This window comes from Hyaena hyaena, unplaced genomic scaffold, assembly GCF_003009895.1.
Source record: "Hyaena hyaena isolate Hyena2069 unplaced genomic scaffold, ASM300989v1 scaffold_196, whole genome shotgun sequence".
Classification (NCBI taxonomy): domain Eukaryota; kingdom Metazoa; phylum Chordata; class Mammalia; order Carnivora; family Hyaenidae; genus Hyaena; species Hyaena hyaena.
This window is the reverse complement of record NW_024080828.1, coordinates 437,196-509,284: the sequence shown is the minus strand read 5'-3', so window position 1 is coordinate 509,284 and position 72,089 is coordinate 437,196. Positions and strand designations below refer to the sequence as shown.

Genomic DNA, 72,089 nt, shown 5'->3' with positions numbered 1-72,089 from the left:
TGGATAAACTAATTTTTCAAAAATTTTTAATATTGATTCATTTTTGAGACAGAGAGAGAGAAACAGAGCATGAGCAGGGAAGACGCAGACACAGAATCTGAAGCAGGCTCCAGACTCTGAGCTGTCAGCACAGAGCCCAAGGTGGAGCTTGAACTCACAAGTCATGAGATCATGACCTGAGCCAAAGTCGGACACTTAACTGACTGAGCCACCCAGGTGCTCCTGGACAGCGGATAAACTATCAATTTAATCCTAGACAATGGAAATCCATTATGCCTCTGCTTTGCCAGCTCTGTCCAATGCAGCAGAGATGGCATTTCAATGAGGCTACCCCTATCTGTTAGTGACATATCTTTCCTATTCTCTACTTTCCAAACAATGTTATTATGGACAGAAACCCTCCCCTAGTCCCAAATTCAAATGTTGAAGCCCTAAACCTACTGTGACTCTATTCTGAGAAAAGGCCTTAAAAAGGTAACTAAGGTTGAATAAGATCATAAAGGTGAGGCTCTAATCCAACAGCAATGGTGTCCTTATAAAAAGAGATGTCAGAGAACTCTTCAAGCACAGAGGAAAGGCCATGTAAGGACACAGAAAGCAGCTATTTGCAAATCAGTAAGAGAAGACTCATCCACAAGGAGTCCTGAAGGTGTCTTGATTTTGAACTTCTACTTTCTAGAAATATAAGAAAATATGTTTCTGTTGTGTAAGCCATGCAGTCCATGAGATTTTGCTATGGCAACCTGAGCTTACTAATACACACATATTTCCATTTCCCCCGAACTTTTGTGACTTGTAGACCAACCTTTTTATTTTTCTCTTTATGCTAACCTTCTCAAGAGTGTTGCTTCTTGCTGTCTGGTAGCATCTTTAACATTCTGTCTCCCACAGCGAGGTAACATCTAAACTAATAAAATTAGAAATGAGTACAAATTCTAGGAACTATATTGGAAAATAAAGAATAGAACAACTACCCGTCAAAAAGCAGATTTACACAATTTCTAGGAAAATCCCAAAGCTATTTTTTTACAGAAATAAAACTGTTTTTGAATTCGTATGGAATTTCAACAGAATCAGGATAGCCAACACAATCTTGAAAAAGAAGAATGAACTTGGAGTTCTCACAGTTCCCGATTTCAAAACTTATCACAAAATGAGAGTAATAAAACAATGAAGTATTGGGGCGCCTGGGTGGCTCAGTCGGTTGAGCGTCCCACTTCGGCTCAGGTCATGATCTTGTGGTTCGTGAGTTTGAGCCTCGCATCGAGCTCTGTGCTGACAGCTCAGAGCCTGGAGCCTGCTTCAGATTCTGTGCCTCCCTCTCTCTCTATGCTCTTCCCCTGCTCACACCATGTCTCTCTCTCAAGAATAAATAAAGATTAAAAAAAATTAAAAACAAAAACAAAACAATGAAGTATTGAAATACAGATAGACATAGAGGCCAATGGGAAGAATAGAGAACCCAATAATAAACTCTCATCTAAATGGTCAAATGATTTTGACGAAGGTGCTAAGACCATTTAATGGAGAGAGTCTTTATAACAAATGATGTTAGGGAAACTGTACCCCCATATGCAGCACAATGAAGTGGTATGCTAATCTTACATCATATACAAAAATCAACTGAAGAGGGATCAAAGACTTAAATGTAAAAGCTAACACTATAAAACTTTTAGAAGAAAACAGAGGAAAATCTTCATGATATAGGACTTGGAAATGATTACTTTGATATGTCACCCAAAGGACAGGCAACGAACATTAAAACGGATAAAGTGAGTTACATCAACATTAAAAACTTTTTGCATCAAAGGACACGATCAGCAGAGTGAAAAGGCAACCAGGAGAATGAAAGAAAATATTTGCATATCATGAGTCTGACAAAGGCTTAATATCCAGAATATATAAAGGCTGCTTACAAATCAACAACAAAACAATCCAGTTTTAAAAATAGGCAAAGGACTCAAGTGGAAATTTTTGTGAAGAAGATATAGAAATGGCCTACAAGTAAATGGAAAGACGTTCATCATTAGGAAAATGCAAACCAGAACCACAATGAGATACCACCTTATACCTCTTATGATGGCTGCTATTAAAAAAATTAATAAATAATAAGCATTGTGTAGGATGTGGAGAAAAGAGAATCCTGTGTGCTATTGCTGGAAATATAAAAAGGTGTAGTTACTATGAATAACAGTATGGAGTTTCCTCAAAAAATAGAAATAGACTTACCATATGATCTAGCGATTTCACTTTTGGGTTTTACACCTGTTACAACAGAATTGTCTCTCAGAATTCTTAACCCCCAGTACCTCAAAATGTGATTATATTTGGATATACAGTCTTTAAAGAGGTAATTAAATTGAGTTTGGCCCTAACTTAATATGATGCTGTTTTTCCAAGAAAAGAAAATTAGGATACAGATTTACCCAGAAGGAAGACCATGTGATAACACAGGGAGAAAATGGCCATTTACAAGCCAAGAAGAAGAGCCTGAGAAGAAATCAGCTGATATGGTCTAAATTATTATGATCTCCCAATATTCATATGTCAGAATCCTAATGTCCAATGTGATGGTGTTAGGAGGTAAGACCTTTGGCAGGTAAACAGGTTGAGGGTGGAGTCTTCATGAATGGGATTAGTGCTTTTATAAAAGAGATTCCCCAGAGTTCCCCAGGCTCCCCCCGACCCTGCAATGGTGGGGACAGATACAGTGAGAAATCTGCATCTTGGAAACGAGCCCTCACCCAACCATCCTCGCTCCATGATCTCGAACTACTTCCAGGTTCCCCAACTGTGAGAAATACATTTATGTTGTCTATAACCAGTCACGAAAAAACAAATACTGTATGATTCCACTTATAAGAGGTACCTAGAGAAGTCAAATCCTGAGACAGGATGTAGGACGGTGATTGACAGAGCCTGGAATGAGGGAGGCAATGACATGTTATTCAATAGGTATAGAACTTCAGTTTTGCCAGACAAAGAGTTCTGGGGCATGGTAGCACAATGATGTGAATGAACACAACACTACAGAACCATATACTTCAACATGATTAAGACAGTAAATTTTGTGTTATATTGGTTTTATCACAATATGATAGGCTAATGCAATGCAATGTGATGATCCTGTGTCACTGTTAGTGGCTTCTTTTTTTTTTGAGCATCGATATGAGTATTGATTTGGGTGTTGTATTAGATATAAAAATTGGTTGTTAGATAAAGCATGAGATCTCTAGTTAGATGTGGGTTAAATGTAAATGGATAATTGTGGGTATATGTGTGTCCCAAGTATTGCATGGCACATACTTATACTAAAAGTAATATTTGTTGTTTATCTGAAGTTAATATAATGGGGTACTCTGTGTTTTCATTTGGTATATCTGGTGACTCCCACACAAATACACATTTTCATGACATCTTGTCACAAAGAGTGCATACTATTCTATGTAAAAGAAATGTATCTAATATTTGAGTATTTAGAATTGTAAACTAAGGGACATCTGAGATAGTCAATGACATTCTGAGTGTCATAGGTGACCCCTAAGTCGGGGTTCCTTTCAGACATAATAATTCCAACCTGTAGATTTTACTTTAGTTTCTTAGTCATTCTCTTATAGCACTGGAAATATTTCTACATTTAAACCAATTTGTGTCTTTCTGAAATATGATTTTTTTGGTAGGGGTAATATCTTAAAAGTATTTCCTGAAAAACAAAAAAAAAAGATATTTCCTGAGATGTAAAGTAACTGCTTTACACACACACACACACACACACACACACACACACACTTACGTGACCAAATAAATCTATTAAATGATGAGTCAAATCAGTTAAACTTTAGAAAATTCTCTATTGATTCTTTTTTTTTAATTAAAAAAAATTCAAGTTAGTTAAGATATAGTATAATCCTGGCTTCAAGAGTAGAACGCAGGGATTCATCCCTTACATATAACACCCAGGGCTCATCCCAAATGCCCTCCTTAATGCCCATTATCCGTTTAGTCTGTTCCCCCACCCACCTCCCCTCTAGCAACCCCCAGTCTGTTCTCTGTATTTAAAGTCTCTTATGGTTTGCCTCCCTCTCGGCTTTTATCTTATTTTCTTTTTCCTTCCTTCCTTTCCCCTATGTCCATCTGTTTTGTTTCTTAAATTCCACACATGAGTGAAATCATATGATATTTGTCTTTCTCTGCCTGACTTATTTCGCTTAGCACAATACACTGTAGCTCCATCCACATTGTTGCAAATGGTAAGATTTCATTCTTTGATTATCAAGTAGTATTCCATTGTGTGTTTGTGTGTGTGTGTGTATCTTCTTTATCCATTGATTCTTAATCATTGTAATCCTAACTCAGATTAGTCAATCAAACAGAGCAATCATATAAGAGACAGCAGAAAGCGCATGAAATTTATAAACAGAAAGTCGTGTTTGAATACAGGTTTTACCATTTTTTGGCTTGGTTCTTGGATAAGTCATATAGTCTGTTTAGTAACATTGATATAATAATAATAATAATAATATCTACTTCTCAGGATTATTGTGAAAATTGAAGCAGTGTAAAAATTATGTCTCAACTTATCTCATGATAGGAAAATAAGAAGAATGGCATTAGGATATGACTAATTTGAGAGGAGTACATGAAGATGAGCTTCACTAGAGGCTGAAGTGATGCCACTGGGTAGCAAGAAGTAGAAAGAAAGTTCTCGGGAAGTGAAGAAGGGAAATAGACATTAAAAGATAGGAATGCATCAAAGTCATGATGAAGACAAGGGGCTTTCTACATATTTCTTGGCCTTTCTCACTTTTGCTAAACACGTTAACAGAGAAACAGAATCAGCTGTTAAGAATAAAGGAGTTGAGAAGAGATTCTGGTTTATCTTCCTCTTCTCATTTTATAGATATAGTCAATATATTCTGGAACAAAGGGGAGAAAAGGAAATATATATATATATACATATATATATATAGAACAACTCATAGGAGCCATATATTTTATTAAATTTTTAACACACTGACACTATTCAATACTAAAATGATATAGCTATATTATCTCTTTTTTACAGATGAGGAAATTCAGGTGCAGTGAAGTTAAGGAGCCTTTGATCACACAGCTCATTAAGTGGCACAACATAGATCCAAACCTAGACTATCTAAATTCAAAGTGCACACTTTTATGTGTGACACACATAACCTCCCTGAATGTTATGTTCTTTCTTCCTGTTGTGCCCAAAGAAAAGGTAGGTATGCACATTGTACCTGAGCCAAAATTTTCACAAAGCTCATTTGTGCCTAGCCCTGGGAGACACAGAAGCATATTATATAATACACACACACACACACACACACACACACAAACACACAAATACACATGAATATATAAAAATATGTATGTGTATGTAATACACATGTATAAGAACACACACGTATATGACAAGGATAATAAAAATCCTTGTGAAAATGAATGATTTCATGATTGACAAAGGCTGAAATACTGACGAGTTCATTTTCCATACATATCAAATTCAGAAGAACTCTACTTGTAAAACAAGGAGACAGAATTCACGCATCCTATTTTCAGTTACCAATCTGCATTAGTACATTAGAGAATGAGATATTTTAAATGAACAAATAATTTAAGAACTTTTTAATCATTATGTTTTTGTATGCTATATTATACTGAATACCTTGTCGCCATAATAAACTTAATACAACAATTGTGGTAGATGCATTCAATGAGAAACAACTAGCGTATCGTATGAGAAACAACTAGCGTATCGTATTTAATATTCAGTGCTAAAACAGCAATGTATCGATCTGGGAGGAATTAAAAACAGATCTGTGTCTTACACTGTTTACAAAATTAACACCAGCTGAATTCAAACACGGATTGTTTTCTTGCAATAGTGCAAGAAAATCTAGAAAATTCACACACAATACTAAACACCTAGAGTATCTAGAACTTGAGAATTTACCAAGTGAAATTGAAAACATTTGTATACAAAAAAATATAGCAAGCAAGATCAACAGATATGTGATATATCTGGAAAAAATGAAAATGCAAATATCAGACCCTGAGTTCATTTCAGTAATACACAAAAAGTTCTTGCAAATTGGCAGGAAAAAAAGACAAAACACACAGTATAAAAATGAACAAAGATGAATACGTAATGTACCGAAAACAAATCCAAATGAGTACTATACTTGGGAAAATGGAAACTGACCATTAGGAAAATAGAAATCAATATAATGATTTAATCTCAGAAAATGTTTAAATGCTCTAAAACTTAATGTTGATATGGACATGAGGTGAAAGGGTAGTCAGATTGTTGGTTGAAATGTAATGTGATTTAACCCTGTTTGGCCTTCTGTTCTAGAATTCCCAGTATATTAATCTGTAAAATGAGAATGTGATCATATCTACTAAGAAAGAAAAGCTTATTCCTTTCCTAGAGAGCTATTCTGTAGAACCAAATGTACTGATTTATATTAGAGCTGATATAAAAAGATACCTTTTTTTAAGCATTTTATTTTATACTTTTAATGTTTGTTTATTTTTGAGAGACAGAGAGAGCACAAGCAGGGGAGGGGCAGAGAGAGAGGAAGACACAGAATCTGAAGCAGGCTCCAGGCTCCGAGCTGTCAGCACAAAGCCTGACATGGGGCTCGAACTCACAAACCACAAGATCATGACCTGAGCTGAAGTTGGCTGCTTAACTAACTGAGCTATCCAGGTAACCTTTTAGAGATACCTTCTGTAGAGTTAGTTGTTCAAGTAATGACAAACAAAAATAAAAACAGTATCAAAAAACCAACTGTGTACATGTGTGTGAGTATATCCATTAATACATATCTACATAGCTATATGCGGTCTATAAAAGGTTACTGACATATGGGGAAATGTATATATATATACACACACTAAATTGTTCATATTGGATTATCTAAGGAAGAGGGAAGGACTGTTGTAAGCAGGAAAAAGAAAGGGAAGAAGGAAAGAAAGGTGTCCATGCTAAAACCATGCATCTCATTCCACTTACAAGGAAGAAAAACAAACAAAAAGGTACAATATACCCATTACAGCAGTGTGAATTAAGTTTTTTCGTTTTATTTTGCCTTTACCTATTTGGATCAAGTAGAAAGATCAGTATTTAGAGAGTTCTTATTTATGATATGATAATGACCTAAAAATCAAATTAATGAAGCCACATCATAAATTAGGTTAATAAAAAACTACAACTGCATGTAGAAGCAGTGAGCTAGAAATATTTTTTTCAAAGTTCATTAAAAATAAGCCCAACTATATTGAATAAAATAAATGAAATAATGTTTTTGGAAATTAAATTAGCCATTTCTATCTTCTCATAATGGAGCCTTTACATTATCTGAAATAGAATGAAAGCCAGGAAACAGTTTCTAGCCAATAACTGGCTAATTGATAGTGAATGATCTAGAAATCTGTTCATTTAAATTAGACTGTGATAAGTCTTAAAGAAAAACTAGAAATTTTAAGTAAAATTGCTTAAGCTGTCTTTTCTTTTTTTTTTTTGGTAATTTTCTTCACTTCAGTTTAAACTGCTGGAAGCTGATCCTTTTCATTCATGTCCATGTTTAAGGAAGTGCTGAAGGTCATATCACTCAAAGCCACCCCCATCAGGCATCCTACCAAGATAATCTCTAAAGAGGTCAGAGGTGGGAATGACACAGAGAAGTGGTAGATTTTACCAGTCCAGTTCAAGGAATTTCTCATTCTCCTCATTAGGAACCTCTTCTCAATGAACAGATAAAGAGTTGCAAGGAAAAGGCAACGGAATTCCCTATACTTTATGGAGATTTATTTTTTCATGAGAAAAAGTAACAAAACATTTGCATTCTTTACAGAGTACATAGTATTTTTACTGAAGACAGATTATTTAGTTGAGGTTTACCAGGGCTTGACTGAATTGTGTCCCACCCCAAGTCATATGTTGAAGCCTTAACCCCCAGAATGAGTGTCCTTGGGGACAGGGCCTGTGATAAGGTCATAAAGGTTAAATAAAACCATAAGGGTGGGGCCCTAATTCAACAGGGCTGGTGTCCTTTTAAGAAGGGGAGAGATTCTGAAATCTGGCCATGTGTAGCAACATGGATGGACCTTGAGGGTGTTATGCTGAGCGAAATAAGTCAGGCAGAGAAGGACAAATACCATATGTTTGCACGTATAGGAGGATTAGGAGGAACTTGACGGAGGAACAAGGGGGAGAAGAAGGGTGGAAATGGTGGGGGAAAGGGAGAGAGGCAAACCATGAGAGACTCTTGAATGCTGACAAAAACTGAGGACTGATGGATGTGGGGGGGAGGGGGGAGATGGGCATGGAGGAGGGCACTTGTGGGGATGAGCACTGGGTGTTATGTGGAAACTAATTTGATAATAAACTATTCGTAAAAAAAAAAAAAAGAAGGGGAGAGATTCCACAGCTTGCATCCTACACCTGTAAGGACATGGAGAGAAGGTGGCCATGTGGAGGCCAGCAAGAGAGTCCCCACCAAAAACTGAATGGTGCTGGCACCTTGATCCTGGACTTGCAGCCATCAGGACTATAAGAAAATACATTTCTCTTGTTTAAACTACTCAGTATATGGTATTTTGCTTTGGTGACCTGAGCAGACTGACAACTAAATAGTAAAACAATGTGCCTGTGTGTTTTTGATTTCATCTATTGTTGCCTTGATTCTTTTCATCTCTGACAAAGGTGATGAATATTCATTTGAGTCAACAGTTTCATTATAATCATTATTTTTTTAAATTAAACAAGAGTGCACTTACTAGCAAATTCATTGTACTTGAAAGTCCCTATGGTTTTATACTGCAGTTTATCTCGACATACTCAGTGTGTATTTGGAGAATAAGATTTTGGCATTTTCTGTTTTTTATACTTAAAAATAATCATATTTATATAATTTTTCTAATGTAGAATTTGACATGATGGTTAAAGCTTACTCCTGAGACAAAATTCAGCTCCTCCTTTATGCTTCAAGATAGATGTTTAAGAATTAGTATCTGGGCTTCAGTATTTTAGGCTTACAAGTATAAAGAGTTTGTTGAATGTCAACTGCAAGATTTTTATTATACAAACGAAAGCACTGACTAAAGGAAATTTAAATGACTTACCCTCAATTATAAATTTTGTCAGTGGTGAGAAAGGGAAAATTTTGCTAGCACAGTGGCTGTGAAAGAGTGAAAACTGCGACACAAACCACATCTTACAAAGTGTACCTTGAATCACAAAATAGATCAAAAGTACCAGAGAAATCCTGTTTATGAAGCGCCATCTAAACTCCTTCTTCACAGTTTACTTAGACCCACGTGATTTAGATAAGACCGCATACAAACTGATCAACAGTGATTCCACACGGATTCACACATCCTAAAGATAAAGACCTCGCACAATTCCAGCAACTTCTCCGTTTGTGACCAATGCTTCCCAAGTTCATCCTGTGACTCCAACACCCAAAACTCCAGAAAGTCTCTTTCCCTGACTTCACTCCCTTTCTTCTGAGGTATCCTACAAATTCCCATGGTGTGTAGTCTCTGTTGCTGCAGCAAGTAATAACTTTTGACCACAGGTGTTCACCTAGTGGTCTTTTGTTGATGGGGATTAATGTTAGTTACACCAAGAGCAAGAAATCATAGAATTCTTTGGATCTATTCCAAAAAGACTCCCTCTTCCCCTCCTTCACTCTATTTCTGTCAAAAATCCACTCCATTTTAAAACTCTGATTTCTGGTTAAAAGAAATCCTATCTTTCTACTTTGGTCTTTATTATTCATTTATTTATTTCTCACTTTAAAGATTACAATGGAGAGCATCTTAAAGAATATTAGTTTGTGAATTCAGCACCAATGGCAAAAATTGTATATAATTAAAATACTCTACAAGAGTTATCTAAATTCTTGACTAAAAATAATATATATTGTTTTGTATAGGCAAATGTATTAAATATAGTACATTTATATCTTGATATAATTAGATATCATTATAATATAATTTAAAAAGTTACATATTCCACATATTCATGCCAAAGTTTGATAGGGGAATTTAAATTACTGTTAATTCTTTTTTTCTATTTATTTTTCATAAGCTTCCATAGATGTTTTCTTCCTAAATAAAATTTGCAAGTGATATAAATGTATTGTAATACTTACAATCCAGAGCCTACTGACATTATTTCAATATCTATGTGTTCATTTCATTTGAAATCATAATAGTTTTCAGGCAATATGTAGTTATTTTATTAAAAGATCATGCTAAGTGAGAATGTGGAAGATCTATAGAAGCTACAATGCTGGATAAGTCCAGCCACTGCTAGCAATTAATCAATGAGTTAGTCTTAAAGTACTCCAAATATGTATTTTCAAATTATTTTCAAATCACATAAAAATTAGAAATACTTAAAAAAGGGGCACTTGCATGGTTCAGTTGGTTAAGTGTCTGACTCTTGATTTTTGCGGCAGGTCATGATCTCATGGTTCCTGAGTTTGAGCCCCATGTGGGGCTGTGTGCTGACAGTGTGGAGCCTGCTTGGGATTCTCTCTCTGTGCCTCTCTTCTGCCCCTCCTCTGCTTGTGCTACCCCACCTCAAAATAAATAAAAGCTTTTAAAAATTTAAAAATAAGAAATGCTGAAAACAAAACTGTCCAATAAAAACTAGAAATACCTAAAAAACAAAGTGTACAATAATTCCATAGGTGAGAGCATTAGATTTTTCTCAGAGTGTAAATATCATAAAAGATCTTTAGTATACACTTGCTTATCTAATGAAAATATGTAACAGTACGGTAGAATAACATCTGATGTTTGAATCTGGAAACAGTATTGGAATTTGTCTATTTCAGATATTTGCAGTATTAATTCGGACAAGTCACTTGGATGCTCTATGTTTCAGGTTTATTGTGAAGTTCAACAGGAATGACACAGACATAGAATATTTTATGAGCTATATAAGGAATCTACATATACATGCAGTTAAAAGTAGAGGTTCTAGGGGCGCCTGGGTGGCTTAGTCGGTTAAGCGTCCAACTTTCGCTTAGGTCATGATCTAGCGGTTTGCGGGTTCGAGCCTCGCGTCGGGCTCTGTGCTGACTGCCAGCTTAGAGCCTGGAGCCTGTTTCAGTCTGTGACTCCCTCTCTCTCTGACCCTCCCCTGCTCACGCTGTCTCTCTCTCTCCTAGAAATAAATAAAACATTAAAAAAAAAATTTTTTTAAAAAGTAGAGGTTCTAGAACCTCATAGCAAAATAAGTGATGTATTTTTAAAAAGTGAAAATATTTCATGATAGAAGAGTCTTTTTCAGTCTCTCTCTGTCTCTATTTTTTGGGAGGGGGTCATGTGTTCACTATTACATCAGGTTAAATACTGCTTGGCAAAACATAATGAAAAACACATTTCTACCACATGGAAGCTAAATGACTTTAATATAATCATTTAGCTTCTCTGAACCCTTGTTTTCTCATTTGCAAGTTTGAGATAGAGAAGAATTGAGCATAAATTTACAATCAGATGAGGGTACCGGTCAAGGTGACTGAAATAGCAAAACAGTACTGACCCGTTCCACTTTTTCTTCAACTGGCTGGTGTATCAATGTTTCTCTCTTTTGTTTTTGTGCCTTCCCTCTTCCTCCAACAGATTATCACCCCACTCTCCATGTCAAGGCTAAAACACAAAAGAAAACAAAAAGTCAAGTTACTTCCCAGGACTCCAGGCCAATTCCCATCGCCCTTTCAATATATTTTAGCGGAGGCATATTTATATTTCCACATGACAGGCTCTGTTTGCCCTAATAAAGAATTATCATTAGTCTTTCCTTGCCATGCAAACAAATAAAAGGTACAAGAACAGATGACATAAAGAGATGGCTTACTGTTTTGGATTCTGTGTCTCCCTCTCTCTCTGACCCTCCCCTGCTCATGCTGTCTCTCTCTCAGAAATAAATAAAACATTAAAAAAAAAAAGAGAGATGGCTTAACTTTAAAAAATATAATATTCTCTTGATTTTTAATACATGCCTTCTCACCAAATGTTTCTGTTTATTGTTGAGAAGATTACAAGATGCTATAACTATATATTCTCACAATAACTTGTTATCCATTTTTACTCAAATGAGATGTCCTTATCACTTAATGTAATATTGACTTTTGGAAGCCACCAAAAGTCAGGAACCAGGGTTAGCACACGAATGAATAGTCTGTATAGTTGCTGATGTGATAATATTCTTTTTTTAAAAAATATTTTTATTTATTTTTAGGAGAGAGAGAGATAGAGACAGTGTGAGCAGGGGAGGGTCAGGGAGAGAGGGAGATACAGACTCTGAAATAGGCTCCAGGCTCTGAGCTGGCAGTCAGCACAGAGCCCCATGCGGGGCTCGAACCCACGAACTGCGAGATCATGACCCAAGCAGAAGTCGGACGCTTATCCGACTAAGCCACCCAGGCGCCCCTATAATAATATTCTTACATTGCCATGTTTTACTCAGAAATCAGATGTATTATTACCACACATGACAAAAATATCTTTTGCTTAACATCAACATTTATTATGATTATAAATTATAGAAACATTCTTTTTAGTTTTCTTAATGCCAGCTAGTATGAGTTATGTTTACATCTTTCAAATAAATTTTAATAAAATAAACTAAAACATGTCTTAGCAACTTGTCTATTGTGATAGGAAAACATACTCAATTAAAAGCAGTTGAAAAGTATAAGCATTGAGTTGAGAAAAATAAAGCCAGAGAATATTTAATTATGTGATGAATTCAGATTATGTAGGCAATACTGAAAATTATGAGAAAGAAATCCCAAAATATTTTTCCCCTTTTGGTGGCAGAGTTTTCAAGTTGTGAATTAATGAGATTGTGTTTTTAGCTTCCCACTTCATATTGCCCTATTTTAGATCTCCATAAATCATGTCTAATTTTTTAGCCAAAAATGAATGAAATGACAAAAGCTTTTAATAATTCATAAAGCAGTAAAAGAAACAACTTAAAATTGTATTCAGCCAGCAAAAACAGAAACTCTGTGATTTCTTTTTTTGATTGATATCCACATTTTCATAGTAATTATGCAATAAAACATAACTTCACATGGATTATTTGGCGTGAAGTATTTTAAAGAGACTGAATCTGTGCAGACATGTAGAAATTCAGTTCACATTTGTAATGGGAAAAATCTAACAGTACCAAACATTTTTTTAAGTTTATTTATTTATTTTGAGAGAGATCGTGAGCAGGGAAGGGACAGAGAGAGGGAGAGAGACAGAAAATCCCAAGAAGGCTCTGCACTGTCAGCACAGAGCCCCGCAGAGCCCAACATGGGGCTCGAACTCACAAACCGTGAGATCATAACCTTAGCGGAAACCAAGAGTCAGACACTTAACAAACTGAGCCACCCAGGCACGCCAGCACCAAATGTTTTGATTGGAATGAGTGGTTGAGTTTAAATAATTTTGGTTTACTTGTATTTATATTTTATAAATATGGTAAAGATTTCTTTGGGATTCATTTACTCCTTGGTCTCAAATGAAACTCTAGAGATACCTGGATAGTCATTACTTTTGAATCTTAACAATTGGCTATGTCATGTTTAGCTCCAGGCCTACAGGAAAGCAACTGAGGAGTTTTGCTAATTTTAAGGAAAACTGCATGAAATCTTTAGATGCCACTCTCCTAATCCAGGTTTTTGTGGCAACAGTTCCCTAATTCTAACTGAATTAAGTCCTAAATTTCAGACTACATTGGCAGTTTTCCACTTTGGGGACCGTTAAGGAATGATCTGTCTACCTTCAAACTCTGTATGTTGAAGCACTAAGCCCAATTTGACTGTCTATATTTAGAAGTAAAGTCTTTGATGAGGTACTGAAGGTTAAATGATATCATAAGGTTGGGGCCCTAATCCTATAAGACATGTACTGTTATAAGAAGAGCTGGAACCACCAGAACTTCCCCCCTTTCCACATGCACACAAAGACGCAGCAAGGAGGAGGCCATCACCAAACCAGGAAGAGAGATGTCACTAGAAACCAACCCTAATGGTGACCTTGATCTTGGATCTTGATCTTTGGCCTCTAGAACTTTGAACAAATAAGTTCTTGTTTAAGCCACTCCATCTGTGGCATTTTGTTATGAAAGCCCCGACAGGCTAATACAGGGCTCGAGTCTCTCCTTTGAGTCTCCACTCTTCCTTCTCCTGTGTAACTACATTACTTTTAGCATCTTTCCTTTAAATCTTCTTTCTTCTTCCTTATGGCCCACATTTACCTGTTAGAATTCTACCTACACTGTAAAGCCTGTGTCAAATCCACTTTGCAAATAGTTCTGTTTCTTTTTTCCCCACACGTTCCCTTCCCCCAATAGCATAAAATATCTACTGCTTGGAGTCCCATTAACATAAAGTATATCTCCAGTGTAAACATGATATGTTGATTCATGTTTTATCTTTTTGGCCATTTGTCTCACCTTCTCTGCTAGATAATGAAACAATATATAAATTAGTTAACTATTTGAGCCTCTGCTGCATGCCAATTTATGCTGGTGTTTTTTGTTGTTGTTGCTGTTGTTAAATAAAAACTTGAAAAAGGAAAATAATAATGATAGTAATAATAATGATAGAAAAGAGAGAGAGGTAAATGTCAACTCAATGTAAGTAAGTTGTTTCTCACAATCATAGGTGTTAGAAAGAAAGCAATAGTGTCTCACTATCACAGTAGATTTTTAAACAAGAGGTCTAAGATAAAAGTCTTTTATGGGAAACAATGGGATCAGATTACCTCCATCTTTTCTTTCAATTACTGATACAGGGCTTTGAATACAGATGTAGCAAGTAACTTTTAGTTCTATTTATTTGAGTTGATTTTGTATCGGGCTAAGTAACTAGTACCGCCCCTATGCAGTTAACAGTAGCGAGGTCTGTGTAACTAAACAAAGGTAAGCAATGCAAACTAATTTCTATCTCACTACACTGTATGGCTTCCTTAATGTGGACCTCATCTGAGCTCACTATTGAATTTGTGGGGATAAGAATCAATTCTCTCATTTAGAAAGAAGAAGCTATGTAAAATTTTGCCCCAGATTCTTTACTTAAAATAGTTCCCAGTACAGAACATTTTCTTTCTATTTTTCTTCTCACTCCAGCTGCCTAAAAATCTTTTTTTTCTCCCTTGCTATCGTTTTATGAATTATTCTGTATCTGCCCTTAACATAAGATTTCATGAAACAATAGAGATATCTCTGTCTCTCTAGGATATGCCTATATTCTAATGGAGATTTGGGGATGCAAAGTAAAATATAAGTAGGCTGAGAAGTACTGACCTGGAGATAATCTTGTGGTCTTTATTTTTAAAATTAAGTTGAAAATTAACATAAATTTCAGGTAACCTACTTGACATATCAGTTTTTTAAAAAATGTTTATTTATTATCTTTGAGAGAGACACAGCATGAATGGGAGAGGGCAGAGCGAGAGGGAGACACAGAATCCGAAGCAGGCTCCAGGCTCTGAGCTGTCAGTACTGGGCCCCACGTAGGGCTCCGACTAACGAATCGTGAGATCGTGACCTGCGCTGAGTCCGACACTTAACCAACTGAGCCACTCAGCCACCACAATATACCATGGTAAGTTAATAACTAGTTGTCTTGTCTTTTAAAGCATGTGGAAATATTTTTACAACATACTGTAGCACTACTTTCCCCTGGATGAGGTTTGCATCTTTAATAGAAAATACATTTTGATAATTCTTTATTTCAGAATGTATATCAAATCAAATTGGGTTTCTTCCCAATTAACCTAGAGCATGCACATTTTCCGTTCATTAAAGTTTCACGGTTATTCATTCCCTCCTTTGAAAGATTATATATTAATGTCCTTTGCTATGTAACTTGTCTCTGAAAGATTTGTCTGTAAAAGGAGTCTACTTCTCTATTCAACTGACTTTAGGCTTGGCCATGTTACTTGCTTTGGCCAATAAAATATGAACAAAAGTGACAGTGTATCAGTCCTGAGCAGAAGCTTTAGTGGCCAATACATATGTACATCAGTTTCTTATTTCTGCCACAGTCACGAAAGAACAGCATATATTCAGAGGTTGCTCCTACCTTGGTTCCAAAGTGAGAAAACATGAGCAGCAGACCCACAGTCCCAGATCAGAAAACTTGAGTCTGACACATAGCCTTGAGTAGCACCATAGCTGTCCTGAGGACAGTTTTGTAAAAGAAAGAAGACTGCTACTGTAAGCCACTGCAATTTGGGATTATTTGACGAACACAGAATAGCCTTATATAATATCTACCAAAGACAAGCTTCACTATCTAAGACCTGAAAAACATCTGGCTAGGATCCAAAGATATCCAAATCTAGCTTATTTCAATACATTTATCTTTGGTTAGAACATTTAAAAATCAACAAATTACGTTTTTAGGCTTATAACCTTTAAATTTTTCTCTGGAGGCTTCTGCTTCTTTGTAGATGGAGTAGACATATTTCTTTCTAGTTTTCCCACTATGTACTACTGAACCATTCTGTATAAAACAAAGAGAAGGCTCTGAAAGATGGAGAGAAGGAAAGAGATTGCTCAAGGACCTCAGAAACAAGGATCAAAATGGTTTAATATCCTAGGTTTTCTTTTTGCCTCATACATCCCAGAGTTGAAGCTGAAGAAACAGGCAACAAGGAAATAGTGAAGAGCACAGGCAAAAGATTCACAATGAAAGCCTGTTTTCTAAACAGGCTGTGTTCTATCTAAAGACAGGACTTTTAGATAATAATTGCTTTATACTCCAGCCAAATATGACAGAAAAACTATGGCCCTACTCCAGCCACACTAGCAAATGCTGAGTGGGGAAGGCAGACTTCCACACTTACAAGGCTGTCATGAGGCACCTCAATATCTCTACTGGGATGATATCAGAGAATGCCAAACAGGGGGATGGAAACTTCACCACCAACGGAAGGTAACAAAGAGGCCATCTTGCCCCCTCTCCACTAGAAAACTCTGAAAGGCAACCTAGAGGAGAATCGAAAGGTTTACCACTACCCAGTTGTAATGAAGTCGCTCTCACCATAATGCCAGTGGAATCCCCAAGAGGATCACCCCATCTAGCAGTAACGAAGAACCTTCCCTGCCCTTGAATGTCACCTCAAATATAACAGTATACACTGTTGAAATTAAACAGTAAACACTGTTGAAATTAAAATAGAAGATTTTTTTTTTAATTTCTGAGAGAGAGAGAGAGACAGAGACAGAGACAGAGACAGAGGAAGCAGGGGAGGGTCAGAGAGAGAGGGAGACAAAGAATCTGAAGCAGGCTCCAGGCTGAGCTAGCTGTCAGCACATAGCCCAATGTGGGGCTCGAACCCAGGAACTGTGAGATCATGACTTGAGCTGAAGTCGGACGCTTAACTGACTAAGCCGCCCAGGCGCCCCAGAAGATATTTGTTAAAAGCAGACACTTATCAAAAGAAAATAAGAGTGACTATATTAATATCACATAAAGAAACTTCAGAGCAAAGAAAATTACAGGAGTCAGAAAGGAACATTATAGAATGATAAACGTTTCAATCCACTGCATAAAGAGGATACAGCCATCATAATTTTGTGTGTACCAAACTGTTGTTGAACTATAAAATATTTAAAACAAAACCTAAGAGAAATGATAGGAAAAACAAAGGACTGTGTTCACAATTATAATCAGAGATCTCAATATCCCTTTTCCAACTACAATTAGAAAGAAAATCAGCAATTACTTAGAAGAGTTTAATGACCCCATTAATCAACAGGATCTATTTGGCATTTATAAAACATTCCACCCCAAAATAGTAGAAAACATGGACTTTCCAAGTTTCCATGGAACATATACAAAATATATCATATCTTGGGCCATGAAATAACCTCAAGAAATTTTAAAACTTGAAATCATACAGAGTGTGTTCTCTGACCACAGAGTAATCAAACTAGAAATCAGTAATAGAAAAAATCATGAGAAAACTTGAAACATTTGAAAATTAAATCACATACTTATAAATAATCCATGAGTCAAAAAAGAAATTTTTTTAAATATTTTTTTTTAATTTATTTCTAGGAGAGAGATAGAGAGAGCGTGAGCAGGGGAGGGTCAGAGAGAAAGGGAGACACAGACTCTGAAACAGGCTCCAGGCTCTAAGCTGGCTGTCAGCACAGAGCCCGATGTGGGACTCAAACCCACAAACTGTGAGATCATGACCTAAGCCAAAGTCGGACGCTTAACCGACCAAACCACCCAGGTGCCCCTTGTGATTTTTTAAAAAGAAACAACAAACACCCAGGCACCCCTCAAAAAAGAAATTTTAAAGGAAATCTTAAAAATGCATTGAATTATGGGCACCTGGGTGGCTCAGTTAGTTGAGAATTGGACTTTGGCTCAGGTCATGATCTCGCTGTTTGTGAGTTCGAGCCCCATGTCAGACTCTGTGCTGGCGGCTCAGAGCCTGGAGCCTGCTTCAGATTCTGTGTCTCCCTCTCTCTTTGCCCTTCCCCAACTTGTGCTCTGCCTCTCTCTAATTAATTCACTGAATTAAATGAAAATAAAACATATGAAGTTTTGGTGGTCACAGCTAAAGCAGTGCTGAGAGGAAAACTTATAGCACTAAACATATACAGTAGAAAAGAACACATCTGACTTTTGATGTCAGTTCAGATCATGATCTCACAGTCATGAGACTGAGCGCTGCCTCAGCTTCATGCTAAGCATGGAGCCTGCTTGGGATTACTCTTCTGCCTCTCTCTCTGCCTGTCTGCTCATGTACATGTGCTCTTTCTTTCTCAAAATGAACATGGTTTAAAAAAGTATATGTTAGTAAAGAACAAAAATCCCAATACAGCAATCTAAGCATCCACCTCAAGAACACAGAAAAAGAAGAGCAAAATAAACCTGATGAAAACCAAAAAAATAAATAATGAAGGTAAGAGCAGAAATAAGTTCAAATGAAAACAGGAAAGCAATAGAGAAAATCACTAAAACTTTAAGCTAGTGCTTTTAAAAGTCCAATCAGATTGGCAAATCCGTAGCAATACTGACAAAGAAAAAATAAAGATGACACAATTACCATATCAGAAATGTTATGGGACATTATTATAGATACTGTAGACTTCAAAAGGATAATAGGGCATACTCCAAATAACTTTATTTACATAATGTGACAGTTTACACAAAATGGACCATTTCCTCAAAGAACACAAATAACCACAATTCACCTGCTATAAAATAGAAAAAATAAATATCTCTATAACTACTAGGAAAATTTAATTTGTAATTTAAAAACTCCTAGAAAAGAAATTTCAAGGCCCAGAGAGTTTTACTGGAAAACTCCACAAACAGGGGCTCTTGGGTGGCTCAGTCAGTTGACAGTCTGCTTTCAGCTCAGGTCATGATCTCGTGGTTCACATGAGTTTGAGCCCCACATTGGGCTCTCTACTCTGCATGCAGAGCCCACTTCAGATCCTCTGTACCCCCCTCTCTCTCTGCCCCTCCGCTGCTTGTGTGTATACTCTCTTTCTCTCAAAAATAAATTTAAGAAAACTTTAAAAAATCTCCACAAACATTTAAAGAAGAATTATCAGGAATTCCACAATCTCTTTTTAAAATATAGAAAAAAAAAAGGGAACACTTCCCTATTATTTTTATGGTATTGGTGTTACTCATACCAAACTAGACAAAGAAAATACACTAGACAATAGAGGTGGGGGGAAATAAAGACCAATACTTCTCAAAAATATAGGCAAAAAATCCTTAAAATATTAGCAAGTTGAATTGAGAAAATATAAATAAATATTATATTTCATGGCCAAGTATCCTGGGATAGCAGTCTAGTTCAATATTTGAAAATCAATCAACACAATCCACCATATCAATAGGCTAAAGAAGGGGCGCCTGGGAGCTCAGTACATTAAGCATCCTACTTTGGCTCAAGTCATGACCTCATTGTTTGCAAGTTCGAGCCCCGCATTGGGCTCTGTGCTTACAGCTCAGAGCCTAGAGCCTGCTTCAGATTTTGTGTCTCCCTCTCTCCCTGCCTCCCACCCTGTCTCAATCTCTCAAAAACAAATGTACATTAAAAAAATAGGCTAAAGAAGAAAACTTGCACCATCATATCATCCAATCCAGAAAAAAACCTCACTGTGATTTCTATGCCTATTGAGTGAGTGTAAGTCCAAGCTGGGGAACAAAATTATTTAATATGCTACATCAATTATCCAAGGCAAATAAAAAAAATGTTTGTTTTAGATAATGTTCAAAGCAATAGGAAAATGATGACTTATTAATTCAAAGTCCCCTTAGAGTCTTAGTAATATTCTCTTTGTTAATAAGTTATTTTGGATCATTCATACATATATATATATATATATATATATATATATATATATATATATATATATATATAAGTTGAGAGAGAGAGAGACATGGAGAGCAAGTGAGTGAGAAAAAGAGAAAGAGAACACCAACAACCATTTTAATTATAAAATGATAACATTTTTAAAATCTTGGTGAAATGTTGGTGAAGGGTACATGGAAATTCCCTTGTACTACAGTTGCAATTTTTAAGTAAAACTGTTTACAAAGTCTTAAAAAGTGATATTTTGAAACTAAAACTTTATAAAACTCTCAAATTAAGATTTATTCAGGGATAAAGGTGAAAGTAGGTATCACTAGTGGTACATAGGTAAATAGCATAATGCTTAGGATGTTAATGTGTGTTTACACTTAAAGATATCTTCAAGAGGATTAAAATTTCAAGCATTTTACTGCTAGGGGCAGTCTTCCTTATAGATTACAAAACAACAAGAACAACAAGAAAAGCCCAATTACTAACAGTAGAATTTCATGCTCAAGAGTAATACATGATACACCGAACAAGCTGGGGAACAGAGGTAGCATTGTGTTGGCATTTCAACATTGCTGTCCATCCCAGAATAGAGAATACACGAATCCCTTTGACATAACATGGAGTCTTTTTGTCTTCTATAGTGACTTTCTCATGTGTGTACAAGTCAATGCCATTTTTGTAGGGAGAAATTGGATTTCCCAATAAATAAGAGTGGGGTTGTAAAATGCATAACGTATAACTGACATTGAATTAAAGAAACCAGGTATCTGTAACATACGTTTTGAAGAGGGGAAAGCTCATTTCCTAAATCAACTCGGGAAATCTATATCTACTTATTTATTTTTTTTTAAGTTTATTTATTTACTTTGAGAGCGGGAGAGAAAGAGAGCACAAGTGGGGGAGGGGGGGACAGAAAGAGAGGAAGGAAAGCAGAGAATCTCAAGCAGGCTCCATGCTGTCAGCACAGAGCCCAATGTGGGGCTTGAACTCACAGACTGTGAGATCATGACCTCAGCTGAAACAAAGAGTCAGATGCTTAACTCACTAAGCCACCCAGGCGCCCCCACTCAGGAAAATTTTAAAAAAGGAAAATAATGATTCATTCTATTGGACTTGTCCATCTTAAAGTTCCAATATAAGCCAAATAAGGAAAACTGAAATTTAATGGTTGGGGTTTTTATAAATGTTGATTTCTAAGGAACATTTGTACACTGGTAAACAAATGACCTCTGATTAGGTCTCACCAATCTGGACATAGACCACCAATTTTAGTTTTGGATTCTGGAGAGTAATAAGAAAAGAAGGAAATATTTCCAATTTATTTTAATTGGCTTACTTTTTATCACAGCTACCTACTGTACTCAGAAAATTAAGACCACTAAACTCTGAGATGTTCAAAAGATATAAGAATTAAGTGAATTATCAGAATTAAATAAACACTGTCCACAGGAGAGCTACTCTATTATGTGAAGTTCAGACCCTGAATGGAACAGGTAGAAGCTCAAGCTGAAATTTGCAAGTAAGAATCATTTTAATAATATTTCTGTCTCTTATACACCAATTGAGTGCAGGGATTTTCATTCACTTTCTAACAATTTTCTCATTTTTCTAAAATTTATCTCACTAACAATTACATGTGTCTCTCTTTGTCTTTATCAGAAGTCATTTCCCTGTTAAACTGATTAAATTATTTCCATTCCAGACTTTAATATGTAGCTTTGTACCAATTTAAAAACAAAAAAACAAAATAGCCTAACCTAAAATAAGCTGGACCACCACTCTAACCTTGATTTATGTTTAGAGCTTTAAACAAAAAGTTTGCATCTGTTACCCAGAAAGTCTGTAATTAGTTGAACCACACAAAGAATTAACATGATGTCATGTCTAGACAACATGTAAATTAATATGAAAGCAATTGATTTACCAACTCTATACTAATACAAATTAATCTGAATTAAGTTTAATCCCAGTTATTAACTGATTAAGTGGGGCTGTTGGTAGCTAAGAGTGGTGATTTCCATCTGTGAATTTTGGGGACACAACTTAATCACTGATTCTGTACGGAGAAATACAGCATCGACCACGACGGTTCCCAGCACAGAAGAGCTAGGGAAGCAAAACTGAAATATACAATTTAAAAACATGTAGGAAGCTTTTCTTAAGTGTCATAATTAACTTTTGGCAAAGGGGCTGTTTCAGGCATGTTGACTCTGGCTGTGACTGGCACACCATCCCTCTTATAAAGTGCATTCATCTGTTCTGAAGGAGAATTTGCTCTTGCTTTGAGCAAACATGAAATCAAAATTGCCAATATGTTCTTTCTTTTTTAGCAGAATTATTACAATTTACTGTGGGCAGGAAACACATCATTATTAAGTACTGATCCCCGTGAAAGATGTTTGGACTTTGGGATAATAATACTCCCAAGTCTTCAGAGAAAATCAACAGGTGTGTACTCTCAACCTAGACGAGGCTGTTATTCAACCATCTCATGTGTATTGAGATACTAGAAAAAATGTTTTATTTGTCCTACTTACTGAAAACATATTTATTTTTCTGTAAACATTATGGGTCCTCCTCAAGTTTTTTTTAAGTATTATTTTTTGCTTTGCTTTGTTATTTTTTTAAGAGATATTTGTCCAAGTAAAATCAGCTTGCACTCATATTAGAAAGCTAACAACTCAACACGAATATCATCATAATATAACAAAGGTTGGCTTAGCTTCCATTAGCCAGTTCCCATAACTGCATTCATAGTATTTTTCAGGTAATTAGAAACCAAGAACAATCCTATCAGATTATGAAAAAAAATATTTTACTCTTTTTGATTTGGTGGTCATGTTCACTTAGTTTGTCAGAAAACTCTACAGATTATGTTGGAACAAAATTCAGGAGTGTTTTCGGACTATAATACACAGAAGTTTGATAATTAAAAAGCAACTATGTAATATCAAAACGAGGGTCATTGTATTTATATAGACTCTTTTATAGACATCCTACTCATTGTCATAATAACTGAGGCTGTCATGACCATGGTCTGCGCCTCGCATGAAGCCCTAAACAATTCTGACAGGCTGCAGCTCATTAAGGGACAGTCATTTTGTTGAAATGTCTATCAGCTCGCAGGGATGCACCAAGATGAATAGGCCCAAAACAATAGGCCCATTTGTTAGAGCAGTAGCTTCCCTAATACATGATGAGACAATCAAGCCAAGCTGCCTTCGGCACAAAGACATAATTAATCAAATGGACAAATGGTTCAAAAATTGCTCTAGTATATTCTGTAGTGGACAGAGGTTTCCATGGAAACATTGGCGTTTGCATCACAGTTAATGACCATTCTGTACAATGAAGCCTCCCCCTTCACACACACGTCTTTACCCGCTCTCCACCACGCCTGCTCTCCCCACCGTTCCAACCATTAAAAAACACAATCTGGAGAAAAACAAACAAAACAGGGGTAACGAAGAAGCATAAAGGAGAAGCTTGAGTATCTGATTTCGCTCTCAGAAAATCTAATAGTTCTATTTCAGCACTTAGGAAAGTAAGTGTGAGTGTTTTATTGCGATCTCGATACTTAAAAATAATACAAACGCAGGAAACCAGCCTTTAATCATGACATTTAATACGATTAAATAATTACACTGGCTTCTCTGTAGGGTTTACAGATATAACGTAGGTTGCTGGGATGACTTAAAATATATTTAAAAAGTTAAATTGTAACATGCCTAAAATGTTAAATAAGAATTTAGTAAAGCCTGTGATAAAGGGAGATGCAAAGTTGATCTTCAGTCTCCAGAGAATGACATGTAAATATGGTATGAGTATGACTGCTTTTTACTTTGTGTTCTGAAACACCATTAAGTAGTATTTAGTCAGGATAAGAACAACCATTTCTTTGTACCTAATAAAACATACTCTTTAACGATTTATTTGTCTCTGAAGGTTTTAATCATTGCCCCCCTTCTTCCTCCCCCAAAACAGCTTATCAACGTTTTCTTTCCGATCACGAAAATGACAATCTTTTAGAAGTATCCTAATAAATGCAATATTCTCCATCTTGATAGTTTCAGAAGCACAAAAATGCCCATTAGGGAATCTTGTATAGTACCTGAAACCAGAATTTGATTCTTTGGAAAATACATAACAGGGTAAGTTCACTGAAATTTTTTTCTCTAATTGTATTTTTCTCTTTCTCTTTAAAAAAAAAACAAACAAACTTTTTTATATCTCTGTACAGGCTGCTGAGTGCATCTGTAGCGTCCCTTGAAGATATCTTCCCTTCCTGGTATTTACATTTTTATTTCTCAAAGCCTTTGACAATGGAATCCTTTGCTTGTGGGAAGCATGAAGAGAGAATTTTGAGGTTTTGGAGTGAGGGTGGGTTGGGGAACAAGCACAGCAAGAGAGTTGGTGATATTTTCAAGAGTTAAGAGGAGAGAGAGGTTCCTAGTCCTGAAACAATGAAGAGCACAGACCACCCTCCTGGGAGTAATGGTTAGTTACATTTCAATTTAACTGGGCTAAGGGATGCCCAGAGAGCTGGTAAAACATTCCATCTGAGCGTTTGTTACAGTGTTTCTAGAAGAGATTAGCATTTGAATTGGTGGAGTGAGTGAAGCCGATCTCCCTCTTTAATGTAGGTGGGTGTCATTCAATCTCCTAAGGGCCTGTCTAGAACAGAAAGGCAGAGAAGGGATGAATTTGCTCTTTTGACTTGAGCTGGAACATCCATTTTCCCCTGTCCTCAGACATGGGCATTCCGGGTTCTCAGACCTTTGGTTCTCAGGCCTTTGGGTGTGGAATGAATTATATACCACTGGCTTTCTTACTTCTCCAGCTTGCAGATAGCAGGCCATGGGACTTCTCAATCTCCTTAACTGTGTGAGCCAATTCCTATAATAAATCTCAATCTCTCTCTCTCAATAAATAAATGGACAGCTATAAATATAGTATGATATCTATATAGAAATATATCGATATATCTGTTCTCATGTATATCATATTAGTTCTGCTAATATCATATCTGCTAAAATATCATATTAGTTCTGTTTCTCTGGAGAACCCTGATATACACTGGGCAACACAGAGAGAAAATTGCCAAACTCAGAGAAGACTGGCTTTATGGTACACTTAGGGAGTTTGGAGCTCAAGGCTCTCAGTCTAGGTAGATTTCTTTACCTAGGCTTGTTGGAAGTCTACGTTCAAAGAGCTAAGTAAGGTTGAACCCTGAGCATGCCTGCAGTTACCAAGAATGACGGAAGCCAATGGACCTTTATATGACTTTCCTGTATCAAATTAATACTCCATATCCTTATGCCATCCTAGAATCAACAGAAGTCAAATCATTATTTAACTTATATACAAAAATTTAATATTTCCTGCACATCTAAATATGTAAATTTTATCCTTGTGCCAAGGTTTGGCTAGAGAGAAGAATCAATGAGAACACCCTACTTATTCCTTACTAAGGTAGAATAAAGAACATGAACACAGACAAGTGTTCGGTTAAACTACCTGGTAAGGGTTTAAGCATGGACTATGTTTTTGGTAAACATTTTACTGAATTCTAAGATATGCATAGAAAAAGTACACAACACATACATAGTATCCAGCTTTAGAATATCTTAGAAGCTTCCCAGTTCACTCTGCCAATTATTAGTCTACCAAGGGTAACCATTATCTAGACTTCTACTACCAGAATTTAATTTTGCCTGTTTCAAGTTCTGGATTCTATATTTTGTGGTATGTACTCTAGGTATAAATTCAGGATGGAATGACTACATAAATACAAAATCAATAAATCTGTAACAGAGATAAATGAAAAGAATAGGAAAGTAAATAAATTAGAATGGTTATTTGACATCATATGGCCCGTTTCTGTCTATTGAGCAATTTAATGTAAATATCTGCCCAGTTTGCTTACATGGTACACCGCCCTAGTTCACTTCATTCCACAGGACGACTACCTCTATATAGACTCAACATTGAGTGATCCTAGCTATGTATACAAGGTTACGCAGCCTCTTTAAGACTCAATTTATTCAATTATAAGAGGAACAGTAACACCATGATGCTATTAGAAAAATAACAAAATACCTTATCATGAAACACATTGAAACCTTTAGGCTCCACACAGTGAAGGTGTGGATAAACAGATATTTATTATACTTTTGGTTGGAAGAAAAAAATATAATATATATATACTTATATAATATATATTTTATATATATATATATACATAAAGTATGCCACTAGCATGTAAGAAAGGGGAAAAATAAGCATATATTGACATTTCCTTATATTTGCATAAATCATCACTGAAAAGATAAACATGAAGTTTAGAATGAAGACAGAATAGAGTTCATGGAAATAGAGCTGGGAGGTACTTTGACTCTTTAAAAACTTTTTTTTTGACATAATTTAGGCTTAGAGAAAAGTTGAAAAAATAATAAATGGGTTGCTATTTCTCCAAACTTCTCCCCTCAAAAGAAATAGTTGAAATACAGATTTTATTCAGGTAATGCCAGTTTTTCAAATGTTCATTTTCTGTTTTAGAATCCAACCAAGAATTCTCTTACATTCACTTGTTATGATTCATTAGTTTTCTCCAATCTGACAGTTCCTGATGCCCTGGGCCCAGTCGATTGTATGAGACTTGTGAAGAGTACTGGTCATGTATTTTCAAGAATGCGCCTCAATTTGGATTTGCATTATCTTTGCTCACAGTAATCTTAAAGGTATGCATTTTGAGGATGTTAATCTTGATCACTAAAATAAGATGGTGTCTGAAGATTTCACTATAAAGTCACTGCTTCCCCTTTGTAAATACCACGTGTTTTGAGAGATAATCTGAGATGAGACTGCATAAAAATCTGTTTCTTATATTTTGCCAACCAATCTTAGCATTCATCAATGGATCTTGACTACAGCAATGATTGCTATATTGTTCTAGAGGTGGTTTTTAATTCCCTCAGTCATTCTGTATTTATTAATTCTTTTTTAAAAATTTTTTGTTAGGAAGAGTTGCTTCTTCTCAGCCTCTTGTTTATTTAATCATTTATTTATATCAGTATAAACTCACTGTATATTTTATATGACTTAATTTTACTTCCTTTCTGGCTCCATCATTTAAACTTCCTTTTCAAAATAAAACAAAACCTTTTTTTAGTGGTTTTCTTAGTGTTTACAATATACATGTTAGAATTATGGAAATACCTCTTCAAATCACAATATATTGCTTTATGCATAGCGCAAATTCATTATAACCTAGTATCCCAAATCTCCTTTGTCTTGTGACATTGCTATTATTTATTTCACTTATCCATATACACATCAAAAATATTACTATTTTTGCCCCAAACCAACTGTTGTCCTTTAGATCAGTGAAGAATGAGACAAATGGAAAGAATTTATTTTACCTTCATTTATTCCTTCTCTGATGCTCTCCTTTCTTTTATGTAAATTCAACTGTCTGATCTACATCTCTTTCCTTATGCTTAAAAATCTTCTAACATTTTTTGCAGAGCAAGTCTGCTGTCTGGGAATTCTCCCAGTTTTTGTTTATCTGAGAAAGTATTTCTTTTTTCTTTGGAAGGATAATCTCAATGGATATAGAATTCATGGATGCCACCTTTTTCTTTCAACGTTTTAAAGATCTCATTCCACTCATGTTAAGTATTTTTTAAAATGAGAAATCCGTTGTCATTTTTATCTTGTTCTTTTGCGTGGAAAGTGTTCCCTAATCCTTGGATTCCATTAATATTTTCTCTTTATCTTCTTTTTTTTCCCCTGCAGTTTAACTCTATGATGTATATTTTGAGTATTCCATTCTCTAAACTTCTGATTCTGTGGTTTGGTATCTGCCATTCATTTGGAAAGTTCTCAGCCATTATTATTTTGGCAAATATTTCTTCTGCTCCCTTCTGTCTTCTCTGACATTCTCAGTATGTGCATATTGCAACTTTTGATATTGTTCCACAGTTCTTGATGTTCTCCATTCCATTCCATTCCATTCCATTCCATTCCATTCCATCCTTTATTCCTCCTTTTTGGCTCTGTGCCTTTGCAACATGTGAAGTTTCTATTTATTTATGTTCAAGTTCAGTGATTCTTTCCTCAGCCATGTCAAGTCAACTGATGCACCTACCAAAGACAGTCTTCATTGCTAATATTGTTTTTAATTACTAGCATTTCCTTTTTATCCTTTCTTATAGGTCCCATCTCTCTCTGCTGATATTCCATCTGGTCTTGCACATTGTCCACTTTTTCCTCGAGAGCTTGGACCATATTATTCATTGTTAATTAAAGTTTCCTGAGATAATTCCAATATCTTTTTTATATCTGAACCTGGTTCTCATACTTGGTCTCTTCAGATGGTGTTTGTTCTTGCCTATTAGCATGCCTTATGAATTTTGTTGAGACCAGACATAGTGTACAAAGCAATACTAACTGAGGTAAACATGTCATTAGTATGAGGACTTACATTAACATGCCTAGGAGTTTGGGTCCAGTTAATGTTTATTTTAGCTATAAGCACCACAGGCTTTGGATTACTCTGGGGATCTTATTTTTCTCCCCTCTTGGCTTTCAGTTTTCCACTGTACTGTTTTTAGAGAGAGTCTATGTCTTGGAGCCCTTTTTCTATAATCCACCTTTATTACTTCTGGAAGTTTGTTAATATTGTGATAGATTATGGAGGAAAAGGGGTATGCTCTAATCTTCTGATTGTCTTTTCATGGGCCTGTCTTGGGGATTTGGACTATGAAGTATTTCTGCTTCTCCTCCAGGGGTATAGTTTTCTTCACTCCTATCCACTAGTCTTTTCTCCAGCTCTAGTGTTACTAGTATATTTCTTTGAAGCCCTCTTTCTTGTTGACTGTGGCTCCTCGCTGGCCATGACATTGAGGTAAGATGGGTCTAGAGTGGAGTGTATTTTCTTTCCCCAAACTGGAATACATTTCCAGATTTGCCTTCTAGTGATGTCCTCCGTCCTAGAGGTTGGGTCTTTTAGAGAGGAAGGGTCTGGGAGAGTTTCACAATACCTACTATCCTCTTTCATTGTCAAGGTCACTTAAGGAGCTTTCTCAGATCTCCCAGTGAAAATCTGGTGGAGTTCTTGGAGGAAGAGCCCGGGAAGGTGTTGGGAGTCTCCTCTAACTGCAGCCTCTAGGAGCTTCTCACCTCCTGCAGACTCTACACAGTCTGGCGATTCTTAATCCACTACATACGTGATCCTTGACCGCAGTTCCTACTCCAGGTAAGCCAACCTCACGAGCTTTAGTTCTTTGGATGCACCTAATGATCCAGTTTGGGGAAATGCAGTAATGATTTCCAATCTTTTTACCTGTTTGGCTGAAACCTGAAGACTTCAGATTCACGGATATGTATTTATTTGGGGGTAAATCTAATTCTATTACCTATTTATTTTGTTCAAATTAGTTCAGCCTTGGTCACTGAGAGCTTTTTTTAAAAACTGGCTCCAGTGTTCTTTTTTTTTTTTTTTTAATTTTTGAGAGAGAGAGAGAGAGACAGCGTGAGCAGGGGAGGGTCAGGGAGAGAGGGAGATACAGACTCTGAAATAGGCTCCAGGTTCTGAGCTGGCAGTCAGCACAGAGCCCGACACGGGGCTCGAACCCACGAACCACGAGATCATGACCTAAGCGAAAGTTGGACGCTTAATCGACTAAGCCACCCAGGCGCCTCCAGTGTTCTTATGACATACCCCCTTTCTTCCTCTCTCAGTGAGATCTCAGACTGTATCTAAAGTGTATTTACTTGTTCAAGTCTAGTATTCATATAAAGCAGTTTGATAATATGTCCCATAGGTATAGGTGAAACAAGTTTACCAACTAAAATGCTCTATCCCTTTAGTTATTTTGACCTTAACCCTTGGATTATGCAGTCAAAACACTGTTTTCCAGATACTTAGGTTGATTTTTTTTCTTCCCCACTCGCTTCACTGTGTTTATCTCATTCATCTGTAGGCTCCTTCATCATATTCTGCATTCCATCCTGGGTGATTTCTGTACACCTGTCTTCCAGTATATGGATTCCTTCCTTAACTGTACCTGGATTACTATTAAGCCTATTAAACACATTCCTTGTTAATGTGTTATGCATTTTTGTTGTGTTCATTGGACTCTGCACTATAATTTCTAAATTTAACCACCTATCTTACATGTTGTCTATTTTTTCCTTTAGAGCCTTTAACATCATTATTGTAGTTATTTTAAATTCCCTTTCAGGTTAATTCCAACATGTCTGTTATATTTGAGTTTGGTTTTAATGATTGCTCTGTTTCTTAGGAATGTGCCATTTTTTTCTTAGTTTTTTGTATGCTTTCTAGATTATTCTTGAAAGATGTACATCTTGTGCAGGACAGATGAGAGTATAGGAAATAGTTTTCACACTTGGAAATGGTCATGCTTTTCTTCCTGCTAGGACTCTGATGGGGGGAACAATTTATTTAACTTACTAAACCGGAATTTTCAGATTTGTCGTTGCTATGGTTACTGTCAGTGTACCACAGGTTTCAAATTCTTCTAATAATACTGTGTGTTTAGGGGTTTTCAGAGGACTTTTTACTTCCATGCTTTTAGTGTTCCCTTTATACTGGGTCCCAGTGAGGTTCTGTCTTTTGCAAATTATATGCTACTTGTGCTTCTTTTCCTGGGTGTGTGCTTGGGGATGGGTGCTACATCTGCAGTTGTTCCCTATTGTTCTGATTAAGTCTTCGTCTTAGTCGCTATGTCTCTCTTCTCAGTCCCATAGCTTGCTTTGCAGTTCTGAGTCCAGTAGATCTTTATGCCCCTCCTCCAGGGCTTCACGTTTCTCTTTTCTTATTTTCTTCCCCTGGCTGCAATGAGTTTTCACCAGTGTACCATGAGCACCGGTGCTAACCATCCCCACTCCATGTTTAGGTGTTTTCATTTTGTAGGGAAGAGAGAGGAGAAATATCTCAGTTGAAATTTGTGAATATCTCCCACCCCCAGAGGAGCTACTGTTTCCTTCCTTCATTTCTGGGTCACAAGGAAGCTTTTTCTCAGAAATGAACCAAAATTTTCTGAGTCCTCAGCTGGCACACCTCCCAGTATTTGCCGTTTTCCAGGGCCTTCACCCACTTGCCGGCGCACCTTCGATCTCCACCAATTTTCCAATAACCCCAGCTGATTTGCCAAGGAGAGACAGAGGACCCCTTCTTGCTGTCCATCTGCATCCTTTCTTGGTAAGCCACTACTCTTATCTTGTGTTTCCCTGAATGCTCCTGTCTTTTTTCTTAGAGTTTCTGGACCAGTTGACTGCCTTGAAACATCATCATTCCAATGGGCTCAGGAAAAGTTGTGAACTTGAACACCACTGTGAATTTTGAACCATGCAAATGTATTGTCCATTCACAAATTTCAAAAAGAAAAGTGCAAAACCAAGTAATAACTACTCAAAACTCTTGCATGTGAGAAGCAATTTGTTCAAAAAGGTATAGTAATAGAGCTTGATAAATCACGAATATAGGTAAATGTGCTTAACTGTATAGGAAAAGCTAATATTAAAATTCTCCATGCTTGAGCTTAAACTCCAAACACCTCACTTTTGCTAAAAATAAGAACAACAAATAATCAGTAGAGCACATATTCAGATTAAAAGGGATGCAATGACACAATTGTTTCCATGTGCTAATGGAATATTATGATCCCCTTTGCTTTCAAATTTGAATTAAGCTGCACTTCTGTACTGAAACTTTATTTTTATTTATGACATAGTTATGCACTAATAGCCTTCCTACCTTGGGTGGTAATCTTATTTGCTTGGCCATATAAATTGTTCTGTTTATTTTTTGATTTTTATTACTTTGAAGATTCTTTCATTGAACTTTGTAACTATTTTATTTATAACAAATTTGCTTTCCTTCTAGGGATTTATTCTTCCCTATTCACACTCACAGACACTTGTGGATGCTTTTATTAAAATGAGCTCATATGTATGTATACATAATATTCATATATATGTATAATATATTGCATATTTTCCTACTTATGATACATTTTAGCCACTCTGAAATTATCCTATATATATTTTAAGATATTTATACAAATCCTTTAATAAAATCTATCATGTGCTCAACCTCATTGTATATGCTGGAAATTTGATAGATTTCTCTTATTTGACGAATGAAAAATGTAAATAAACAAAGCTAGGTATAAAGAAAGTGCTTTGTTCCACATTTACTCATTGGATTGGTTGGGAGCTAAAACTAGAATGCCAACTTTTGATGAATAACTTTTCTGCAGTTTTCCTCTTGGCAAGGAACCAAGTGACATGTATTCTGAAAAGCACCTTTCTCTCAGCTCTACTAATTACCTTTTGTCTTAGGCTAAGGTATTTAATTCACAGCACTGTGACATCCAGGGCACTATTTAATTCCTGAAAGAAAAATAAATAAGCACAATAGAATAAGCAGGCCCTGCCCACCAAGGGCTTATAATCAAGTGGGTGAAGTTTACCATAGCAACATCCCATGAATCAGACCTGTTTGCGACTCCTTATGATACTCTGGGACCCAATTCTTTCCAATGGGCTAAATCTTCTGTATCGTTAGGCAGAGTGAGGGTTTGCAAAACTTGTGCTATTGCCATTAAGAAGAAAGTGAGCCTGTCTATTTGCATATTCCATGGACTGCTCTGTGGTCTCTCTGACTATGGCTCTTGGATTTCAAGCACAGACAAGTCTCAGAACTTACCAGCAGATGAGGAAATAACCATCTAGAACCTTTCAAGATGTGGTTCCTTTGTATCCAAGTCAGAAACGGAGAGTTAAACATGGCTGAAAGATAGTCTAAATAGAAAACTGAAGAAGTAAAAGCATTGCTTTGTTGAATACTTAAGTTTTTTTGAGGCATAAGAGAAAGCCAAAAACAAAACAAAAGGAATATTCACAGAGGTATAGAAAGAATACCAAACCAGCTCAGGTATGTCAAGAGGAAAGAGTTTCATTAGAAAACAATATTCAGTATAACAAACAGAGCAGAATGATTTGGATAGATGAGAATAAGTGATATAAAAGGACCTTCATATTTTAGTAGTATGGTATAGATTCCAAATTTTAAAGGAGAGGTTAGAGTTCTCTTTTAATTTAATGAAAAAGGGCAAGGTTCAGTTTTCTTAGAGTGGAGTAGGTAGGATTGAAAAGAAAGTATTCCCTGCCCCCACCTACCATTAGTGAAAGAAGTGGTAGAAAGTTTGTGAGCTTTGGATCCAGGCTGCCAGAGTTAAACCTCAGTTCTGCTACCTACAAGCTGTGTATCCTTAAGTGTTTATTTAACCTCTCTTTCCGTCCCCTTTCTCATCTGTTAAATGGTAATAATATTAGTATCTATCTCATAGTACTGTTTGGAAGATTATATAATAAAATATACTATTAATAAGTGTTTCCTTTAATAGGCTACTTCCAGAAACCTTCAGAGTCATAGGTGCCATGGAATTGAGAATGTGAAGTAAGAAGGATCATATACTGGATGCCACATAACACCAATCAAGGGTCCTGGAGAAGCCTACATGAATAATTCTGCAGCAAAATACATGAATTTTAGCACTAAATAGAATAAAGACTATAAATAGCTTCTTGTGAGTCCATTTCACGTGATGACAAATAAGATTTGGTCAGGAAAGGATTTTACCACCAATTAAAGTTCCCCAAAATGCTTAGTTTTCAGATTTTTTTGGGTATAAGATTTGTCTATGAAGGATAACCGTTGTCATCATCCTCATTATCACCACTATCCAAAACTAGATGCGAAGGAATGATATCAGATTGTCAAGTTCACCCTTGACAAAAACGTGTCTGTAGTTAGACACCTGAAAGCATTTTGAGTACTCACAATAATGTAGAAATCTGCTGTTTAGGTAGGTTTTGTTTTCATATCTTAGAGTAACAGGCAAGACATCCAGTGGAAGGCTAATAATTATTGCTGACAGCAGATCTTCGTCTTATTCCAGATCTTAAAGGGAATGTGTCAAAATTTCTTTATTAAATATATTATATATTTATAATAAATATATTATTTTATATTTATAAACTATATATAAATTATATAAATTAAATAAATTATATAAATATTATATAAAATATATATTTATTATAATAATATGTTTATTATAATAAATATATATTTATTTTTTATATATTTATATATATAAATTATATATACATATATACATATATATATATGATTTCTGCTTTTTCTGAATTATTCTATACAAGAAACTAAGTGGACTTCTGATTTTTAGTTTCACATGTAAGGAGTCTGCCATTCCTTCCTAACAACTAAAAAGCAGAACAGACTTAGAAGCCAATAAATCTTGACTTTATAGGAGTTAAGGGGATGCAGGGCAAATCACTGCTGAGACTCAAGAGGCAGACAGGTGGATACAGGGAGTTGGGGGTTGCTGGGGCACACTGGGGGAGGAACAGCCACAGATACATGTGCTGGGATAGGAAAATATAAACTGTAATTGAGGCTAGAGGCTCAGTGTAGCCGAGTCTGAGAGTTAGAATCTTCATGGGAAGATGCTCAAGGGTGGGGGAGATTCCTACAGTTTTGTGAGCTTGACCAGAATCTCACCGTAAATACCAGAGAAAATTCACCTTATGATTCTAGCAGGGGGAGGGGAAAGGAACCATTAAAAGTACTCCAGAACACTCTAGTCTTTAACAAGGTATTTCCCTAGGGAAAGTTGGTTAACTAAAGCCTAAGCTGCTGGAGTCTTATAACCTAACTGACCTGAGAATGAGAAAGAACAAAATGCAGCTTACCCTACTATCCTCTCCCACGTTAGGAGTAAGGAAAACCTAAGAAATACTTGTGAAGTACACATTCCAGAGACATAGGCTCACTAAAACCCTGGGACCTAACCATAGGACCATAGAACACTTTCCTTACCCCCTACCTCACCACCACATTGCTAATTGCCTATTTACAGCAGTTCCTTTTACCTGTTACATCGTGGACAGCTATAAAAAAAAAATACAAAGAATTCCTAATGGCCAAAAATCATTTGAAGTGACAGAGCAAGCTTAAGAACCACACAAGGCAGGAATGTTGGAATTATCAGAACCAGAAATTTAAAACAACTATAATTAATATGCTAAGGGGATCTATTGTTAAAGTAAATGGTATGTAAGAACAGATGGGCAATGTAAACAGAGAAATGGAAATTCTAAGAAAGAACCAAACCGTAGTACTAGAGATAAAACAACAGCAAAAACAAAGAAACCAAACAAACAAAAACAGAAATTCAGAATGTTTCAGATTTTCTGTCCCCATCCCTCTCTTTGCCTCTCTCCATCTCCTTCTGTCTCTCTCCAAAAACAAAACAAAGAAAACCCCAGAAAACAAAGACAAAAACAAATAAAAAGGGAGCAAAACAAAACTTAAAAATAATAAAAAAGCCAAAAGCATTACAAAACCCTGTCAAGTTCAACACTTTCAAGATCAGCAACTATTGTTCTTAAAAAGATACCGGCAAGAAAAGAAAAGGTTAACTGCAGCATGGAAGAAAATATTTGCAAACCATACATCCAAAGAGGATTCATATCTAGCATATGTAAAGAATCCTTTTAATACAGTATTGATAACAAAATTTAAATTGATCAGAAGACTTGAAAGACATAAATATACATATGATAAATAAGCATATAAAAATATGCTCCACGCACCAGTCACTAGGGAAATGCAAATTTAAATCATGAGATAATATCACATAATTGCTAGAATGATTAACATTGAAAAGACTGATAAAGCAAGTGAGATTGTGGATCTATATGAAATCTCAAACATTATTGATGGGAATATAAAATAATGCCATCACTTTGGGGGAAAAAAACATTTTGGTAGTTTCCATTATACATAATAGTTTCAAGTAATACCAAGTAATTTCAAAATATATAAAAACGTATATCCACCCAACATCTTCTATCTGAATTTTTAAAGAACTTTATTCATAAATGCCCAAACTAGACATATCCCAAACGTTCTTTAAATAGTTAATGGATTAACAAATTGTGACATATTTATACAAACAGAATACTACTCAATAGTAAAAGAACATAACCATAGGGAATGATCTATTGATATATACAATACCATAAGTTAATTTTAAAACATTATCCTAAGCAAAAAAAGTGAGGTACAAAGACCACATATTATATGATGTGATTTATATAACATTCTAGGAAAGATAAAACTTGTGACACAAAGATTAATTTTTGCGGGGGGCTAGTAGTTGGGAGGAAGTTGCTGACTGTAAGAAGGCATGAAGGAAATTTTGGGGTGACAGGGATTGGGTATATCACACCTGGGATAGCCACACAATTGTATACACTTGGCAAAACTCATCAAATTACACAGTTAAAATTGGTTTATTTTATTGTATATACATTATACTTCAATAAGATTCTCCTCCTGCCCAATAAAAAAATACAAGTATTTTCAGACAAACGAGCTAAGAGAATTCCTCTTCTGAATAACTGCACTAAAGAAATGTAAAGGAAGTTTTCAGATAAAATAAAAGTGATGTCAAATGGACATTTAGATCTACACAGAAAAATGAATAGAGATGGGAATGGTAAATGCATGGATAAATAGAAACCATTTTTCCATTTTTTAAAAAAATTCAGAGATTCTTATTTGTTTAAAGCAAAAATAAACAATTTGATTGAGGATTATAACACTTGACAGATAATTATGACAACACTACACAATAAATGGGATAGAAAAATAGAAGTGTACTGTGGCAATGTTCTTACTTCTTTCATTAAGTGTCATTACTGAAACTGGACTGTGATGAGTAAAAGATAAATTTTACAAGCCCTGTAGCTGCCACCAGTCTCAACAGTAGAGATAAAATGGAAGACTAAAAAAATGAAAAATATGGAAAAAATTCTCAACACAAAATGAAACTGAGAAAGAGAGAAAAAATAGAAACAAAATACCAATGGGACAAATAAACAACACCATGGTACACATGTCCTACCTTACTGATAACTAGATTAAATGTGAAGTATCTAAACTTGTCAATTGAAAGCAGAGATTACTGTATTAAATTAAAAAAAAAAAACAGCTATATGCTACCTACAACTATATATTCTATACAAAGGCAGAGATGAGTTAAAATCTAAAGTATGGGAAAAGATACAATGTAAACAATTACTTATAAAGACTGAGGTGGTTATCTTAATATTAAAAAAAAGTACTTTGCACAAAGAATAGTATCAGAGACATTTCAAAATGAAAAAAAGAAAAATTTAACAAGAATATATAACAATCCTAAATGTATGCTCCTTATAAGAGACTTTCAAAATTCATGGAATATTGACAAAATTTAAAGAATAATACATTCACAATTATGAGATTTCAATAGACTTATTAATTATTAGAAATATTGAATAATGTTTAGTAAGAATCTGAGCAATTATATTAACCAAATTGACACTATAGACTCAATAATAACATACATCCTATTTAAATATACATTCTATTTAACTGGACACAGAATGTTCATTAGGAGAGATTGCACTGGGGATAAATTTAAATAGATTAAAATCAGACTGGTTTACCTGAACACAATGAAATTAAATAGAAATGTATAGTATAAGGTGGGAAAATCTTCACAATTTTGAGAATTAAATACTTCCAAGTAACTTAAGTCAAAGAGAAATCATAGGGTATATTAGAAAGAAAACATTTTTTAATGCTTTTATTTATTTTTGAGAGAGAGAGAGAGAGAGAGTATGAGCAGGGGAGGGAAAGAGAGAGAGGGAGACAGAGAATCTGAAGCAGATTCACAGAATCTGTGACATCAGAACAGAGCCTAACATGGGGCTCAAAATTGTGAACCATGAGATCCTGACCTGAGCTTCAGTTGGATGCTTAATGCCCTGAGCCACCCAGATGCCCAGAAAATATTTTGAATAAATGATAATAATATAACAAATAATAAAAAACTGGATACATCAAAATATGTGAGATATAGCAAAAGCAATATTTACAAGGAAATGCATGGCTTTATTTATTTATTTATTTATTTATTTATTTATTTATTTAAGAGAGAAAGCACAATTAGGGAAGAGGGGCAGGCTCGGTTCCATCCCATGACCTTTGGATTATGACCTGAGCTGAAATCAAGACTCCAATCCCAACTGAATTAGCCACCCAAGCACCCCCAAAAATGCATAGCTTCAAATACTTATAATACTAAAGATGAAAATCTAAAGTTAATGATCATGGACTTCTCTTTTGCTAATGGTTGATAAACTTTTATTGGACCAACACTTCCATAGAAAGCAACAATAAACTACGGGTGGGGGGGGGAGAATATGTAAAAATAAACAACTATCTAAGGGCACTGAAGACTGAGCAAAGCAGGCAGATATTACCCAGAGCTATAATTGGGTAAAAGAAAATAAATCCTAGGTGAACTTCCTAGTTTCACCATTCTTAGCCTGAGGACAGACAGCATTAGAGCAATATTGTGTGGTTAAAATATGGAAGTGATAAAACTTTCTTATTATTGAATAATTGGATTGATGAACCAAAGGGCAGGGTTTGGGACAATGACACAATTGAAAAATTAAGAGAGAGGAGACTGGAATTGGGGGGAGAATCTTTAAAAAGTGAGGGTAGAAACACAATTTTATAGCTAAATAAGTAACTGGCTGAAACTGCCATGCCCCACACAGAAAAAACTGCAATTTGAGTTCTATCCAGATGATAGCTCAAGAAAACAAAAACAAAAAAACAAAAAAAGCCCAACCAATCAGCCAATCAATAATCTTTGGAAGTATATAATGTAATCCAGAATCTCTACAATATATTATTCACAACATCCAGAACACAAATCCAAATTACTTAAATGTCAAAGAAACAAAAAATGCCACACTCAAGGAAAAAAAAATCAATGAGGACAAAACTAGAGATTACCAAGATGCTGGAATCAGAACAGAGTTTAAAGCAGCTATTGTATTTATTATCTCCATGGATATGGAAATACGTTGATGATGAACGGGAAAATCTCAACAAAGAAATAGAAGCTAAAAAGAAAAATAAAAAAGAAATTAAAAAATAAAAAACAATCTGAAATAAGAATTTTATCTAATGGGATTAACAATACAATTGAATATAAAGTAAATGAATCTTAAGACAGATCAATATAAATCACCTACCTAGATAAAAGAGACAACAAAATGCAAAAAATGAGCAGACTGAGGGTAAGTACAATTAACAATGGTCTAACATATATACAATTACAGTTTCAGGAGAGAAAAAAAGATAAAGGGATAAAATAAATGTGTGAAGAAATGTGGCTTAAAATTTCTCTAATTTGGTTAAAAACATAAATGTACAGAATCAAGAAGTTTATTGGAATACAAGCATGTTAAATGTAAAGAAAACAGTACCTAGGCATATGCAGTTAAATTTATGATAAGTTTGAAGGTTTTGAAAGCAACCAGAGAAAAGCAGTACCTTCCGTACAGAAGAAGAACAAAGTTTACTTGAATTCAGTCAAGGTAGCCCATTATGTAGCACAGAGATATTAGGAATATTAGAAATTTAGTAGATATTTAGTGAACAAATAAGATATTCATTGAGATGCCCAAATAAGCTCCTTTAAGATTCACATCGACAATCAACTAGCTAAGATTCTGAATAAATTCCTTAGTCTCTATAAATCTAATCTGCTTATCTTTAAACACAGAAATAATTGCTTCACAAAGTTGTTGCGAAGATGATGTATAACAACCCAAGTGAAAATGCCTGTTTTTTTTTTAACATATAGAAAACATATTGTGATATTTAATTGAATCTAAGTGATGTTTCACATTTGAGTATTTCTCATAAAGATACACTGTTTCATTTCTGCAAGGAAAGACCATATTCGTTGTGCTGTTTTTCCTATATGAATGTTTATGGACTAAAAATAATTGCCCAGTGTAAAGGCAAATTATGTATTGACATCTGCAGAATTATTTAAATCTTCTTAGATCTTGACTATATATCCTCTCTATCACTAGCGCGGTGATAGAAATTGTTATTTTTTTATTTTATTTATTTTTGAGACAGAGAGAGACAACATGAGCAGGGGAGGGGCAGAGAGAGAGAGGGAGACACAGAATCTAAAACAGGCTCCAGACTCTGAGCTGCCAGCACAGAAGCAATGTGGGGCTCCACCCCACGAACTGCCAGATCATGACCTGACCGGAAGTCTGACGCTTAACCGACTGAGCCACCCCGGTGCCCCTAGAAATTTTAATTTAATGCTTCTAGTTATCGATTTTCTACACCTGGTCATCCTCCAGAATTTCCTTAAATGGAATTTGAAAATATTTGTTATATTAAGATTTCTAATAAATAAATGGAAAATAAAGAATTTTCCTTAAAATTATTTATGAGAATTTTATTTTGTATTTGTCATTCCATACCATAAACATCACGATCTAATATCTACCTTAAATAGCTATTAATATTTTAACATTTGTACCACAATCAGGTTTGATGGTTTAAAACCTCTAAAAGTATTCTGCAATATTTAGCTGTACTCCCATTACGCAAATAATCAGGACTTAGAGCATATCAAATACACACAAATGTAAATTTGTTATCTAGTAAAATTAAACTTACCTGGAGTAGGCTAACAGATATAGATATAGCTATATAGTTATAGACACAGATGATAAGTAGATAGATAGATAGATAGATAGATAGATAGATAGATAGATCTCAAACATATAGGAATGTGGTTTCCTTTTTTATGGATTAATATTTCTTATTTGACAACGTTTCTGAAACAAGCTATGGCCTTCTACAAGACTGTGGAAGTGGGAGAATGACAAAATATTACTAAATCATCAACAGTACCATGTTTTTACTTCCCTGGAATCTGGAGATTATAAAAAAAATACACTGTGCTCTAAGCCATGTCAGGTTGGGATTATTATACTAACACTGTGAAGACAAATTTTCATTAAGTCACAGATTTTTATGTGTGAAGTACAAGCAGAGAATTATCTTTATCAAATGGGAGAAAATTGCAACTACTTTTCAAATATAACCTTGACATTTTGAAAAGTGCAGTAATGGATCTGTCCCCATGGAGACAAATATTTTACCCTTCATTTCTGAACCAAAATTCAGCACATTAAATCCAGATCTGATCTAGTGTCTATGGTCTGTCTTGAGGTTCTATGATTATACAATATGTCTGAATTAATAGCAGAAATTCACTGAACATTTTTGTTCTCCACCCTTCCAATAAATATTGAAAGTTATCTTTTTGTAAGCCTGAGGTTTCAAGATAAAATCTGTTTTTATGCACGAAAATAGATAATTCAGTAAAAAGAAAAAGTTTGTGAGAATCCAAAAGCAACCACAAGGCCTGGGACTGAGATTTGTACTCTGTGACTCCATTACCCCAGTTGAACACATTTACAGAAATAAACATCACTTATAAACATCCAGAGTTTGCCTTCATTTTACCCCTTATTAAGAATAAATGGAAGAAATGTTTAGATTCACAAATATTCACTGATACATGCCATTATTTTATTATTTTCTGCTATTCACTTATGCATATGTGCATAACCTCGTACCTAAAATAAATACGTTGTCCAATAATGAGTTCATTTTGGTCTTTTACTTGTTTCATTAATTTATTCGTTTTTCCCTTTATACTCTCAAAAGATACTAGTTGAAAAATATAATCAAGGGGCGCCTGGGTGGCTCAGTTGGTTAAGTGTCCGACTTCAGCTCAGGTCATGATCTCATGGTTCGTGGGTATGAGCCCCAGGTCGGGCTCTGTGCTGACAGCTCAGAGCCTGGAGCCTGCTTTAGACTCTGTGTCTCCCTCTTGCTCTCCACTCCTCCCCCATTCGCACTCTGTGTCTCTGTCTCTCTCAAAAATAAATATTAAAAAAATTTAAAAGTCTAATCAATGTAGCCAAAGAGCAGACCTCAAGTTTATTATTCATAGAACTTTCTGTATCTTTAGAACAAAAACAAAACTTTTCAGTCTTATCACTGGTCTAGATTTATTGGTAAGTTCATACAAGCAACTCATCAATATTCTGCCTGTGTGTGTTTGTCTGTGTGTGTGCGCATGTGCGTGTTGAGGAACAGAAAAACTTAGATTTTTGTCACCACACCAATACACTTAACTTAAGCGATATCTCTTCTTATATTTCAATGTTATTGCCTACCTGCATGTCTGAGGACCTGGCCTTTGAAAATACTAGGAACTTGCTAAGATTCCAATGTAAACATAGTGATTTCACTTCAACGCCCTATCACAAGATTTCTAAACAGCAAAACCACATAGTTAACCCCATCTACTTCAATAGCTCACTCAGTTTCAGTTTTTGTTTTAATCACTTTATATTTTTACTCTCCACACCTTCAATTCCATAGTAGGCATATCAAACATCATGAACACAGTTCACCTACACAGACAAAAACTTCATGATCATTCATTTCATGCATTATTGTTTTTAACCTAGTTGAATTCTCCTCATGGAAAATGTTGACACCTAAAAATCACACAATGCATTTGTTTGTTTACTTACTTGCTATCTCTCTTCTATGCTAGAATATCAAGTTTATGAGGGCAGGAACATTATTTCTTTACGGCCATATCCTCACTCATTATAGTACCTGGCACACTTCAGGTGTACAATAAAATCTGCTGAATGAATGAGCAAATAAACAAAAGCATGATGAATGTCAGTCTGTACTTGCTCTGTCTTAGGGAGGGTCGTAAATTTACAATATTAGGTGGAATAGGATGAATGGTTGGGATTGAATGGAATGGAGTGTTTTGTTTCCCTCAGGTCAGTTAGGCTGTTAGAAGCCCAGAGGAATAGGCTATGGTTAAATTGTCCTGAGGGTTGACACTGTTGAAAACAGAATATACTGGGGTATTTCAAAATGGCTCCTGTGAGAACCTGGTAAAGCTTCAAGGAAATGTGCATGAACCCAGGGGCTAGGACTCGGTTCCTGGAGTTGTCCACACTGAGCTTCGAGAAAGTTGTGAGGGTTCAGCTTTCCCTACCCTAGAACTCTTTCTACAGAGGTTTTGGCTGGTGGATTTTTGCTGTAGAGTTTTGTAAGTCTCTGTATTCACCGGTCTGTATTTCCAACTTGGGGGACAATGATTTTCCTTGTAACCTCACTTCTCTTAAAGATCTAAGAAGAGCTGTTGGCTTTTTAGTTTGTTCACTTTCTTGTTAGAATATAGTGGCAATTTGCAAACTTCTTATATGGTGGACCAGGATTTGGAAGTCCAACTCTGTGTGTTTTAATCTCACCTATGTTCTTTTCTAAAAGTTTTGTAGTTTTGGATTTACATTTAGGTCTATCACCCATTTTGAGTTAGTTTTTGTGTATAATATGAGATAAGAGTTGAGGTTCATCATATTATTTGTATGTGGCTAGCCCATATTTCCAGCATAATTTGTTGAAGATTCGTTCTACTCCATTGAATTGCCTTGGAAACTACGTCAAATGCCAAATGGCTTTATGTATGTGGTTCTATTTCTGGTCTCATTATTTTGGTCCATGCACTTACATCTTTACTTTTTTTAATTTTTAAGTAATCTCTACACCCAACACGGGGCTCAAACTCACAACCCTGAGATCAAGAATCACATGTTTCTCTGACTGAGCCAGCCAGGCACCCCTCATTCATTTCTCCTTATCTTTATGCTAATGCTACATTGTCGTGATTTTTGACCTTTATGATGACTCTTGAATACAACTGCAAATCTTCCAAAGTTGCTCTTTTATCTTTCAAAATTATTTGGGCTGTTCTAAGTTCTCTGTATTTCTTCATGAATTTAGAATGTACTTTTACATTTCTATGGTGTTTGCTGGGAATCTGATTGAGACTGATATAACCTGTAGATAAATTTGGGGATAAGGTACATTTTCACATTGATTACCTTGGTCCATTTGACACTTCTTTTCAAGCTTTGTTAGGACCGGTCTAAAATAGCCTTTACTCCAGGCTAGTTCATTCCTGCTACTAAGTGTTTTATGTATCTCTCTCAGATACCTGTTATCTAAATGACTCCGAGGCCTGTGTGACCTCTGAATTATCTCCTCAGAATTTTTATCTGCCTCACCTGATGGAGGTTACTCCTATGTGTGCACAGTTTAACGCACAGCCAAAGATTCAAAGGATTCCTCTGCCTACCTCCATCCTTTATAGTACTCTGCCTTGCATGGCCAGCTGGCTCAGGCTTCCCCAACAGCAATTTTTGTTTTCTCAAACAGCAAGGAGACTACACTGTTCTCCTTGGGTTTCTCTTCCCAGTGCCATGATCCAGAAAGTGCTTTTAGACAGCAAATGAGGTAACCATGGCTTTAACCTCTTTGTTTATTTGCCTTGGGTGTCATACTCCTGCGCTGTGTTTTCCAGTTTCTGAAAACAACTCTTTTATTTGTGTCATCTAGTGTTTAACAGAAGAAAGGGATATTTGATTCTGGCTATTCCAACATGGCCAGGCTTCAAACTTGTAAACCTTTTAAATAGGATTCTCATCTCTGATTTTTGCTTATATAATAATCTGTATGAATATTTGTTTGATGGCATTGTAAAATATTCATAGGTGGAACATTTTTTCTATTTTGTTCTCCTTTCTCTCTAGTCTTTTACATTCCCACAAAAACAGAAATTTTATTTAATCATAGTCTTTATGGCACTGCATCATTCTTCATGTGAAGAGTGATTATTGCTGGGTATTCTAATGATACATCTCGTTAGCTTAGCATCCTAAATGATTATTTCTCACCCAGTCACAGTCTAGTGTGAGAGCGGCAGACTCTATGTGGTAACTCAGGTATCCAAGATCTTTTCATCTGTGATGCCACTGAATTCTCAAGGGGAGAAAAAGAGAACAAGGGGATGATTATGCACAAAGTGAAATGATTAGGACTAAAAGTGCTGTTTTTCATTTCTACCACATTTCATCATCCAAAACTCACTTACACGGTTGTAGTATACTCACATGGAGTCTAAGAGATACAGTCTTCCACTGTGTTCCGTAGGAGGAAGTGGTTTGGGTGAATAATGACTGTCTTTACCACATATGCTAATCTGTGCACAACTTCTCTATTATTTCATTTTATCTCATTCCTCCATTCGTATCTCTAATTCCTAGACCCATTACCAATCCATCACCATAGGGACCTACTCTGTTAGATTTCTTTTGATATTTTTATTCAAAACTTTGAGCTGTTTACACATATATGTATATTTTAAATTTATTTTAGTTACATTGTTCTTAAGATTAGCTTTGACTTAATAATATGTTTCTGTTAATAACATATTTCTGCTGTTGTATCTCTATAGAATACCAGAGACTTACAATTTTCAATTACTACCTATTATAATCTGAGATTCTGACTCAGTAATTTAGTAATTATAAGGTAAGGTATGAACACTCAAAGAAAATAAAGGAAGAAAATCAAAACACTAAAACAAGTAAACGAAATTTAAAAAAAGCTTCCAAAAGGAACTGAGACTCACAGTCATGATAGAGACACAGTGGTCTGGTTTTCACAACTTCTTAGAAATTAAGAACAGTCACTGTTATTTGTAATCTAAAGGACCCCATATTCTGCTAATTTATTCCATTTGTATCTGCCTTTCCCCAAATTATTTATAGGGATCTGACCATGGATCTGAGATCAATATTCTATGATAGAAATATCTTAATAGAATCCATATTCTTAATACTTCCAATAATGTTCTGAAAATAAAACCAAAAACAAGGAACTCATAAACATCATTTGAATCATGTAAATTAAATGTTGAGAAGTGTCCTTCTAGATGTTTGCTTATGTACATAATATGTGTACATACATGTACATCCCACATTCATGTTCTTATAAAAACAAGATATAAAGTGCATATACAAATTGAGCAACAAACCATGAAGACAGTTTATAAACAAAAAATTGTTCAAATTAATCAAAACAGTTCAGTTTTTCATAAATTTCCAGTTGGCCCATTAGCAAATTGGAGTGTTTTTGATTGGCAAATTATCTCCTTAGAAAGTATATATCTCTGCTAGCCATAAAAAGAGATGGGCATGACCAAAAGAGGGAACATTATCGGTTGAATGGTGTCAATGAGTTCCAAGTTCCAAGCTTGGAAGGTAAACTAGAGAGTCCCCAATGTGGAATCCTGACAAGTTAGAGAAGCAAGTTGAATAAAGAGTAATATGCCCTTGTATTAATACCAAATGGGGTTATCAGTCAGTAGAGGAAGTCCAAAGTGAATCCATCCAGCCCTTCCTATTCCCTTTTGATACCAGAAAAACTTATACTCATGATCCTTGATATGGCAATGTGATAGCTTTGGGTGTGGCAGTAGCAACTCTTTTTGGCCATTATAATCAAACTAACCTGTTTTCATGTTTGTCTCCTATACTTTTTCTGCATATAAAAGGGCCTACAATTTTTTAAAAATATATTATTCTGTTGACTAGCTACTGAAATGTATGTATAGATGAGGAGGCATTAGTATTAAGGGTATATATTTATTTTAGAGAACCTTGCAGGGGATGAAGCAGCCCTCCCCAGTTTGTAGTTTGCTACTTAGGCTAAGCTTTATCGTTCCTCCTCGGATCATTTAAAGATTAGTTTTTAGTCATTTGGTTTATTACTGCTGTGAAAGTCCTTTTTACTATATATAATAGGAAGGTTTCTATATTTGTGATTGAAATACAGTGAAGATATCAGCATCATTTTCAATTGAATTCACCCATAAATCTAATTTCATTGAGACCTCTAGTTATTGCATATTATCAGGGATAGATCTGAAATTAAAAATCACAGAGTACAGTGTTCCCCCACCTCTCCAGAATCCCAAAAAATAAAGGGTCAAGGGGCATCTGGGTGGCTCAGTTGGTTAAGCATCCAACTTTGACTCAGGACAGGATCTTGTGGTTCATGGGTTCGAGCCCTGCATCGGGCTCTGTGCTGTCAGCTCAGAGCCTGGAGCCTGCTTCAGATTCTGTGTCTCCCGCTCTCTCTCTCTGCCCCTCCCCGGCTCCCGCTTTGTCTCTCTGTCTCTCTATCTCTCAAAAATAAATAAACATTAAAAAATAATAAAAAATAATAAAGGGTCAAGTTAACTAAAAAAGTACAAATAAGTAATCTGCTGTCTCCTTTTGGATAATCGGTTAAGAATAAACAATTATTGGGTGGGCAGAAAGCAGTGGTTATGGAATCAAGCTAGCTTACACATGCAGTGGGCTAGGAATATTTGTTATTACCTTTAGAATGAATCATTATTTGTGGGCAATTTTCCAGTTTAGGGTAAAAGAATATCCTAAATTCAGGCTTTCTGTAAGGAACTTAAATACACTGAGAAATCATGTGTCTTTAACAATTGTTTCTGAAAGTGTGACAATTTAATTTTGTCCCTAAAAGATGCATTTATGAACTTAATATTATTTTATATTAATTTGAAGGTTGATGGCAACTTATTTTCTATGCTTGAAGGTTGTTTTTATTGCTTCAAGTATTATTTTGACAGCTATAAATGCCAAAGATTTTGAGAAAAGCACTTTTGCACAATCTGTTGGGGGAAAAATGGATCTGTTAACACATAAAGCAAATTCTAAACTTCACGTTTTCAAGTATCTTTACAGATATGTGCCTTGATTTTTATTTTCCTCTTCAAAATACTGATAATGATCCCTATCTGCCACCTTCATGAAGTTGTTCTGAGACTCAGGTGAGATGGGTATGAAAGCAATTTGCAAAATATAAGCGTTTTGAAATTAAGAACTTTCATACTAAAGAGTACTCTAGTAGTCTTTCAAGAGTTTATATAATTAAACCAAGTGCTTAATTTTCTAAGTTATGGAAATACTCATTGGAGAATAAGCACAATGGGTAAGTTGCTTTACTGAACTTCTACATGGGAGCTAGAATGAGAAGTGGCATCATGGTACAGCACTCTAAAGGCTTCCATTTCATTCTAAACAAATGTTAAAACAAATTAGTACCTGTATGTCATGTTTCACTTGGGGTTTTAGTGGTGTGTCCATGATCTGGGGAAGTTTTTATCTTTTTGTCTGTAAGTAGAAATTGGGTGTATTTATACATGGGAAGTGCCTCTTTATCAACTTTAGGTTTACATTAGGAAACAAAGATTTATTTTCCATTAATCAAATACAATCCGCTTATGAAGTAATATCTGCTTTTAAAAATGAATTTTGGTTCAATCATATGTATCTCAATGTTTAAAAGCCACAAAAATATAGAAGATCTACTGTTCTAAGAGTCAGAATGCCAATTCAGGCAATATTCACTAAGAACACATCAGGCATACAAACATATAGCTTTACATACTAAGTGGATAGCTAGACATATAGAAAAGTAGGTGCAAATTATGTGCATACGTATCCATGGACAAGAATATATATGCATACATACATACGGGTCTGAAAAAATTTTAAATCTGTCTTGTTGAAATGTATTCTTAAAACTACATTGATCATTTATGGCAATAACATAAACTCCAGTGAGCCTCCCTTCTTATATAGCCATAGAAATACAAGTCTTTGCATAGACTTTTCCCACTTACCTGAGCCTTTGCGTGCATTTCTTTTCTCTGCGTTATGTCTCTGAAATCACACTGCTGGGCTCTCAGGTACATGTAAATGGTATTCAGTATAAAGACTGCTCTCAGAATGTTAACAGAAACTGTGATTTATGGCAAAAATATTCTATATCCTTTCTCCTTTCTGTTCCTTGAGAGTGTAAGAGTAACATGGTATGGTGGAAGGAAACATGAATGCATATATGTATAAATTTGAATGCCAGCTCATTATTTCATTATTTATCTTTATAAATAGATATTATAAACCCATCTAGAGATGACAAGCAGTAACATTGGTCCAGAATCCCTATTCTCAACATAGTTGTTACTTTGTTATTTTCTGGACAGCAAATGATAATGGCTTAGTGGAGTCAGGGTGCAGTGACTTATCACTCATCTCTTGGCTAAAGAGGTGAATTCATGATCTTTCAGTCCAAAATAGATGCTGGCATCTGCTTCTGAATACCTGAGATGCCACCATGGCAGTGAGGAAGCCTCACAAGGTTTTAGACCTTTAGACCTCCTTCCTCCAACACCTCTCATTCCCTTTAGTTCTATAAATCCCCATGGAGTCTGGTTATGAGTCATTGACACTTTAGTGAAAATGCACTCAATGCTCACTCATCTAATGAATAACTCTTATATTCCAGACACTAGGTGAGACAGATGGTATCTTGGAAATAGACTGAAAAATTCCTCCAAGTTTTACTTCTTAGAGACAGATCTTAAAAGAAGAAATAGGATAAAGAGTATTGTTTGTACAGATTATCTAAATAGTACTGTCCACCTTCTCTCCACTGTTGGGAAGCAGATAAACTTGTTAGTTTATTGACAAATTTCTCAATCATCAAAACTCCTACAGGCTGCAAGTCTTCTATTCTCTGATGTCTTATCCACAGATGCTTTTCTTATTTTCTCCTTTTAAAGCCATGCTTTCGTTTTTTCAAATTTGACGTGCATTGGTGCCTTCCCACTTACGACTTCAACCTCTTGACTGATTCTGTCTCCTTACAGGCAGTGTGCCTCCCTCAGTCACTTACAGAAAACCCCTTCTAGCCCTAACCTTACACTTGGGAATTTATACTTTATACTCACTAACCCTCTTCTCCGCTTTGAATTCACAAGTAGGATTCGCACTGTCAAGAAAAAGCTACAGAGCTGGGAGGCTGGGGTGACTGGGTTTGAGGTTTTTAAGCAAAGACAACCAGTTTGCCTCACTGGCATCTCACAAAGCCATATTACAGAGAACTCAAGGGTTTCTATCTTGTGCCCAGGCTGGAGGGCCTACAGCATGTTGTTCAAAAAAAATTTTTTTTGCCTTTTTATAACAAATGGAATTCAGAACACTCAAGAAAGTATAGATCACATATGGCAGTCATTCTGACACTGAAATTAAAATACAAAAGTGAAATCTCTTGGTGAAAAAGATAATAGTATGATCAGAGCATGTTCATGATACCATAATTCTAGTCTCAAGTTGCAATAAATTTACATCTTGGAAGATAAGCATGTACAAATTTAAAATATATTGTATTAAAAAAACTTTTATGTTATTTTCTCAAGCCTTAAATGTTAGATTCTTTTATTCTATTCCTTGAACTAATCACTTCCTGATTTTCCAAGATCATTTTGGTTTTGGTTTTTATGTCAACTGTAGCATACTTCTCTAATTTTAAAATGATATTTTACGAAAATGATTTTTATCTTATGAATTAATGATACTGGGAAAAAGAGAAGATATAAATGATGTCCACAAAGCCAGTATGCTGGGTCTCAACCTCATAAGAGAGTTGATCTTGTGAATAAAACTGTAACCTCGGGAAGCCAAAGCAAATGTTTGCAAAGCAAAGAATACCCTTTGGGCCACACAACTCCTGGGAGACACTTCAAAGTTAGGCCATAACCGAGGAAAAAAATGGAATCATGACTCTTAGAACACCCGGCTTTCACTTTGTTCTGGGGGGAATTAAAACCCAGAATGCATCACTGAAGCTGAATTATTCCATGTTAAGCATTTTACAACTTTGGGGTTTTTTGTTTTGTTTTGTTTTTACTTTTTTAACGTTTATTTATTTATTTATTTTTAATTTTTTAATGTTTTATTTATTTCTAGGAGAGAGAGAGAGACAGCGTGAGCAGGGGAGGGTCAGAGAGAGAGGGAGTCACAGACTGAAACAGGCTCCAGGCTCTGAGCTGGCAGTCAGCACAGAGCCTGACGCGGGGCTCGAACCCACGAACCGCGAGATCATGACCCAAGCGAAAGTCGGACGCTTAACCGACTAAGCCACCCAGGCGCCCCATTAACGTTTATTTATTTTTGAGAGACAGAGAGAGAGACAGAGCACAAGCAGGGCAGGGGGAAAGAGAGAGGGAGACACAGAATCCGAAGCAGGCTCCAGGCTCTGAGCTGTCAGCACAGAGCCTGATGTGGGGCTCAAACCCACAAACTGTGAGATCATGACCTGAGCCGAAGTCAGATGTTTAACCAACTGAACCACCAGGTGCCCCACATTATACAACTTTAAACATACTATATCGAACTTTCAGACTACATGGGATTAAAAGCTAGAATACCTATTATTCTTACCTTTTTATCTATGCTTATAGATAAAATATGGTTTGTAAATGTGATGTCCACTGAATATTGGTAAAGGTAACATTGTGTACATTCTGATTTATAAATAGGTGTCTAAACCACACTGTGAATTAGTAAAGAAGATTTGGAACTCTGTTTATGTGTTATAATGAGATTATTAAAAACAAAAAAAAATTTACAAACACACTGTACCAGAGTTCTCTAGAGAGACAGCACCAATAGAATATATACATATATACCCCCACCCCCCAACACACAGAGCAAGGGCGAGACCGAGATTGAGAGTGAGAGTGAGAGAAAGAGAATTTAAGTAACCAGCTACATAAGTGTGGGGTTGGAAAGTCTGAAATCTGTAAGGTCAACTACTAAACAGGAAACTCAGGAGTTGAAACTCTGGTCTTCAGGTAGAGTTTCTTTTTCTCTGGGAAATCTCAGTTTTTAGTCTTAACACCTTTGACAGACTATATGAGGCCCACCCAAATTGTTGATGGTAATCTCCTTTACTCAAAGTCAATTACTGTAGATGTCAACTACACCTACAAAATACCCTAATAGCAACACTTAGATTAATGTTTGACCAACTAATGGAGTACCTCCATGTAAATAATCATTACAGGGAGGGAATTATACACAGGAGTGAACACAGAGGATTCGATGGGCTCTCCTTGGCGGGGGGGTCTTTCCAACATCGGAGGTATTTATTTTTGTTTGGGGGGGAGGTTGTTTTTACTTATTTTTCACCAGGTAAGAAATATGTAGAATCCAGTGATGGGCAACATTTCTTCTCACGTAACTTCTACTGAAAAAATTAGAATGTACTGCTTTTAAATAATAAACTGGTAATTCTGGAGATAAAATGGAAATCCATAAATAAGCTTTTTCTTTTCATTTTAATATTCGGATGTGGAATCAAGTTAGAAGTTGTCTTTAACACCACCATCAACACAAGGGTCAAAAACACAGCAGTAACCAAAGCCTAGTGTTTTCTGCCCCTCCTATTCCCCCAAGGCTTTTATTCTTCCTATGGCAAGAATGATTTGGGTGTGTTTACATCTGTGTGCATATGGGCGAGGGCTTATGACAGAAAAGGAAGCTGTGACTTAACAGTAGGTGAAATGCTTCACAAAAGTTGTCAAGCCTGAATTCTCACTCAATGAGGATATCTCAATTTCCTGTTCTTAGTCCAAGGTCAGAGCCTGCAGCCCAAGGTCACAGCACATGAGAAGGGCTGCAAGATCACAGAAGAGTCTTTCCCGAGATTAATGGCAGGGCTGAGCCAAAGATGACTGAAGGGGCACCCTCTGGCATGCTCATTTATCAGGGATTTACTTGTTGGCTAATGATAGCAATAACAGTTTGTACCTGACAGACACAACTGGATATGTGCGGTGAGAAATTCTATATTTGAAGTAGGATTATACTGGATCTATACAATTTCCTCTTCTAGTGCTCAGGCTGTGCTCACAGTCTCTGTCCGCGAGGTTTGTGCTTTATTTTATATTTTAAGGAAAAGCGATCGTTTTTTTATTAAAAGATGGTAACACAAATAAAATCATATAGTCTCCAGCAGAGCTAGGATTAATTTTTTCACTTACACTTTTGTAGCTAACACTATTCTGTGCTCTGCATTTCCCAATAGTGTTTAACGATTGTTTTTTTATCACTACAAAAATGTATTCTCTTAGAAAATACATAAAATATTGGTCAAAAGAAAAAAAGCTTTTATCACTCCTAATCTCACCACTACACTATAATTACTAGCAGCAATATTTTTTCTAAGATCTTCATATAACAAATGTATGTGTATACTCATATATATGCATAAATATATATGTGACTATACACGTGTGTATATATCTACATGCAATGAAATTATGCTGGATTTTTCCTGTCCTTCTTTGTTAACATTGTATTGTGATAATAGTTATTTCATTACTTATCTTTTAAAAATACAATTTTAAATGACAGACTTTATTCCACTGTAAAGTTTTATTTAACCACCTGATATCAGATATTTAAACTTTAATAAAAATATTTCAGCCTATTGTTTAAAAATGTGTCATTTATTTTTGAGAGAGAGAGAGAGAGAAAGAGCAAGCGGGGAAAGGACAGAGAGAAGGAGACAGAGGATCCGAAGCTGGCTCTGCGCTGAGAGCAGAGAGCCTAAACACAGGGCTCAAGAACCCATGAAGTCAGATGCCTAACTGACTGAGCCATCCAGGACCCCCTCAGCCTAGTTAATAGGATTGCAATGAAGAATTTATTATATATTTGTGATTTTTCCTGGAAAAAATATTAAGAGTAAGATGCTAGGACAAATCATAGGTATATTTGCTATGGTCTGAATGTTTGCGTCCTCTAAAATTCAAATGCTGAATCTAAAGCCCAAGCGAATGGTATTATGAGGTGGGGACTCTGGAAGATGATTAGATCATGAGGGAAGAGTCCTCATAGGTAGGATCAGTGACCTTATAAAAGAGACCCAGAAAAAGTTCTTTGGCCCCTTCTGCCATGTGAGATTACGTCAAGATGGCCAACCATTTATCCATCAGGAAACAGACTCTCACCAGACAGAACCTGACCATGCTGACATCCTGATTTTGGACTTCCAGCTTCCAGAACGGTGAGAAATTAATTATTAATTTCTGTTGTTCATAAGGTACGTTGTCTGTGCTATTTTGTTAGAGCAGCCTGAACAGACAAGAACATTTGATAATTCAGTTACATATTGTAATTTCAGTCCTACCCATGAGGACTCTGCCCTCTTGATCTAATCATCTTCCAAAGCGCACCCCACCCCCACCTCCTAATGCCATTACATTGGGCTTTAGGTTTCAACATATGAATTCTGTAATCCTAAAATAATATGGAAATATATAAATTCCAAATATGAGAAGAAAAACAGAATAACAAATAACCAACCTTAAGTGTTAAAAATTAAGAAAAAAACAAACTAGAACAGATGTGCTAATACATATACACAGATATCAGGCAGATATGAGTTTAAAGTATTATTAGGAATTGCATTGACTGCAAAAGCTTAAATTCTCCAGTTAAGTGATAAGATTAATAGATTGGAAATAAAACAAAATTCATATGCTATTTATGTTTTAAAATAGAATGGTTGAGGGGCGCCTGGGTGGCTTAGTCGGTTAGGCGTCCGACTTTCGCTTAGGTCATGACCTCGCGGTTCGTGGGTTCCAGCCCCACGTCGGGCTCTGTGCTGACTGCCAGCTCAGAGCCTGGAGCCTGTTTCAGAGTCTGTCACTCCCTCTCTCTCTGACCCTCCCCTGCTCACGCTGTCTCTCTCTCTCTCTCCTAGAAATAAATAAAACATTAAAATAATTAAAAAAAAAAATAAAACGGAATGGTTGAGGGCGCCTGGTTGGCTCAGTCAGAGGAACACATGACTTGATCTTTGGGTTATGAGTTTGAGCCCCACTGAGTGCAGAGATTACTTAGAAATAAGATCTTTAAAAAGAATGGTTGAAAATAAAGGATAGAAAAAATATAACATATAAACACTAATAAAATAATACCGGTGCAGATATATTAATAGTAAACCAAAAAAAGTTTTAATGCAAAATAAAACAAACAACAAAAAACTTCCAGACATAAAAAGAAATATTTCTAATGATTAAAAAAAAATCAATTGCCAGGTAGCTATACCATTTTAAATCTGTATTGCACTTAATGACATTGCCTAAAATATGAAAATGAAAAAAATATTGCCTTAGTAACTGACAGTAAAGGAAACAACAACAAAATTAATAACTACACTGACCAACATAATTTGAAAAATTGATCTAATGAAAGTCATATATTGCTGTATTAAACATTTGTTGAGACATGTTCTATCAATATAGACAGATTATTTGGAACTACTGATAATATCCTGGCTATAAAGCAAGTTTCCATCAATTCTAATGAACGGGTTTTATTATAAAATGTGTTCTCTGAGTACAATTCAATTAAGCCAGTAAGGAAAAAGTATATAACTAAAAATTCCCAATATATTTGAGATTGAACAATAATTAATTTAATTATATTTTCAAAATCATTTTGCTTTATTTTCCTTGGGTAAAACCTTTTTTTTTCCCTCCATGTATATAGTTCTATGCATTTTAACATGTTTAGATTCATGTCAGCACCAATACAATCAGGTACAAAACAGTTCCATCACCCTTCAAAAATCTCCCTTGAACTATTATAGCTTTAAGTTCACACCCTCTTACTTCTCATGGTCCCTGGAAATTACTGATTGCTTCTGTATCTCCAACATCTCAATATTATAATAATAGAATCACACCTTTGGAGACTGACTTCTATTCAGCATAATGATTTGAGATACATCCAAAATCTTGCATACTTCAAAAGTTTATTCCTTGTTCTTGTTTAATAGTATTCCATTGGATGGATAAACAAACGCTGATTTGTTTATTCATTTATTGAGTGACATTTGGGCTGTTGATAGTTTTTGTCAATTATCAATAAAGCCACTAAGAATATTTGTGTTCAGGTTACTGTGTGAACATAAGTTTTCATTTCTCTAAAGTAGACACCCCAGAGTGGGACTGCTGAGTCACATAGTTTAAGTGTACATCTACCATTCTCAGAAACTACCTTTTCCAAAAGCCTGTACCATTTTGTATTCTCACCAGCAACGTTGTAAAAGTTCTGGTTGCTCTGCATACTTACTAGCACTTTATGAATATTTAAATATATACAAAAGGCCTGGGGGTCTCAGTCAGTTAAGCATCTGATTTCAGCTCAGGTCATGATCTCATAGTTCATGAGTTTGAGCCCCACATTGGGCTCTGGGTTGACAGCTCATGGCTGGAGCCTGATTCAGATCCTGTGTCTCTCTCTCTCTCTGCCCCCTCCCCTGATCACGCTCTGTGTCTCAGTCTTCCAAAAATAAATAAATATTTTTAAATTAAAAAATATATATATATATATATATTTAAACCATTATAATAGTTGTGTAGTGGAATCCCATCATGGTTTCATTTTGCATTTCCTTAATGGCTATGAATGTTGAATATCATTTTTGTTATCCTTGTATCTTTGGTGAAGTGACTGTTCATTTTTTTTTTTTTTTTTGCTAACTTTTAAATTGGATTGTTTTCTTATCTTCAAGTTTTGAGTGTTAATTATAAGTACTCTGTATACTAATTATTTGTGGGTATATAATATAAAAACCATTTTCTCTCATCCTGTGGCCAACCATTTATTCTCACAGCAATGTCTTTCATGGTGTTTTTTATTTATTTATTTATTTTTATTATGCCTAAGAACGCATCACCAAACCTTAGGTGACATAGATTTTTCTCTTGTATCTTTTCTGAAAGGTTTAGATTTTTACATTTAGATACATGATTCATTTTGAGTTAATTTCAGTATAATATGTTAAATTTAGAACCAGGTTCATTTCTTTTGCTGATGACTCTCTAGTTGTCCCAATACAATCTGTTGAGAAACCTAGTCTATATTCATTGAATTCCTCTTGCACCTTTGTCAAAAATCAATTGGTCATATTTATATGGGTCTATTTCTAGAATCTCAGTTCTATTCTTTTTATCTATAGGTCTGTTCCTTCAAAAATACCATACTGACTTGATTACTGTAGATTTATAGTAAATCTTAAAATCCACAGTATAATTCCTCCAATTTTATTCTTGTCTTTCTTAATTCTTTTAGTTGTTCTAGTTCTTTTGTTTTTCCTCATAAATTTTAAAATTAGGTGGCTTATATTTGTGGGAAAAAATGCTGTTTGGATTTTGATAGGATTGCATAAATTTATAGAACAATTTGAAGAGAATTTGCATCTTTAATGAGTTAGTTACCAATTAATGATTAGGATAGGGTTCGCCATCTATTTATATCTTCATTTGTTTCTTTCACCACATCTTTTTAGTGTTCAGCATATAGATCCTATGCATGTTTTTTTATCTGTATGTTCAATTTTGGGGCATTATTATGCTTGTATGATATTTTATGGTTTTGTCTTTAAAAAACATATATTCCAAGTTTACATAGCCTGTACATAGAAATAAGATTAGGGGTGCCTGAGTGGCCCAGTCAGTTACACCTCTGATTTCAGCTAAGGTCATGATCTCAGGATTCAGGGGTCTTAGCCCAAGTTGGGCTCTGTGCTGACAGCTCAGAATCTGGAGCCTGCTTCGCATTCTGTGTCTCCCTCTCTCTCTGTTCCCGTCCTGCTCACACTCTGTCTCTTTCTGTTTCTCAGAAATAAGTAAACAAAAGAAAAATGATAAATAAAAAAATAATAAAGATTAGTTTTCCATGTGTTGATCTCATAATTTAGGATCTTACCAAACCTTTTATTGTAACAATTACTTTATAGATTATTTTGGATTTTCTACACAGATGATCATATTGTCTGTGGAAAGGGACTGTTTCGTTCCCTGCTCCCCAGCCAAATACTTTTTATTTCTTATTCTGGTTTATTGCCTGGCTGGGCAAGAAATAACATTTTGCTTTTTAAAAAATGTATTTGAATTTCCATTTACAGGATGAAATCAAATGGATATAGTTTTCCCTATTTCTCCTAAGTGCAACTAAAATCTATGGTTATCGTGTATATATATATATAAATATATGGATATCGTGTGTATATATATATACACATATATATATATATGTATATATATAAAACAAGCATAGGAAGACTTTGAAAGGTAGAGAAAAGGTAAACTAGTTAAGGACCTTGCGACATGAAGAATGACCTGGTGGTGGATTTCCTGTGCTTTTGTCCACGACCTCTTAGATTATGTGCTAGCACAACTGGAAACCTCAAAACACAAATAGGCACAGACAAAACTTCATGCAAAGCCTATTCTCTGTAGCCAGAGAACCAGGAAAAAGGAAAGCCTGACAAGACAGGCGACTTTTAGACAATAATTGCCTTACTGTTGCCAAATACCAGGATTCTACTCCCACTTTCAGCAACAAAACCCAAGTGAGAAGCCTAGATTCTTACCTCCTTGTCCCACTGTAATATGATCCCTCACCTCCCTTCAAGATGACCACAAAGGGCCAGTGGAGAGGCAAAACTTTCATCTCACCTGAAGGTAAGAAACCTTCCACCACTGCATACCCACAGACACAATGGGGTCAGCGGAGACCTTGTGGGGGCAGTAACGACATGCCCTTCCTGGCCAGGCTAATGTAAGTGGAGGCCTCATGGGGAGCCTGAACTTCTACTTCTGCACCTTTCCCCCAGGAGGCTGAAAGGAGCCTATGTGAGGAATCTGGACATCTATTCCATCTTTCCCCTAGCTGTAGTGGCAGGAATATCTGCTGAAACAAAAGATGAAAATAAGAGCCAGTCTCAGAACACAATATCTAAACTCTTTGGGATACAATTTCTTGACAGGTTAATGGGTAGACAAACTGGTTCATTCATACCAGAGGATATACTCAGCAATACAAATGGACAAACTACTGATACACTCAGCAACTTGGGTGGACCTCAGAGCATTATGCCGAGTTAAAAAAGAAAAAAAGTTAACCTCTAAAGACCACATATTGTTTGATTCCTTTTATGTATCATTATCAAAAGACACACTAGTAGAGATAGAAAACAGATCAGTAGTTGTGTGGGGTGGATGGTGGATGTGGCATGTGGCTATAAAGGAGTAGCACACAGGAAGATCTTTTTTGTGAAGGAATATTCCTGTAGTTTGATTGCAGTGATGGTTTTACAAATCTACATACAGGACTTAAAGAAAGGCACAGAACTAATCGAACATTAGGAAATTATAATGCTTACTTGAGAGCCATTCTGAAGGTTTATCAATGTCAGTTACTCGATTTTCATACCTTTACATAAGTTACATTAGATATAAGACCTGAGAGAAATGGTACCTCTCTACTATCTTTGCAACTTCTTGTGAGTCTGTATTTCAAGACTAAAAGCCTTAAAAACCAAGCAAACAGGGGTGCCTGGGTGGCTCAGTCGGTTAAGTGTCATGATCTTATGGTTCATGGGTTCGAGCCCCGCATCAGGCTCTGTGCTGACAGCCAGCTCAGAGCCTAGAACCTGTTTCAGATTCTGTGTCTCCCTCTCTCTCTGACCCTCCTCTGCTCATGCTGTCTCTCTCTCTCAGAAATAAATTAAAAAAAAAAAAAATCAAGCAAACAGGCACAAAACTCAATGTATCTAGAAATAAATGTTAATGGGACACAGAAAATATTTTGAAATTAAAGATGATAAAAACTATTCAAAGGTGTTTGAGCAGATAAAGTAATATATAGAGAAACCAATAGCCTAAAATGCATTTTAAAGAAAAGAAGAACGGTTAGAAATTGATAAGGTGAGAATTTGTCTCAGGTTGTTAGAGGAAAGGAGCAAAATTAATCCAAAGAAGAGTTAAGGGGGAAAAAAAAAAACAGTAAAAGAAAAATCTACTGCATCTGGTCATCTGTTTGCTGAGCAATCTGTTTTAACAAGCCTTATACAGGTGATCCTGATACATGCTAGAATTTGAGAACTATTGATCTAGACACATGAAGATCATGTGCACCAAGATGCATGATCAAGAAAGTTTATATAAGCATGGGTCATCATTTCATATTGAAAACCACCAGATGCCAGTCAATAGTAAAACTCTGGTATGCTACAAAATGGTAGGCTGTAAGGCAATAAAAATGAATGAATTGCAGATATGTACAACAATATGAATGAAGTTAACATATTATTCAATGAATAAAGGAAAACAAAAATAATGTATTCAGTTATATCTACATATAAAGTTCCAAAACGGGAAATCTAAGCTATATTGTTTAAAGATGCATAAGCAGGTGACAGAAGGAAAACAAAGAAACCAAACCAAACCAAAACAAACAAAAACCAAGGACGTGAGGTTCTTTTCTCAACCTTTTATGTGGGTTATTTTTAAAATAAAAATGTCTAAAAAGTAAAGCCAAGAATATGGAAGGTACATAAGGAAATTATAATGCTTACTTGAGAGCCATTCTGAAGGTTTATCTTGTTCTTTTGTTTGCATTGTGTTCCTCTGTTTCTTCATTTTGTTTAGCTCTGTGTTGGTTTCTATGTGTTCGACGAAACAACCACTTCTCCTTGAAGGAACGGCCTTGTGTAGGTGACAAAACTTGTCCCTCAACTTTGCCCAAGCCTTGGTTGACTCTCAAACTTTTGTGATTGTCCAAACAACCTATTATATTTTCTAATAGCTCTCCGCAGCAGAAAGCGAGCCAAGACCTCTTAGTGTCCAAAAGGGGAGGATCTCACAGCACCTAGATTGAAGCTGATTGGAGCCAGGCCCTCAGACAGCAGTTTTTAAAGTATGCAAATCGCATCAGCCCTGTGGGACCACGAGCATCAGCCCTCATGGCCACCAGGGCCAGGTGATCTGGAGGCGTCTCCTGGGTGGCAGCTGGCAAAGCAGAGTTCCAGAGGGGTTATGAGCATATGCTCTTTTCTGGGAGATACGAGGCCCAAGTGTAGGCGCGCGTTCCATGTTCCTTGGGAGCAGCTCCGTCGGCCACTAGACGTGTGCCAAACCTGAAGCCTTCCCCTCAGGCCCAGGCTCCAGGACAAGTAAACCTGCCTCTTCTTCAGACAGAGGGGTGCGTTTCAGTCTCTGCCACCACCCCGACCGTGGTGTCTTGCCCAGAACTGTCTCTATGACTGCTATAGCCCCGGGGGACCCAGGCCTCTCCGGGGCCACCAGACCTGGTGATCAAGGAAGGCCCCCTGGGCAGCAGCCGCAAAAATCAGGGCACCATAAGGGTGTGAAAATTTCCTTCTGGAAGATAGAGGACTTTAGAACACAGCAGACGTGGGAAGATGACATCCTCTGGCTGCGGTGGGGTGAGGGGGAGCACAAAGATGGTGCCTTCCAGAAAAAAAGAGAAGGAAAAAAAATCCCCAAAAACCTACCGCTTCGGAACCTGGTCTGGCTCACCGGGCAGAAGAACGGAGTGGAACTTGGAGATCTTGGAAGGCAAGGAGGTTTATTTTACACTGCGGGCTCAGACGATATGACCTTCCAGAGATCTGAGCCCCCAGGGTAGGCAGAGGGTTCAATTTATAATCTCTTACTTCCGCATTCCACATTAGTAGTAATGTGGCGCATCCCGCAAGCAGGGTGGGAAGAAGAACCCGGAAGTGGAGTCTTCAGTCTTCGATCAGGGACTGGAATTGCCCTATCTGTCCTGTTGGTCACCTTATAACAGATTTTTCTCTATCACTAATATTAAAACAACAACAACAACAAAACAAACAAAAAAACCTAAAAGAAAAAAAAGGCTCCCGTCTCCTACAGCAAGTCAGGGAAGAGAGCAAAACTGGCCCCCACTAACTTCCATTCCTAAAGAGATTTTCAGCCTTCACCCGCATTGTGAGTTAAATTAGATGCCTGCCCCTCAGGCCCATGCTTCAACATAAGCAAAATGAACCTCTATCACCCAAAGTCTGGGTGGATGAGTCTAAGTGGGCGCCATTTAGAGCTGCTAATCCAGCCTTGTGCAGTAACTTCAACCTAAGGCTGAAGAAACCGGAGGCCATGGTAGTCAGTTTGCTCTGCTAGACATAGGAAATTGAAGCAGAAGCAATATGAAATTTCTGTTCTGTGAAGTCCTAGAGCCAGATACTTTCCAGTGGATCATGCTGGTTCTTTGTTTAAATTAACACTACTCTATATTTAAATCATTTATTCTAAGTGTTTACACCTAAGAGCTGTTTCTTAGATCACTGAAGTCTTGTGGTCTCCTAGGCACAAACCCTGTTACTTTTCAAAACTAGATATTTTGGGGGCTTGTCTCTCAGGTGCAGGTTTTAAAAGCTGGGGTGGCCAATGTGGGGTTCAAACTTTGACCCCTAAGGGGAAATTCGGGGTCTGAGCTCCCTCCTAATAGCAGTGCACTGGCCTGGAGTGGGGTTTATGGGAGTAGAGGCCTAGTCTCTCCTACCCTCTTTGATGTGGTTTTCTTCTCATTAGCGTGATATGTAGTTGTTCAGCCAGGCTTTACGTGTTTTTTGTTTGTTTGTTTGTTTGTTTTTTGGGTTTTTTTCCAGAGGAAATTCAGTGTGTTTGGGAGAGGAACTGAGTTCAGGATTTTTCTTTGTCACCATCTTGAACCTTAGAACTCTAAAAGGAGAGAAAACAAATGGAGGGGGAAAATATTTAAAGAAAGAGCAGAAAATACCATAGTGTACCAGAATTAGGGAAAAACCACAGTCATACTGAAATTAGTCTCTAAGAGCTAAACAGGGTAAAAAGTCTCACTGATAGAAAAATAATGGTAGTGAAAACTAAGAATAAGTGAAGTGGAAAATCCTAAAAGCTTCCAAAAAGAGAAGGGGAAAGTAAGCTGCAAATGGACAAGAATCAGATTGATCTGTGGGACTTATCACTGACAACTCTGGTGCATAAAGACAATAGGCCAATTTTCTCAATGTCTGAGGAAAAGTAACTTTGAGTCTGAGTATATAAAAGTATCATCCAAATTTGAGTGAGAAATGAGAATCAGACATGCAAAGACACAGAATATTCACAGCCCATCAGTAACAAAGATGCCTAAAACAATGACTAAATTCAGACTTACTCTAGAAAAAACCATAAGGAATAAATAAATAAATATTGGCAAGAACTTCAACCGTAGACAAACATAGACTTTATCAGCATACAGTTCTCAGAGTCAGAGGGTTACAAATAGTCCTGTTGCTCAGAATGAAGGTTCTAGTGAATTTCTGCAATGTTTGCTTTTGAGCATTCTGTTCATCACACTTATTTGGCATGAGCTCTGTGTTATCTGTGGAGTTTAATTCTGCATGTCTTTGACCATCATCGTCTCTGATTATTGTCCCTGTGTGTTTTATGTCTTGTGAGAATTCCTCTAAATTTCTTGTATGCTGATGTTGCTTTTGGTATTTCCCATTGCTATTTATGTGTATTTAGCTTTTCATTATTTTATCTGAGATTCTGGGTGGCAAAGATAAGTAAATACATGTGCTCACACCATCATCCCATATACTATCCTAACGACATATACTAGTTTCCTATGGAAGATTTTATTCCAAAGATGGATTCAAGGTCAGCTGCTAATCCTGCCTTGTGCAATAACTTTAACGGAAAGTTGAAGAAATGGGAGGCCATGGCAGACAGACAGTTTACCCTGCTAGACACAGGAAACTGAAACAGAATCAATATGAAACTTTTGTTCTGTAAAGTCCTGGAGCCCGATACTTTCCACTGGATCATGCTGGTTCCTTGTTTAAATTAACACTACTATATATTTAAATGATTTATACTGTTTACAAAAGTAAAAAAAAAAACCCCACAAAACTATAACAAATAAATTAGTAAAGCAAATGATTGTAGAAGTTTTCTAAAAGTACTAAAACCTTACTATCCGTAAATTTTTCAAGGAATCCAACTGACTTCTCCCTATACTTTGGCTACTAAGGCATACAATTCTATACAAAGAACTAAGTAAATTATGAAAACCTAATTTGTTTATTTTACCAATTCTCTTGAATATAAGACTAAATCCACTGTAGCCCATACTGTATTTCAATGCTACATCCCATGGTTGATAGTGATTACAGTTAGCACTTATTGGTCACTTAAAGTTCCAATCCATGCAGTGTTAAGTACTTAAGAAAGATTTGTAAACCGCTTTATAGATGAAGAGACTAGGCCACTACTCATTTGAGAAAACTGTGCAAAAGCACACAGATTTTAATGGGCTAGTCAGATTCAGAGATTGTGCTGTGACCTCTAAGCTATATTCATCCACGTTCTGACATCAGTAGTGTGCTTATAAATGTTTAGCAAGCGTAGGCTTTTGGATGGAGAGGGATAAAAACATCTTGCACTGTTGCTTTAGTTGATTTCTGTGCTGTAAGCATCCCCATCGTAGTTGATTTCAAGGCACCAGCTAAATTCAGTGAAAGAGGTAGGAAAGTGATGTTCAATGTCACACCATTACAGAGTGTTCCCATGGTGCAGGTATAATAAACCATCTCAAGCACATTGGTAATAGTAAAATGTAGCAAAATCATTAGGAAATTATGAATTTTGAGTGTTAATTACTTTTTTAATAGAAGCTATTTAATTGTAAGTTTCTTCAATTTACTTTTTAGTAAAAGGCAAAAGATTTACGCGATCTGAAGAGAAACCAGAGTATCAATTTTCTTTTTAAAAATGACTATATTTGACAAACAATTCTCCAGATTTCTGAGAATTTATGCCATCTCATATAAGCTGGTGTGACTTGATTCCAGTAGGCTAAAGGAGTAGTTTCTAATGACTGTCTTTGCTCTACCTGTATTTTTGAGATGCAAAAAACAAAAACAAAAACAAAACAAAACAAAAAAACTCCTAAATTGGTTTTGCTTATCAAAATACACATTCTATTGATTATTTTATTTATTTATTTATTTATTTTTGCATGGTAGGTATTACTGTTTAGGGTTTTTCTTTCTTTTTGTTTAATTGTTTGTTTTTTGCTATTCCTTAAAGCAAGAGCCACAGCCTACAGTAGTGCATCCCATAGTATAGTGAATTAATGATATAAAAGTGTTATGTATCATCACAGATACACATGCACATATATACATGGAAAGGACATATCTATTATCTATCTACATGTGTGTGGTCATATTTAGATATAGAAAATAATAAATTTAGGGTAATGAGTTAAAGCAAAAAGTAATAGTTCTAAAAAAGTATTATTAGAAATTGCTGGATTTAACTAAGTGTATGTATGGGTGTATGGATCAGAATGAACTGATCATAAAGGGTGAAATCTGATTTACTCAAATTTAAATCTGACTCTTCATCCATGGAAAGTTTAGCAGTGACAGTAGAAAAAAGATGGTCTCTGGTTGAAGCCTCTACTAAGAACATTTCTCTTTCAGACGCAGAATTCAAGACAAGGTCATTGATTGTGTTCCACAAACATCCTTTTCTATTATGTATGGCTTTTGCATTTTTGCCTTGAGATGTTTTTCATTCACGCTAGCACTTACCACTCATCCATCTGTACTTTCTGTAGAATATCTTATTTTTTACCATTGAACAGTCCAAGATAAATGACTGCTTTACTAGAAGGTAAATAAGACTCTTGAATTTTTTGTATACTGAAGAAATTATTATTTAGTTCAAAGCTATTAAAGGTAAGTGACATTGTAATGTAAGGAAAGAACCTTAGCTATAGCTCCAAATTTCTATTGATGCTATTAACTTCTTATTTAATTTGATCATGTATATATATTTCAAGGCTATCATGCAAACTGATAAGTACCTAATACAACTGCCATACTTAACATTTGAAAAGTTGAAAAAAAATTGAATTCACTTTTGGGGTTTGCAGGTTTCACTTTGAAGGATAGCAAATTCTTTGTCTTTATCTCTTATTCCATTATAGAAAGAGTAAATTAATCTAAACATCAAGTAGTTATCATCATTTCACTATCTAACTTCTAAGTCTGTTTCTGCAAGGAAAGAACTTTGCAAAGAAATTGGTTTGGGTTAAGTCAAATGAAATGCATGCCTCTGAAATAATTGTTCTCCATCACCAGCGGTTTTAAGTACAATTTTGATGACTAGATATTAATCATATAATAGAATTCTATCATTAGGATTTATGAAAGGGATTTAATTATCTGATCAACAGAGAATAAAGGATGAGGGATCTAAGTGATTTAAGTTGTCTTTAGTATCTGTTACTGTTTGGTCACTAGAACTGCCTCTTCTCACTTTCAAACAATAAAACAGGTTAATCATTCAGTATTCCTCTCTCATGACAAAGTAGTGCCATTTCCCCCCATTGATCTATGTTTGTCAATATAGTTTTTATATCTGCCTTAATCATTTTAGCTTGATATAGTGAAAACCACACAGGACCCGCATCGGGAACACCTGAGTGGTCCCACCTACTATTAGAAACTCTGTGATGCTAAGAAAGCCATTAGGCTCCGGTGCCCTTGGTGGTGACAGTACTTGCCTTGTGGTCTCTAAGTTTGCTAGGAGCTCTAGAAGTGTATGTTTATAACATCTGCTCTCCATTTCAGTTATCTCCAAGTCAAGTTGGGCTACACTTGTTCAACTCTACTCTTACCTCTTACTCTTGAAACTTGACTATCAACTTACATGAAGAAAGGTATTCCCTACGTAAACCTCATTTGCTGAATTTTGGGTTGAGGTTCAAAGTCTTTGTTTATTGATGAGGCACACAAGATTTGAGTGCTAGCATTTGAGTTTTAGAGTCAGCCTTGTAGAAAAGATTGCCAAGAAAAGCTTAAAACCAAGTGTGTTATGCTAATTTGTTTTTCAAAGTGTTGCAAGGATAATGTTTTGTGGATTGTGCTATCTATCCTCTCTATTTTGCTGATGTCACACTGAGGTGTCAATTAAAGATGATATGTGCAAATCATTTAAAGCCCTAAAGAGAAAAAGGAAAAGGTTACAAAATATAAGGTCATGCCCAGGCAATTAAGGAAGCAATAAATGGAAATTATAAATGGCAGGCAAACCAAGCCCATAAGAAATTGTATGGGCTTTAAATCTCAGAGACTCTTTTAGGAGGCTGTGTGTATCCAGCCTTCATATGGAATATGTCATAAACTGAACAATGCCTTTTAGAAACACAGGCATTAGATTCTGTGGAAGTTTTCTGCTGTATTGTTTGGTGTTGATAAAATTTATCAGCCTGGATGTATTATTTTCAAGAATTATTGAAAAAAATAAGAGACTTTGCCATGAATAGACTTTTTTTTAACAATCAAGCAAATGGCATATAAGATATCAGTAAATGAAAATGCACACCTCTTGAAATAGACAATTATGTGTTCTTATAGAGCTCTGCACTCTTCTGAGCTATATTATTGATACAAAAACTTGGTACCAATATTATATGTTTAAACAAATAATATCTGAAAAATTCATGTTGCTTCAAAGCATACCCTTTTCTAGCTTCACATTCTTAGAATTCCAAATATTTTAGGGTTTATTAGATTCACTCTCCCCTGATGTTTACATATGAGAAAGAGACTTGCGTAAAAAGTATCACGTATGCTATTTTCACAGAGCCAGAGGAAAATCAGAATGTAGGCGACCATTCAACCCTGCTGAGTTTTACACTGTTATCAGTAGCTTAATGTATATTTGTCAAAGTAAAACGGGATGATACTGACAATATCAAGATTTCAGTTTGCTGACTTTCTTGCTAGACTTATCTCTGTCCCAAACACAGTGTGACACCCAGAGGGGTTCAGAGTATTTGAGCAACATAGTGACTGGTAAGGCTTGTTAGCATACTGGTGTTGTAGCCGCAGTGACCCCCTAAAGCTTAAAAGTGGAAGCAATTTGCCTTCATTTCAGTTTAACAAGCCAGTCAGACCTTCAAAGCAGTTGTCACCTGATGGAACCAGAGCTCCACCGAATTTCGAAGTGAAGACTATGGTTTTGGGGAGGGTTAAGTATTTCTTATTTCTTCTGCCTCGAACATGTTTCTTATCATTCTTCACAGATCATCCGCGGTTCCCAGCATTTATGTCATTTGGATAACTCTTCAGACTCTTTAGTCTATATATTATATTAAGTGTTAGTTATTATATATTAATTATATATGCATATAATTGACATATATATAACTTAGCTCTATTATACAATGGTTTCCATTGCCTTTATGGTAGGTTGCTGTGGTTGGCTTTTGGTTAGGGTGTAGAATGGTGAATTTCTTTATATATATATATAAAGAATATATATATATATATATATAGTTTTTAAATGTTTTATTTATTTATGAGAGAGACAGAGACAGTGTGAGCAGGGGAGGGTCAGAGAGAGAGGGAGACACAGAATCTAAAATAAGCTCCAGGCTCAGAGCTGGCTGTCAGCACACAGTCTGATGTTGGGCTTGAACCCATGAACTGTGAGGTCATGACCTGAGCTGAAGCTGGACGCTCAACCGACTGAGCCACCCAGGTGCCCCTAGAATGATGAATTTCTAACTTCACTACTGACCTTCAGTTTTATAAACCACTTTGAACCAAAGAATGCACACAGTAATTGGCTTCTATCGTGTGTAAGAAATGAAATACGTGGGGTGCCTGGGTGGCTCAGTCGTTTGAGCCTACAACTCTTGATTTTGGGTCAGGTCATGAGCTTATGGTTTCATGGGTTCAAGCCCCTCATTGGGTTCTGTGCTGACAGCGTAGACCCTGATTGGGATTCTCCTTCTTGCCCTCTGCCCCTCCCCCATTTGTACTCTCTCTGTGTCTCTCAAAATAAACAAAATAAACTAAAAAAAAAAAAAGAAATATGCTCAGAGATCCCTGTTGGTTCATAATGTAAAATACACACAATTTATCAAATTATTTTAAATTCTTTCAAAACAAAATTATTTCTTTAAAAAGAATTTGTTTTTTCCTCAGAAAATTTCTGCTCGCAAGAGTAACCAAATGTGATACCGCTGTTGATAGAAGGAGGTTAAAATGGACCCTTGCCAAGAGTTCTCTTCAAATTTGCTCAAAGAAATTTAGATTTCCATCTGGTTATTGTTTTTAAGTTTGCTCAAAGAAATTTAGATTTCCATCTGGTTATTGTTTTTAAGTTTGCTCAAAGAAATTTAGATTTCCATCTGGTTATTGTTTTTAAGTTTTTTTAAATGTTTGTTTATTTATTTTGAGAGAGAGTGTGATCGGGGGAGGGGCAGAAAGAGGGGGAGACACAGAGTCTGAAGCAGGATCCAGGCTCTGAGCTGTCAGCACAGAGTCCAACACGGGGCTTGAACCTATGAACTGTGAGATCATAACCTGCGCCGAAGTCAGATGTTCAACCAACTGAACTATCCAGGTACCCCTCCCCAAGCACTTTCAAATCACAAGCCGCTTAATTTTAGTGGAAGCATTTTCCCAAGTCAAGAATGTCCAGCTTCTTCCCTAATAAAATGTTTCATCTTTCCCACAGATAAATTTTACAAAGTGAAAAATCAAATGTGTTAACATTGACCTCTAGTTTTCATCTATCAAGATCTTTAATCCTTTAGTTCTATGTACTGAAGACAGAGTTATTGAATAACAATAATCTGTAAACATACATGACTCTGGAAGACTATGACGTCGACAAAGAAATTATGATCTATATCTATTAGAGAGAAAATTCAGGGTGGAGGGATCAATTTCTTAACATGGCGGTCTGGAACTTGTGCTTTACAGATCGTGGGATGATGGATGATTGAGTTATCTAATGTGACTTCATCACTAGAGAATGGCCAGCACCATTACCGCAGGTGAAAAAAAGCCATATGCCAGCATCTACCCATGCCAACTAATTTTTTAAGTGTATTATTTATGATGTTTTATGGAACCAGGATCGCTACTTTCAACCATTTATCTCTAGGCTTTTTGTTCATGTATTTCTTCATTCCATCAAACACTAACATACTCGTTCATTCAAATATCACCTATTGAGGTCTTTGTGTAGCAAGTACTCTAAGAGACATCACGTCCCTAGACAGAGAAGAAGGGACCTACCTCTTTCCTAGTCTGTGGAGCCAAGGAAATGTGCCTCCCCTTGTAATCCATAATTTCGATACCATAAAGCTGGAATTTCCTGTCTAAACAACCCGGAGCCCCCTTCCAGGCTCATATAATCAACTTTGTTCTAGTCAGGGCTGACAGGACAACAGTGTGCCTCTCTTTTAGCCCAGAGGGGTGGATGACTTATAGCTGTTCAGAGGTATAGTTACTGTGAAAACGCTAGGGTGTGCATTGTGGGGTCTCGACAGCCTCTATACATGCAGGCAAAATGATGCGAGATAGAGACTGAGGTGGGAAGAGAAGGGAAACAGACTACAAGCCAGAAGCCTTCCCCAAGTCCTACAAACAGTCAAAACAGAACTGGTAAGAGGTGCCACTAATACAGAAGTGGATGGAATACGTTTTTGTATATTAGTAGACATAATATGTGAGAAATCTCCCTCTTTTCTTTTCCTATCTTGATGTTGTTAGAAGACTGTTAATAGGACTGGGCCAATAATGGCTTCTATATTGCGCCATGTCATTTGTTTCTTCAAAGCAGACTGAGATTCATTAGCTCAAAAGTCTGCTGGAGCCAAACTCAAGGTTTTTTTTTTTTTTAATGTACATAAATCCTGTTGTTTTAAATATGGCCTCAAAAAGCAGACTTTCAGACACTTAGACCTGCCTGCTTTGCATACCCCAGGAGATGGAACTCAACATCTGATAGCCACAGATGAAACCGAGGGTCTATTTAAAATATAAACAAAAACAAAAACAAATAAACACCCCCAATCCAAAAAACAAACAAACAAAAACCCGCAAAAAATAAACCCGGAACACGCAACTGCCCTTTGGAGCTTTGTGACCCAGAGATTTTGCACTGTGTAGCTCAGTGACATTACCTAGACAGATAACTCTCTTCTCCAGTCTCTCTCTCTCTTTCTCTCTCTCTCTCTCACACACAGAAGTTTCCTTATCCTCTTCCCCTTCTGGATGGTGACTCAATGCCAGGGACTCTGAAGGCTCTTCTGTGAGGGACTTCCCAACTGCATTCAAGCTTGTCATTGTCACCCAAAGCTTGCTACCACTGCTACCTCATAGTCCTATCTTTTACCTGGATCAGGCCCTACACTCCCAAACTTACTTCCTACAAGGAAAATAATTTTTTCCCGAAGATGTGGAACAGTAGTTGTTGAACTATGACCAAATATGGCCGACTGCTTACAACCTGCAAGCCAAGAATGGTTTTTACATTTTAAGTGATTGGAAAATGGGACACTATTATGGCTCTTAAGGATTTGAAATCTGTTTTTTACTCTCCTTGCTATATGAGATTTCAGTTTTTCTCAAAGACATTTGATTTATATTATTAGAAGGACTCTCCTTTCGATTGTGGATCAGAAGAAAAAAGCTAACAGTGGGTTTGTTACATACAGACTTTCCCTTTCTCTGGACACCTGAGGTCTTGTTCTTCACCAGACGTCCTTATAAAATGTCAATGGCATTTACTCTTGAAAAGATAAGGAGAGTTCTTGTGTAGGAGTGTTTTATCATAAGAAACCTGATTTTCTAATGCCTACTACCTGATTAGGATACTTAGCGTAAATTACTAGAAAATTATGGATTTATAAAATGTAGCTGGCTTAACAGTAAAAGTTAGTAACATAAATTCTTCATCTACCTAACAAATAGGATATGAAAATTAGGAAACTTCAAACCTAAAGTTTTCCTCTCAGTTTACATTTAATTCCATACTTTGTAGTTCCATTTCTCTGTTACTCCAAAGCCAAAATACATTCCAAGAGGGAAAAGGCCCAGTCATGAGCCTATTATGTTTTGTTTAATTAATAAACTGCTGTTTTTCTTCTTCCCTTTGATGCCTATAAGTTCTTTATATATTTGTGATAGTTTTCATTTTTCAGTAATA

At 36.0% G+C, this 72,089-nt stretch overlaps 1 long non-coding RNA gene across 4 annotated transcripts; it reads left to right on the top strand.

Annotated features, from left to right (window-relative positions):
* The first annotated feature begins 23,775 nt into the window (after positions 1 to 23,775).
* On the top strand, positions 23,776 to 33,996 carry LOC120238015. Of its 4 annotated transcripts, none has more exons than XR_005530118.1 (7): positions 23,776 to 23,938; positions 24,373 to 24,539; positions 24,629 to 24,676; positions 26,947 to 27,128; positions 29,457 to 29,647; positions 31,671 to 31,864; positions 33,825 to 33,996. It is a non-coding gene; the product is annotated as an uncharacterized LOC120238015 (long non-coding RNA). The 4 variants fall into 4 exon arrangements; XR_005530119.1 differs by having other exon boundaries at positions 24,629 to 24,885; positions 26,993 to 27,128; XR_005530116.1 differs by having other exon boundaries at positions 24,629 to 24,885.
* The last annotated feature ends 38,093 nt before the right edge of the window (positions 33,997 to 72,089 follow it).